Source organism: Coloeus monedula, assembly GCF_965178545.1.
Source record: "Coloeus monedula genome assembly, chromosome: 29".
Lineage (NCBI taxonomy): Eukaryota > Metazoa > Chordata > Aves > Passeriformes > Corvidae > Coloeus > Coloeus monedula.
In genome coordinates, this window is record NC_138809.1 from 3,034,079 (window position 1) to 3,104,329 (window position 70,251).

General features: G+C 51.0%; 6 protein-coding genes across 6 annotated transcripts; 3 read left to right on the forward strand and 3 right to left on the reverse strand.

The window, feature by feature from the left end:
- Nucleotides 1–17,548: 17,548 nt before the first annotated feature.
- On the forward strand, nt 17,549–17,923 carry LOC309583104 (uncharacterized protein; the record flags this gene model as incomplete). The annotated part of the gene is made up of 1 exon (XM_082298630.1): nt 17,549–17,923. The coding sequence occupies one exon, from the start codon at nt 17,549–17,551 to the stop codon at nt 17,921–17,923; it is 375 nt and encodes a 124-aa protein (XP_082154756.1).
- A 22,809-nt stretch (nt 17,924–40,732) lies between these two features.
- On the reverse strand, nt 40,733–41,107 carry LOC309582994 (claw keratin-like; the record flags this gene model as incomplete). Its single annotated transcript, XM_082298451.1, has 1 exon — nt 40,733–41,107. One exon carries the CDS (start codon nt 41,105–41,107, stop codon nt 40,733–40,735), a length of 375 nt encoding a protein of 124 aa, XP_082154577.1.
- Nucleotides 41,108–45,836: 4,729 nt separating this feature from the next.
- Nucleotides 45,837–46,316, reverse strand: LOC309582993 (uncharacterized protein; the record flags this gene model as incomplete). Its single annotated transcript, XM_082298450.1, has 1 exon — nt 45,837–46,316. The coding sequence occupies one exon, from the start codon at nt 46,314–46,316 to the stop codon at nt 45,837–45,839; it is 480 nt and encodes a 159-aa protein (XP_082154576.1).
- Nucleotides 46,317–48,209: 1,893 nt separating this feature from the next.
- Nucleotides 48,210–48,683, forward strand: LOC309583253 (uncharacterized protein; the record flags this gene model as incomplete). The annotated part of the gene is made up of 1 exon (XM_082298843.1): nt 48,210–48,683. The coding sequence occupies one exon, from the start codon at nt 48,210–48,212 to the stop codon at nt 48,681–48,683; it is 474 nt and encodes a 157-aa protein (XP_082154969.1).
- Nucleotides 48,684–53,410: 4,727 nt separating this feature from the next.
- Nucleotides 53,411–53,785, forward strand: LOC309583141 (claw keratin-like; the record flags this gene model as incomplete). Its single annotated transcript, XM_082298687.1, has 1 exon — nt 53,411–53,785. The coding sequence occupies one exon, from the start codon at nt 53,411–53,413 to the stop codon at nt 53,783–53,785; it is 375 nt and encodes a 124-aa protein (XP_082154813.1).
- Nucleotides 53,786–56,217: 2,432 nt separating this feature from the next.
- On the reverse strand, nt 56,218–56,625 carry LOC309583140 (uncharacterized protein; the record flags this gene model as incomplete). Its single annotated transcript, XM_082298686.1, has 1 exon — nt 56,218–56,625. One exon carries the CDS (start codon nt 56,623–56,625, stop codon nt 56,218–56,220), a length of 408 nt encoding a protein of 135 aa, XP_082154812.1.
- Nucleotides 56,626–70,251: the final 13,626 nt, after the last annotated feature.

The following is a 70,251-nucleotide window of genomic DNA, read 5'->3' on the forward strand; positions in this document are numbered from 1 at the left end:
ACATTCCCGGGGGAAAGGAGAAGAGAACAATGCAAATAATCTTAAATTTAACAGAGGAGGAAATGTGAGGCATCTTCATATCTTGGCCTTCCTTGGTGTCAGAGTCCTTCTGGCAGCCACTACTTGTGCTTGGTCTGGGGTGGCCAGCAGATGGGCTGGGTCTGCTGCTGCATGGACATTCCTCCAGAGCTGGAGGAACCACCTCCACCTCCACCTCCACCTCCGCCTCCACCCCCGATGATGACGATGGGACCTTGGCCCTGGTGGCCTGAGCCACCTCCACCTCCTCCTCCACCTCCTCCCCCAATGCACACAGGGCCTTGGCCCTGGTGCCCTGAGCCACCTCCTCCTCCACCACCACCACCACCGCTAATAATGATGGGACCTTGGCCCTGGTGCCCTGAGCCTCCTCCTCCTCCTCCTCCACTGCCACCTCCAATACAGATGGGACCTTGGCCCTGGTGCCCTGAACCTCCTCCTCCACCACCACCACCACCGCTAATAATGATGGGACCTTGGCCCTGGTGCCCTGAGCCACCTCCTCCTCCTCCTCCCATGCCACCACCACCAATGCAGATGGGACCTTGGCCTTGGTGGCCTGAACCACCACCACCACCTCCACCACCACCACCACCACCACTAATAATGATGGGACCTTGGCTTTGTTGACCACCACCACCTCCTCCTCCTCCACTGCCACCTCCAATGCAGATGGGACCTTGACCCTGGTGCCCTGAACCTCCTCCTCCACCACCACCACCTCCTCCACCAATAATGATGGGACCTTGACCACCTCCACCTCCTCCTCCACTGCCACCTCCAATGCAGATGGGACCTTGACCCTGGTGCCCTGAACCTCCTCCTCCACCACCACCACCTCCTCCACCAATAATGATGGGACCTTGACCACCTCCACCTCCTCCTCCTCCTCCCTTGCCACCCCCACCAACACAGATGGGACCTTGGCTTTGTTGACCACCACCTCCTCCTCCACCACCACTACCTCCTCCAATGCAGATGGGACCTTGGCCCTGGTGGCCTGAGCCACCTCCACCACCACCTCCACCACCACCACCACCGCTGCCTCCACCAATAATGATGATTCCTTTGCCCTCATGGCCTGAACCTCCACCACCACCACCACCACCTCCACCACCTCCACCGCTTCCTCCATCAATGCAGATGGGACCTTGGCTTTGCTGACCACCACCACCTCCTCCTCCCCCTCCGATGCAGATGGGTACATGGCTCTGGTGGTCAGAACTTCCTCCTCCGCCACCTCCACCCCCTCCAATAATGATGGGGCCTTGGCTTTGTTGCCCTGAGCCCCCTCCTCCTCCTCCTCCTCCTCCTCCTCCTCCAATAATGCAGATGGATCCTTGGCTCTGCTGGCCACCGCCTCCTCCTCCTCCTCCTCCTCCACAGGAGGATGATGGCATGTGAGTCTGATAAATGATCCCGCCACCTCCACCACTGCCGCCGCCGCCGCTGCAGCCGCCTCCTCCTCCATGGCAGGACGACCCCTGGCTCTGGTATCCCATAGATCCTCCTCCACCGCTGCTGTGGCAGCATCCTCCTCCACCCCCTCCATGGCAGCCGCCGCCGCCGCCGCCGCCGTGGCACCCTTGGGACTGCTCAGACATCCCTTGGCCGTCTCCTTTCTGCTGGTGGGAACCCATGGTCTGTGTGATGGGAGTCCTGCAAGAGAGAGAGAAACCAGGCCTGAGCTCTTCTGGAGGGAGAAGTTGTGTTACTGGGCCACCCCATCCCCTTCCAACATGGAATTGTCTTCTCTTCCAATTTTGCTCCTTCCTCCACCTCTGACTGATGCAAAAATTTTCAGCCTAAGGAATTAATGAATTAAACTGAAAACCTGTGAAGTTTTCAGCTTATTCCATCTACAGAACCTCCTTATCCAGATGTAACTGTTCTTTCTTTTACCATTCCTTATTAATTCCCTCGTGCAGCGGGTGGGTCGCTGCAAGAGGCACACGAGGCCATGGTACCCCAGAATTACCCTCATCCAAGTGTGGTTTGGGTATTTTGAAAGGGCTGCAATGCTCAGGGACAGGGATTAATATTCCCTGGCTGCAGGAAAGAACCCGGTTTGTCATTTGCATAACAATAACTTCACTGTGCTTTGAAATTCTTCAATCCCGCTTTCAAAGGAGCTCAGTGTTTAATTTCTCCTTCAGAACGAGAAGGAAGAGGAACAGCCTGTGGAAAAGTTGTCAGCGATGCAAAAGAAGGGGGAAAAAAAAAAGCCCCAAACTTCAGCAGTTCCAGGGCAGCACTTGCAGGGTTTGATGTGTCTGTCTCCGAGAGATGCTCTGAAGTTTGAGCACTTAATCCCCCCCCAGCCACGTCCTTGTCTGCCGGCAGCAGGAATTGATGTTCCTGTGAAAGGGAGGGGACAGCTCTGAAAGGAAACGATCAGCAGGATCAGGTGTCCAAATGCCTAAGGAGAAAACAAGAAGCAAAGTGCTCAAAAGAAACCCCTTTCCCATTTAGATGAAAGGCTGGAAAATGAGGATAGAGCCCAACTTTGTATTTCTGTTCCTTTGTTTCCGACTCTCTGTTGAGTACCTGCAAACTCTCTTTTTCCTGCCCTTTCCCGCAAGGTTTATTTTCCAGAAATATTCAGGAGTTGTGTGTGCGTGTGTGTGGTGGCACCACATAGTGCTGGGCCCAGAGAAATCCAAGGGGCTCCAAACCCCCCATTTTCCATGTCCCAGTGCTCTCCTTTTCCTGTGTGGTTACGTAATCCCTGAATCAGTAGAAAAACAAAAAATAACTGCAAATAAAGAGGAATTTTCGGACTGTGAGACCCAAAAGCCGCATTTAATCCCACATTTCCATCTTAACATTCCAAGCCTAATCAGCCAAATGAATTTTCATCAATCGCCTGAAATCTCTTACCGTGTCCCACGGCACGAACCAGTGGAAAGGTGTCAACGTGGAGTGAGGGAACGTGGTATGGGAGAACTTTTATATAGGATCTGGTCCTCCTCTTGGAAAGAAACAATGATTGATTTATTTACAGCCAAACCCAGCCCCAGCTGCCCACTTACTTCGCATAATCTCGGGCTCGTCATTGCAGAGATCGGTATCGCCCTTCCTTCCACCACCTCTTTTGTTGTTGGCAGCGTTAAAATTATTGGATGGCTCCACCTCCTCCAGGTAAAGTGAGGAAATAGGGAAAACCAGACACATTTTCAGCCGAAACAAGTGATTGAATTTTATGTCCCTCTCTAGATAAAGTCCAGCATTCCAGAGAGGAAACACGAGGGGTTTTTGTCTTTATGGACACAGGGAATTTATTTCTCATCCTAGAAAATATTTCTGAGCTGCCAGATGCGGCCCTGGCGTGTCATTAAGGTGTGATGCAACCCAGATTGTGGATTATATGTTCCTAATGACACCCACATTATTGCCAGAGGCTGGAGGGACACGTTGGGCTCCAATGAGTCTGAGGACCTGGAGCTCCTCAAAACACAACAAATGCCTCCAGAGGCAGAGGTTGGAGTGATGCAAATCTGGGAGGCTCCAGGTGATTTACGGCCTTTGGAGAGTTTGACCTACAGAGAAGTGGAGGGAAGAAATCCAAAGAAGGAGTGAAATGGTCTTTGGGTAGATTTGGAGAAAGGCTGAGGCAGTTGGGATTGTTCAGCCTGGGGAAGAGAGGTTTTGGGGTGACCTTATTGTGGCCTTCCAGGACGTGAAGGGGCTACAAGGAACAGGGGGAGGACATTTTTATAAGGGTTTGGAGTGAGAAGAGAAGGGGGAATGGGTTAAAACTGAAAGAGGGGAAATTTTCCTTGGATATAGGGAAGAAATTGTTCCTTGTGAGGATGGTGAGGCCTCATCCCTTAACTGCAGGGGAATCCACTCTGGATAGGGTTTGCTCCCACTTCTCCTGTCTTTCTTCTGCCAACCTGGAATTGTTCCAAGCAATTGAAGTTCCTCCAGCAAAACTCTCCAGCTCCAGGCAAGCTCCAAAGTGCCAGAATTGGGAGGATCTTTCGCTCAGATGGAGCTGATGGAGGCAGTGGGAACTTCATTTATTATTTCAGAGCTGTTCTTGGTGACAGAGCCAGAGGCTGCGCCACCCAAGTGCCACCTTCCTGCCCAGTTCCTGCCCTGGAGCATGAGGCTGCTCAGCCTTATCTCATCTTTATCTCATCCTCCCCAAACCCCACCACAGAACCTGGGTGGAGGTGACACCACCAGCAGTGGCACAGGAGAAGGGACCCCCTCCCCAGCACTCAGGGCTGTGCTGGAGGCTCTCGTCTGAACGGGATTTCGTGGGATACCTGCGGGGTTTTGTTATAAGAAGCCACAAAATTTTATTAACATTTTTTATTACGAAAACTTTTGGAAGTTTCTTATCTGCGTCACTCTTGAGTGCTCACTCCTGGCTGTTGGAGGATGAGCAGCCAAGAGGGTAGAGCCCAATACCCACAAAAAGGTTAAATAAAATAAATTTCAAAAACAGAGCAAAAAAGTGAAATAAAATAAAAATCACCTCCCCTTCCCGCCTGGCCTTTCCCGAAGTTTGGCGCTGTATTTCCCACAAAACCGAGATGAAGTTTAAATTCAGGAACACCCAGCTGAGACCACCCAGCTCCCAACGGGAATGTCCAAGCCCCTCCATGGGGTGTCTGGGCTGGGAGGAAAGTAGGGCAGGGAAGGGAGCCGTGAAGGGATTCCGGGGCTGTGGTTGCAGCACATGCTTTGCATATCTAGAACAGCTTGTTTATCTCTGCTCTTGGGACCAAGGGTGCTCAGGACGCAGCTGTGAGAGCTTCAGCACGTTCTGGCACAGAAAAGATGAATCCTGGGATTTCAGGTCCGTGTGGGGAAGGACAGAGCTTGGTTTGGTGGCTCTCAGTGAGCGCGAGACTGGTGAGGGGCACCTGGATCCCGTGGCCAGATGTGGGCACAGATCTCACTGCAAGGACACGTTGAGGGGCTGGAGGAGGGAGCGGAGCTGGGAAGGGGCTGCAGAGTCAGTCCTGGGATCATATTCCTGAAATTCCCCACAAAGTGAAAGGCTCACATTAACTGGGCTGGACTTTACTGCCAGTCTCGGTGCCCATTTCTCCACACCAGGCACAGCTCCTGCTCAATCCCCGGTGTCACACGGGAGCAGGAACTGGAAATGAAGGATTATTTTTAATCTGGAAGTGTTTGTGCCTCCACCCCTTGGGTTCTGCTCCTACTTTGGGGATCAGAGTTTCAATCCTTTGCTCTTGTTGCTGCCAGCTCTCCCTCCTCAGGTCTGTCCATGAGAACCTGTCCTTTTGTCTTTATTTTGATATTAAACCCTCTGGGATCATGGCCCGGGCTCCTTCTGGGAGTTATTTCTAATTATTATTGGCAGTGTTTCTCTTGAGTTCTGGGTGCATTTCTCCTGAATCCTGGGAGCATTTCTGCTGCTTTCAACACCTGCTGTGATTGGTGTCTCCCTGCCAAGAATTTCGACACAGCCAGTGAGGTTTGTGTACCCCAACAAGGGCAACTTTCCTCCATAATTAATTGTCGGTGGTTTTGGCAGTGGAACAGTCGATTGTCCAGCTGTGCCTTCCCTAATTTCACTTTTATTTGGTCCCTGCACTTGGCCACAGACATTTAAGCCACGGCCACACCCTGGTTTCCATTTTCTTCTTTCCCCCATCCTGGTTCCTCATTCTTTCGAGGCTCGTTGGGAAATCGTCGGTGCTTCACTGGGAATTTGGGAGCTGGGAGCACTGCAGCTCTGGGATAGCCCAAAGCAAAGCTCAGCTTAACACAGCCTGGCCTGGCTTTAAATCCCAGAGGAACAGAGATCAAAATGTTCCCAACTGCTCCGTTTAATTGCTGGCAAAGCTTGGTGGTGTTGGGGTGAAGGATCAGGAGGCTGATAAAGGGGATTGGAGCCTGTTCCCTATGGAGACAGGCTGGGAGAGCTGGGAATGTTCAGCCTGGAGGAGAGAAGGTTGTGTGGAGACCTCAGAGCCCCTTCCAGGATCTGCGAGGAAGCTGGAGAGGGACTTTTCCTTGGGAAATGCAGGGACAGGACCCAGGGAATGGGGTCAGAGTGGCAGAGGGGACATTTCAGTTGGATATTGGGAAGGAATTGTTCCCTGTGAGGTTGGGGAGGCCCTGGCCCAGGTTATTCCATGAATTCCCAGTCCCTACAAGTGTCCATGGCCAGGCTGGAGGGGGCTTGGAGCCACCTGGTCTGTGGAAGGTGTCCCAATGTGGGCAAACAGAAACGATCACTTTTAGACAACCGAAATTTCTGAAAAAGGGGAAGAACACTTTGAAAAGAAATTAAATCTGAGCCTTTCTGGCAAACCAGGAGCTGGAGCTGAGTCTGAGTGAGGCAGACACCAGCAGCAGATGAAACAAAAAGAAGGAGAAGTCAAAATTGAGCAAGAGCCCCTCTCCACCAGAGGTGCAGATCCCTTATCACACCCACAGCCTCATCACGGGAGGGTTTGGTAATGGCAGCAAAGATTGGGGCCACTTCCTTCCTCCACACACCAATCTTTGGCCCATTTTCCTTGCGTCATTCCAGTTCCAGTCCAATTATCCCTGGTGCTGGACTTCCCACCATGGTGGTGACCAGAGAGAGCCCCGAGACCATCGTCCACCACCTCCTCGGGTGGGAAAAGACCATTTCCTTCTGCTTCCAGATGGGGAATGAGCCACAAGAGGGTCCCCAAGCCCACACCCACCCCAGAGCCCTGTGGGGTGACCGAAGCGTCACCTCAGAGCCAAACTTCCTGTGCTGATAAGGGAAGCCGTGGTTTGCCAGGCAATTATGGACACTCAGCTGGAGATGACCAATCCATCCAGCTCAGGGCTGTGGCTCAGGCACCTCCATGGGTTTGGGGATGGCGCATGTGATGGGATGTTCCCGGGAAGCAGCTGCCACTGCCCAACCCACTGGCACGGGGTGGAAGGAATCTTTTCAGTTTTAATGGAGGTGTTCCTGGGCTGGGGCAGCGTGAGGAGAGCCAGGCCTGCCTGGCATTTTTTCCCAGGTTATTTGCACGGGAGGATCCCCTCCCAGGAGGGAATTCTGCTGTCTCCCAGTACCCTGGGCTGGGGGAAGGGGTCCCTGCCCATGGCAGGGGGTGGGACAAGGCGATTTTTGAGGATCTTTCTAACCCAAACCATTCGGAGGTCCCGCAATTTTAACATTTCAAGGCATCCCCAGAGGGAACAGCATCCACCATAAAGGGATGGAAATAAATCCCTGTGGTTTTTCTTGGGTCATTCCCTGCAGCTCTAAATATTGGAGAGAGCCTTCATTTGATCCCACTTTGCTCCAAACTTTTTATCTTCACACGCAGGAGTTTCCAGAGCACCTCCTGGGCATTTTTCCATTCTCTCTCCTCCCCACCACGGAACGGAAGCATTTCTGGGATACCATGAGGGCTCGTTGGCCAAACCTGTCATTGTCACCCAGACACCAGCAAGGCCCCGACTGCGTCACTGCCAACCCCATTCCAGCGTCCACCAGGGATCCGTGGGGACGTGGCAGGACAAACTCCTCGGGAAGAGGGAGCTGCTCATGCCCTGGCCAGTTTAACTGCATTGCTTCCTATTTTTGAGGATCCACCCAGCTCTTTACTGGGTCATCTGCCCAGTTTTTCCCTGTGACACTGAGGCAGCTTCCTCCCCTTGTTATTCAGAAAATTACAGTCATCAAATGGAAAGTCTTAATTGCTCCATTCATTATCCTCGGGAGTCATATCCGACTGTTAATTTATTTGCCTGGGAACTCCCCAAAGGCTTCGTGAGGTTTTTGGCCTAAATCAGAATTAGCTGCTCTGAGGACAGTTGGAGGAAGGAATGTCACCAACACAGGGGACCTTCTCCAGCGCCCCCAGCTCCGGGCACCCCTGGGGCCACCAAAACCAACCCCAATTTTCAGCTGCCAACTCTGGAGCGGGGAGAAGCCTTGTGGCTCCGGGGCACTGTGATTTTTTAGGATGTTGGAGCATTTCCTCCTCACTGACAGCTGATGTTTGGTTATTCCCATGAGGATTTCCATAGAGGACAGGAAAACCAGGACCTGTTTTGTAGCACACATTTGAAATGTGATGTTTTGTGAGGGGTAGAGGCACTGAAAGTCTCCTTATCCTGTTTCCAAGGGCCTGGAGTGACAGGACGAGGGGGAATGGCTTCGAATGGACAGAGAGAAGGTTTAGATGGGATATTGGGAAGGAATCCTCGGCTGTGAGGGTGGGGAGGCCCTGGCACAGGTGGTCCAGAGAAGTTTTGGCTGCCCCTGGATCCCTGGAAGTGTCCAAGGCCAGCTTGGATGGAGCTTGGAGCAACCTGGGATGGTGGAAGGTGTCCTGCCCATGGCGGGGGTGGGATGAGATAAACTTTAAGCCCCTTTCCACCCAAACCATTCCATGGTTCCATGATCCTTAAGGACTCACACTTCAGGGGCAGGGTCCCCCCAGATTCTCCTCCTGGAACTGCGCCTCCAGCACAGCTGGATGAGGTCAGCCCTCGCCACTCCTCAGCCTCATCCCATCAGCACCACCCAGAGAGAGCTCAGGGAAGTTGGGATGGAGAGGGAGAAACGTCTCCTGAGAAAAGAGCAAATCTTAATTCTTCCTGCAGCATGAAGATTTGATCTGGACAACCAACAGGGTTTTCTCCTTTCCAAGCCTCCGGCTGCTGGGAACGTTCCCACAGGATGTGAGCAGGGTAAACACAGGCAGGTGCAGGAATAAACTGATGGAGAGCCTTGGATAAACTCCCAGAAGCTGAGCTGTGACCCACTGTGGTCCCTTCCAGCCTCCCCCAGTCTGGGATTAATATTTATCAGGTTTGTCCCTCCTTTCCTTGGAGCGCTGCCTCATTTCTCCATCACTTCGCTTGGTCACGGGCAAGAACCACCCTGGAGGAGCCCCGGGGATCCCGGACCTGCTTTTCCACCTCTCCCCACAGGCCCTGCTCCATCCCTTTATCACAGCAGCGTCAGCAGTGCTGCAATTTGGGATTTCAACAGCCGGGAACGCCGGTCCTGCTCCACCTTCCCCACCCACAGCCAGTCCGAACTCCCCAAATCCCCGTGGGCAGCACCTCAGAGTCTCCCTTCCATGGGAAGGACAAAACCTGGCAGAAATGTGGGTGAAATTTGTGTCTTCTGGGGGTACAAGTGACAGGTTGAGGGCCCTGGAGAACCTTCCACAGCCTGTCTGTCTCTCTGTCTGTCCCTGCGTCTGTCCGGCTCCTCCCTGGGCAGCTCCCACGGCGGGATCCAGGCTGGCAATGAGCAGAGCTCGTTATCCAGCAGTTCATTACCAGCACCTCCTTCCCAGCGCCTCATCCCATACGCCTCCAGCCGCTCCAGGAATGAGTCAGGAGGGAACATTCCAGCGGCTCGGCACCCGCACAGCCACAGGATGGGGCTCTGAGACCGTGGAATGGTTCGGGTGGGACGGGACTTTGAAGATGATCTCATCCCACCGCTGCCATGGGCAGGGACACCTTCCACAGTCCCAGGCTGCTCCAAGCCCTGCCCTTGGACACTCCCAGGAATGGGGCGGCCGCAGCTTCTCTGAGAGACCTCCCGTGATATCGTCAGGGGCAAATTTAGCGTCAAGTGACAGAATTGCTGATTGTTTTCAGCTCTGAACATCCCCGGGTGAGGCCGGGGCAGCCCAGGCTGAGCTCCCCGGGGCACGCTGGCTTTGCTGCCGGTCCTGTGGCACTTCCAGCACAGCTCTGACCCCAAATCCCCTCCGTCTCCCTGGGCTGGGATAACTTCACCACCCAGCATTTTGGGTTTAACCCTCTCGGTGCATCTGTCTGCCTCTCCAGACGGTTCTCGATGGAGGTTTGTGGATGGCAGAAATTCTCTTAATGCCCTCTCTAATTCCTCATCCCCCGTGTTTTTAATTAGGAATAATAAAGAGCGCGGCCGCCCGGTTCATTGGAGGAGAAGGCTGCTGAGGGGCTCAGACGCATCGAAATGCAAATCCCGGGGAGTTTTGTTGCGGTGCTTTTGTCCAGACGCGGTGGAGCTCGGCAGGGCTGGGTGGATGGGGAGGGTGATGTGGAGAAAAGGATGAACTGAGGGCATGAGGAGTTCTGCAGCTGAACACGCACACCTGGGACCTCCTAAACCTCCCCTCCTAATGGGGGAGAGGAAGGTGAGGGTGAAAAACCATGGGGAGAGGCAGGAAAGGTCCTTTGTTCGTGTTGGTGCTGCCAGGACCCTCCGCTGGTGTGGGTTCGGCACAGGTGGGGTCACACCTCCATCCTGTCCCTCTGCCGGTGTGGGTTTGGCACAGGTGGGGTCACACCTTCATCCTGGGGCTCTGCTGGTGTTGGCTCGGCACAGGTGGGGTCACACCTCCATCCTGGGGCTCTGCTGGTGTGGGTTCGGCACAGGTGGGGTCACACCTCCATCCTGGGGCTCTGCTGGTGTGGGTTTGGCACAGGTGGGGTCACACCTCCATCCTGGGGCTCTGTTGGTGTTGGCTCGGCACAGGTGGGGTCACACCTCCATCCTGTCCCTCTGCCGGTGTGGGATTGGCACAGGTGGGGTCACACCTCCATCCTGGGCCTCTGCTGGTGTGGGTTCGGCACAGGTGGGGTCACACCTCCATCCTGGGGCTCTGCTGGTGTGGGTTTGGCACAGGTGGGGTCACACCTCCATCCTGGGGCTCTGTTGGTGTTGGCTCGGCACAGGTGGGGTCACACCTCCATCCTGTCCCTCTGCCGGTGTGGGTTCGGCACAGGTGGGGTCACACCTCCATCCTGTCCCTCTGCTGGTGTGGGTTTGGCACAGGTGGGGTCACACCTCCATCCTGGGGCTTCCTGGTGCTCCCTGAATCCTTTGGCCACACGATGGAGCACAAGGAATTCCCGGGCTGTGGTTTCCGAATGCACACGGAACGATTTAGGGGAGATTTGGTTGGGATTCTGTGGTGGACAGGGTTGTTCTCATCCATTTTTTTTTTTTCAGTTTGATGTCCTGCTCTGCGCTGGCAATTCCAGCACCCGGCACTTACTGATTCCCTGTTTTTGTCATCCCGGAGCTGCCCCGGGTTTTTCCTGAGTTGATTTAAGACCCACTCTGGGGATCGGGGTGATTTTTATCAGCCCTGGTGGGCGTGGAGTTTGTCTTTGCATGATTGATGTAGAACGGGGATTTTCAGCTCTGAGTCGAGTGAAAAGGGATGGAGGAAAAAAGCCAAATTAGAAAGGAAGTAGTTTGATGCAGTAGAGGTTTTATTATGGGTGTTGGGGATGTGCCAGAGAGAATAAAATAATGCAAACTACGGAGCAAACTCTCTGACTTCCAGCTGCTACGCCACAGGTGGATATTTAATATATTCATTATATTTAAGGAGTTTTTATTATTCTATTTAAGGACTAAATGCTTTGAGAGTGAATTGCTTGACATAAGAGACCCCCTTTGACTTGAAAGCCAAGTTCTGTTTTTCATCATTTTCCATTTTTTTGGGGTCTTATTTCTGTTAGTTTCGTATACAATTAAAATCCCTGAATCCCTGAGGTTGGAAAAGCCCTCCCAGACCATCAGCTCCGACCTGTGCCTTATCCCCACCTGGCACTGAGTCCTTGGACACCTCCAGGGATGCGACTCCACCACCTGCCTGCTCAAGAAACCCCCAAATTTCTTTACAAATTTCCCTCTGGAACAAAGTTGGAAGAAGAAAATAAATGTTTATTTTTTAGCGGCATTGGCGTGGGGAGCCCTTTGGTGGCACTGAGGCCACCTGGATGTGGTGTCATCCATGTGAGTGGCTGGACTCACATCTCCTTCACACAGCCATGGAAATCTCCTCGTGCCACGGGGAGATAAGAGAAGGAGATAAGAAGCTACGAGACCCCGAAATCTAATACAGAGAATACACGGAGAGGATTCTATAAGGGCTGGCTCCTAAAGGTGCCAGAAGGTTCCCAAAGGTGCCGGAAGGTTCCTAAAGGTGCCAGAAGGTTCCCAAAGGTGCCAAAAGGTTCCCAAAGGTGCCCAGGAGTGATTTCAGCAGGAGAAGCCTCATGTTTGTGGGAGCTGCCCCTCAGTGCTGGATGTTCTCGGGCTCTTCACACCCTGGTTGTCCCCCGGGCACCCCGGTGAGGTTTTACTGCCCACAGTTGTACTGGTAACTGTTGGACCACTGGTAGGAGTAGGGGCAGGAGCTGTCCTGGCACACGGGGGCCGGGGCACACACCTGGGGACACCTCCTGACCACGGCCTGCCCGCAGCGGGGCACACACAGCTCCCTGCCCTGCACCAGGGGCTGCGGGAAGGGCACGGAGCAGGGGTCCAGACACCTGGAGCTGCTGCAGGACGAGGAGGACGAGTGGTGGCCTTCCACCACGTGGGTCTCCACGCAGCCCGGCCGGCAGGGCCCGAGGCACCGTGGGCTCGCCAGGGTTTTCCTCACGGTGCAGACTTTGGCCCCCGTGGGGGCACAGGGAGAGCAGGACCCGCAGGTCACCACGCCGGGGCTGTGGCACTGGTGGGTGAAGGTGGGCGCGGAGCACTTCATCCCGCCGGGAATGTAGCACTGCTGCTTGTACTGGTACCCGTAGTAGGACATGGCTCTGGAGGATCCTGGAAAACACGGGAGGGAGGTGAAGGAATTCCCTGCTGGGCTCTGGCACAGGAATTTGAGCTCTGACTCTCAGCCCTCAGCTCTCCGTCCAACTGCCACGGTAGGGACACCTCCCACTGTCCCAGGCTGCTCCAAGCACCATCCAACCTGGCCTTGGATGCTTCCAGGGATGGGGAATCCATGGAATAACCTGGGCCAGAGCCTCCCCGCCCTCACAGGGAACAATTCCTGCCCAATGTCCAACCAAAATTTCCCCTCTGTCACTCTGACCCCATTCCCTGGGTCCTGTTCCTGCAGTTCCTGAGGAAAAGTCTCTCTCCAGCTTCCCCGGAGCTCCTGCAGATCCTGGGAGAGGCTCTGAGGTCTCCACAGACTGAATGTTCCCAACATTCCCAGCCTGGCAAAGACTGATCCAAACCTGGATAATTATCACCTGAACTAGCAAAATAAGTGGCCTGCAGTAAAGGAGAAGTGTAGAACTCAATTTTAACAAAGCAAATAAAACATATGGACCAAAGAAGATGGAGAAACATCACATCCCAACTTGGGCGAGGCTCTGTAAATCTCAGGCTCAACTTCAAACTCCTTTATCTGTCTCTGCCTTTAAGAAAAACAGCAACAAACCCAAGAAAGAACCTTTAGAAGAACAACCCTCTTAATTCCCAGTGTCAGGCTATTCCTGCAGGATCCAGATTCCAGTTCCAAGTCCCAACAAAATGGTATTTTCTTAGGAATAGAAACAGGGAAACAACTTACCGAGCTCACGGTGGAGAGTAAGGACTGGATGGAAAGCTTGGAAATGGGGGTTTTTATATGGAGTTTTTATAGTCCTTCAGACTTCATGGAAAACCTGAGCCACTGAGTATCAAATCCTAATAAACCACAGGAGGGAATTTGTTCACGTGCAACTTTTTCACTGGCTGTAATTATTTTACTCACTTGGGCTTGTTAATGCGTTGCTGTCCCCAAATCCCATGAAAAACACCTCACACCCTGCGGGTTCTTTCCATTTTAAAGCTTTATGGGGAGAAGGAAAAGCCGCCTTTTATCCCACTGACCTCGTTAGGTACCTAAAGAAATCCATCTCTGTCCTCCTAAAGCTCCTTTTGTCGGAGTGGTGATCGGGAAGCAGCAGTGGGGGAGCAGGAATTGATGGTTCTCACTCAATTTTTCCTGCAGAAAGGCAGCTGGGACACTGAGGAATGAAGCTTTGGAAAGCAGGACTGGGAGAGATGCACCCAAGGCCGGCACTGAGCTGCTCCTCCTGTGGCTGATCCTGTGCCCCTCAAACTTCCTTAGAGTCATTCCCTGACTTTGCTCCAAGCCCCATCCAGCCTGGCCTTGGACACTTGCATGGATGCAGAATCCATGGAATAACGTGTGCCCGGGCCTCCCCACCCTCACAGCGAGGAATTCCTTCCCAATATCCCATCTGAGCCTCCTCTCTGTCAGTCTCAACCCGTTCCTCATCATCCTGTCACCACCTGCCCTTGCAAAACGTTTCACCCCAGCAATAACAGAGCAGGGAATTCTTTCCTCATGACCCCATTGTCCCACCCTGCGATGATTCCAACAGCTCTGGGATCAGCCCAACAGCTCTGCTTTGCACCCAGAGCTCGGCTCTGTCCCTGTGCCTTGTGCTGGGCCCTCCGAAGGGATCCTGCTGCCGCAGCGTGATGTCATTAGGGTAATTAGCAGCCTTTGATGTGCTGAGACACGGCCCTGAAATTGACTCTGTGCTGGCGTTGTTCATAATGGGGCTGAGCCAGGACAGCTTGGCTCGTGTCAGACATTAATGAGCATTTGTGAGGGGTTTACGAGGTCCTGTTATGAAGGTGTTGTTTAACGTCCTGTCAGTGCTGCTCCTGCTTTATGAGCGGGTAAACACCAGGGTGAGCCAGCTCAGCATCCCAGGAGTGTCTTCATTAATCAGTAATGTCCTTATTTATCACTAAAATGTCTTCATTTATCACTAAAATGTCTTCATTTATCAGTAGAACAAAGCTGAGTTTTGGGGCAAGAACAGGCCCTGATAAAGGTCTTTTTCTTTCTTTCCAGCTCTGAGCATCCCTTTAAAAATAGCCCCTGTGGATGTGGTGGTTTAGCTCTGATTTTATGCATCTATTAAATATATTACATATTTATGTATTGGAAAGGGGAGTAGAGTTATCAGGGAATCGGGGAATGGTTTGGGTGGGAAGGACCTTAAAGAACATCGCATTCCACGGACATGTGGGAGGCGGAATTCCCTCTCCAAACTCCTGACAGGAGCTCCCACTGACCAAGAGGGAACAGCCTTGAGCTGTGCCAGGGCAGGCTCAGGGTGGATATTTGGGAAAATCCCTCCTGGAAAGGGCGGCCAGGCCTTGGGAGGGGCTGCCCAGGGAGGGTTGGAGTGGCCATCCCTGGAGGGATGCCTGGAGGAGGGACTGGATGTTGGTCTGGGTGACCAGGTGGGGATCGGGCACAGCTTGGACTCGATGACCTTGGAGGTCTTTTCCAACCTCAGGGATCCTGGGATTCTGGTTTTGGTGTTTCATTGGTGTCAGTGATGGGTTGGATCCCTGGTCCCTGCTTTTTTGAGCACTTCACCCCCACTGGTGTCCTCAGGGATCTCCCTCCTCCTGGGCTCAACTCTTGCTTGATCCTTTCAGTTTTATCTTTCCGAAGACGGTGATTTTTGTGCTTTTCATCTTTACCTTCAGAGGAGCTGGAATTTGCTCCTTCAGCCTGTTTGAGCTGGTAAATTGAGCTGACACTGCTCTGTTGTGTTCCTCACTCAGGTGCTGAGTTTTGTCCATGTTTCACCTGTTGATTCATCACTTTTATTTCCTGGTTGTGTCTGAGCTGTTAAAACTCCTGTTAACAACGATACAATGACAACGTCAGGGCACTAATGAGCTTTTATGATGTGTTTGGAAGCACTTCCAGAAAGCCTTGACATGGCTCTTGTCAGGGTTACTGTTCATGTTCACAGAAATCCACCCTGCAGTGACAGGAACCGCGAGCACTGCTGATTCCTCCCACGCTGGAGAAAAGATCTTAATTTTTAATTATTAATAAATCCCTGAAATAAGATTGAACATTTAATCTTATCTTCAGCTGGCTAAACCCAGTACCCGGGTATTAATTCCAATGTTTTTGACTTTGGGGATAATTTGCTGGCCAATCTAAGCTGAAGTGAAGGCGGATGTTGCAATTCCCATGGTTATCTTCCATTATCAGTTGTGGCTGTCGCACTCCTGGAAGTGTCCAAGGCCAGGATGGATGGGACTTGGAGCAACCTGGGATAGAGGAAAGTGGAATGGGATGGTCTTGGAAATCCCTTCCAACCCAAGGGAGAAGGCTTTGAGGTGAGGTTTAATAAAAGAGAGCAGAAGTAGGAAAAGACTTTTGTTTTTAAACCAAATGGAACCACATTGGAGCAGCTGCTGTGGGTGGGAGTGTCCATCCAGCTCACACCGGTGCCATCCTTGGCATCCCTGACTCCACTCCTGGCTGTCCCAGAGCCTCCTCCTCAGGTTTAGTAGGACGATAACCCCAATCAGCAGCTGGGATTCATCAGCAACTGGGATTCCAGAGGCGTCTCCCACTCATTGTTCCCAACGTGCCGCGTGAGTTGTTGTTCCAAGGGCTTTGGGTGCCCTTTGATTGGAGAAGTGACTCCCTGGAAAAAATGCCTGCCAAGGTCTTGCCTCGGTCACACCCCATTTATGGCCTTTTTGCCATTCCCTAAATCCAGCCATGATTGATGGTTTTGAAAGTACGGGGTATTTAACGTGATGTAAAATGTGGTCTTGCCTTTCTTTCTGTTTTATTGTTAAAACGTGTAAAGGAATCGTGTGCTCGGTTGAAATCAGGTTGAAAGATGTGTCCCGACTTATTTGGGTCAATAACTATAAAATTCAGGATTTTTGCAGTGTGCCAGAGCTTTGATCAGATTTTGTATTAGTCTGAAGAACCCAGAACACAGATTATCCCTCTTCCATCAAATATTTCATCCAAGAACCTGGAACTCCCCTTTATCCCTCACTTTTTCAGCTCTTCCTGGGCTGACTCAAGGATATTTTTATCCAGAGAAGTGCCTGGTTCCCCCCTGCCCAGGAATGAGTCCATCTATGGAGAAGATCAAGCCTAAACCCCATAAACCTTTTGCCTTTGAGTTGCAGAGATGAAGAATCCCCTCTCTATAAAGTTGAAATTGCAGAGTGGGGAAGGCAGTAAAGGACAGGTCATGCGGGACAGAAGGACAAACCAGTAATTAGCAAGAGTGAGTTATCTAAAACAACTGACATCCATTAACAAAGTTGGATCTTGAAAGAATCGTGGTTACTAATTGATTAGGAAGTTCTGCACGTGGGTGATTCACGTGCTGGGCACTCTGGGGACGGGTATAAAAGCGCTCAACCTCACACCTTGCCACGATCATTTCTCTTCTCTCACTTCTCTTGTGCTGTAGGTAAGTGAATTCCTGAATTCCTGAATTCCTGAACTCCTGAACTCCTGAATTCCTTCTCTAACCGAGCCTTTGAGTGTGGTTTTGGGATCAGTCTGACATTCTCCTGGTGGAAACCACTGGATGTGGCACTTGGTGCTCTGGTCTGGTTGCAAAGGTGGGGATTGGTCACAGGTTGGGCTCGATGATCTTGAAGGGCTTTTTCAACCTCAGTGACTCTGGGATTGTGTAAATGAATCCATTTGTGGCTGTTCAGCCACTGGGAGATGCAGATCTGGGTGAGATCTAATTACTATTCCATGAAAACTCTTTCCCCTTGTGTTCAATACACGAGTTAGGGACGTATTTTAGGTGCTGAGCTATGAGAATTCTCCCTGTCCCTTGAGCCTCTTCATAGCCTTTTCTGCTCATGTTTGATTATGAAACTGATACGAATTTGTGTTTTATTTTCCTGCCCTTCCCTTGCCCCGCAGATCCCCATCCCTGAGCCATGGTTCACTCCCTGAGCCCCTGCACCGACGGCAGCGCCTCCCCCTGTGGCGTGGCTGTGCCTCAGCCCGTGGCCGACACCTGCAACGAGCCCTGTGTCCGGCAGTGCCCCGACTCCACGGTGGTGATTTACCCTCCCCCTGTGGTCGTCACCTTCCCCGGGCCCATCCTCAGCACCTTCCCGCAGCAGAGCGCCGTGGGATCCGCGGGAGTCCCCGAAGTTGGAGCCGGTGTCGGAGCCGGTGTCGGAGCCGGTGTCGGAGCTGGTGTCGGAGGTGGTTTTGGTGCTGCCCGAACCCCTGGAGCTTCCCAAGTTTACGGCGGGGCCAGGTGGGGCCGGGGGTACCCAGTTGGGAGCTGCAGACCCTGCTGCTAAAGCCAAGGAGTGGCGGCTGGAAGATGGTGAGCGGCAGGATGCGGATCCACGGCTGAGCTCTGGGGCACAGCGTTTAGGGAAAGGAGCATTTGGGGCAGCATCAAAAGCATCGGTGGATGTTTGAATGCCTCAAAAATCCATTTCTATCCTTCTCCTACCCTTCCGGATTTTCTTTCTCTAAAGCTTTCCTCTCTTTCCAAGCACTCTGTTCTCAAATCTATGGACTGTTCCTGATTCCTTGGGGGCTTGTAGGGATCTTTGTGGCTTCCCACTGACAGTAGGTTTAGATTAGAGTTTAGGCAGAAATTAGGAGGAAATTCTTTCCTGTGAGGCCCCGGCACAGGTTGCCCAGAGAAGCTGTGGCTGCCCACCCCTGGAAGTGTCCAAGGCCAGGCTGGACAGGACTTAGAGCAACCTGGGATAGCGGAAGGTTCCCTGCTCATGGCAGGGGTGGAACTGGATCATCTTTAAAGTCCCTTCCCACCCAAACCATTCTGTGCTTCTGTGACTGTGGCAATGTCAAGGATCTGGTACGAGATCCACTTTAGATCCATTTTCTAGCACTTTCCATGGTTACTGATGGATAAAAAGGGTTCTGGAGTGCCCCAGCCCCTGCTCTGCTGCTGTGCCGTGTGATCAGGGCTGGGTATCACCACAGGAGAAGCAACCCCACACATTACCTGAGTCACCCTGGACCAAACCACGGCTTGTGGGCAGTTTGTAACCAGTGCTGTGTCTCACCTCTTCTTCCTCATTAAACCAGACATTGCAGCAGGTTTGTTGGCGTGTGGGTGTCTCTGTGCGTTCCCTGTCCTTGTCCCGCTGCACCAACCTGATCCCATCGTCAGGATAATGAAATTCCTGAGGACTCTGGCCAAGGTCTGTGGGTGCATCTCCTTTGCACAGCCACAGCTGTCCATTCCTTTCCCACATTTCCAGTCTCTGTGGAGATTTTTGCTCAATACTGGCTTTTCTGGCACCTGCTCCTGGTGTCCTCGGGCTCAGCCTCCCCATGTTGGCAGTGACACAGGATTGGAGAAGCCCTCCAGGATCATTGAGCCCGAGCTATGCCCGATCCCCCTGTGGTCACCCACACCAACGTCCAGGAATTGACTGGACACCTCCAGGGATGGCCATTCCAACCTTCCCTGGCCCCTCCCAAGGCCTGGCCACCCTTTCCAGGAGGGATTTTCCCAAATATCCACCCTGAGCCTCCCCTGGCACAGCTCGAGGCTGTTCCCTCTTGTCCTGGCCCCGTTCACTGGGATAAGATCCCAAATCCCCCCTGGAAGAGCCCCAAATTCCCTCTGAATCCCCCTTTTCTCCGGGATGAGCCCCCCCAGCTCCCTCAGGACTCTCCATTCCCTTCTCCTGCTGCTCCAGCCCCTGAACATCTCTCAGCATGACCTGGACATGATGTTGATGCTCCCTCATGGAAGTGGGGATTTCTTCAGGAATATATTGGTAATAAACCTTTCCCAAGGTCTCCTGGCCGTGTTTGAAACGTTATGTAGCGCGTGAGCAACAGCACCAGTGGCACTGAGGATTGCAAGGTGACCTGGGGATGTGGGATTATTCCGGGTAGTCACTCTTTGGGGAATTATTATCCTTACGTGGAAGGAAATCAGAGTTTCCCAGGCACCATAATAATGTGTAATAATGTTGGTGAGCCCTGGAGCAGGTGATGAAACCAGATTCTCCCCAACCACATAAACCCTACGAAAGAGAAATCCCCCAAACTTCAAAAGCCAGGGATCTTTGTTGTTGGGAGGATGGAGTGTTTGGGAAGGAGCTGCAGTTTATTGGGGCTTCCCAAGATGCTCTTTTATGGCCTAAGTTGAGATCTGCATTTACCACAAATCCGAAATATCAGTGAAATTATGAAATTCTGCCGGTGGGATTTGATAGAACTATTTTGGACACATTTTTATTAATTTGGATATAAAAGCTATTCATGTGAAATGTCCTTTTGAGGACTAAAGATATCGAGTATCTCACTAAGAAGATTTAATGCCTTTTTAAGATAGAAGCATTTGCTAATAACTCTTAGGTTCATTATTGAGCCTAATTATTGGGGTGAGCGATAATTGTGAGTTAACAATATCCAGCTAAATAAGGCGAATTTTGAAATTCTTTTCTCCTGTCATTTCCAACAAGGCCATTTTTTTTTCCTGTTTCATGTCCCACTTCCCCTTCTCCTAAAAGGCCGCACTCTTTAACAAATAATTGGAAAAATTAGTCCAGTTTGGGCAATAACCAGGGGCCCAAGTTCTCATTTGGGACAGCTTTAGTCTTTAGGGAGGATCCTCAGCCTTGCAGGGAATCATCATGCTGGCAGCTCCTGTGGCATCACCCCTGTGGTTGGTTCCCAAGGGAACATTTAAATGGATAATTCCCCAGTAAATACATCCTGCTGGAGGCTGGCAGTCTGGAGTTGGAATGGAATCCCAGGAGTTGGTTTTCTGTTAGTTAAATTACCCGGCTGTTTGCTGTTATGATAATATCGCACTCAGGCCGCAAATTCCTCTCACCATCCAACTTTTCCTGAGCCTCGGGGCATGAATGAATTCCAGGTTTAGGATCTGAAAGGGGTCTACAAGGAAGCTGGGGAGGAGCTGATGGTCAGGAACTGGAGTGGCAGGACACAGGAGCTGCCAGCACGAAGATTCCCTGCAAGGCTAGACTCCAGATGTTAGGGACTGTCACCACATCTCCACCTCAAAGACTCCTGCCCTGACTCACTTCTCCCACTAGAAGGAAAAACCTTAAGTAACCCTTGACCTTGGGTTTATCCAAATATTTCACCAGAAACAGGCATTGCTTGATTGATTTTTCCCCCACAGACACTCCTGGAGCAAAGCTGGGCTTTGTGCTTGGGCAATAAATCACAAGAATGAGAGATTGAGGGGGACTCTCGTGGTCATCCAAGGCAGGAGATCGGTGGCATTCGAGGTGAAAGACACCTAAAAGACCAAAGGCAGCCAAGCTGTGACCATCTTCTGCAGGGTTCAGCTCCTCTGCAAACGCAGCAGCCGGTTCTTCAGGGAGTTCCTGTCAGCCCCTGCCCTGTCACCTCAGGAGACTGAGGAGCCCTGATTTAGATTTAGAACACTACAGATGATTTAGCTTTAGAATATAAGAGATGATTTAGATTTAGAACACTAAAGATGATTCAGATTTAGAACACTAAAGATGATTTATCTGTAGAATATGAGATGATTTAGATTTAGATTTAGAACACTAAAGATGATTCAGATTTAGAACACTAAAGATGATCATGTGGCACAGAACGAGGTGGTTCAACAAGCAGAGCCCAGACAGAACTGCCCGGATCCCCTGTGAGCCCAGTTCCACGTCAAAGACATCAGCCAGAATCACAAATGTCACTGCAGAAGTGGCTGTGAGGGGTCACCTCTGGGCTGATTTCCCAGGCATAGCCATGGCCACCCCTCCTCTTGCCGTGGTGGCCTCCTGCAGAAGCATTTCCTAATGTTTCCCAGCTCTCAAAGAAAAGTAGAGGAAAGGCTCAAGAAAATAATTAAGGGAGGAGGTTGGAGAAGCCATTCAATGGGCAGAAAACCAGGACCAGTCAGCAGAAATGCTGCTCCTCCAGCCCAACATCCATTTCTCTCCATCATGTCATTGATTTCCCTGAAACTCTTTGACCAGCTCCAGGTAGCAGAGATGAGCTCCACAGCTCCATTTCCTTCTCTGGGAAGGGGCAGCCCCAGGCAAGAGTTAGGTCTGGTCTGATTTCCCAGTGGCCCGGTTTGAGAAGGACAGCCCCAGATTGGGATGCCCCAGGAAGAGGCGTCAGGGAGGAACAGCCACCCAAGCAGAGCAGCCCTTAGAAAATGGCAAAGCTTTTAAGAAAGGTTTCGCAACCCTTCTGCTGTCAGCAGCAAAATGGGCTGGGTTCCCCCGGGAAAACATTAGGAAATGCTGGAGTCTCCCAACACTATAAACTCAGCTTGTCTCCCTTGGATGCCTCTGGCACCCAAAGGCTTTTCCTATCTGCACGGAGAGTGTGGAAGGGCTTGGACAGCCATGCACAGCAGGGCAGATGGAATAAAACCCAGGAAGCCGAAGATTTGTGTAAAGTTTGCAGCCCTCCCCAGGGTCCTTTGGCCCAAATTTAACCTCCATCCCTGCCCAAGTTTGCCAGGATGGCATCATTTGTGAGGTCCTTCCCTTATGACTTCCCCCTCTGATCATTCCCGAGGCAGCACCGCTTCCCCCGGGGGACAGGAGCTGCAGATGGTGATTTCCTGCCAGTCCCAGCCCTGTCACCTGCCTTCACCTCCCGTCATCTCTTATATTCTAAAGCTAAATAGTGTTCTAAATCTAAATCAGGGCTCCTCAGTCTCCTGAGGCGACAGGGCAGGGGCTGACAGGAACTCCCTGAAGAACCGGCTGCTGCGTTTGCAGAGGAGCTGAACCCTGCAGAAGATGGTCACAGCTTGGCTGCCTTTGGTCTTTTAGGTGTCTTTCACCTCGAATGCCACCGATCTCCTGCCTTGGATGACCACGAGAGTCCCCCTCAATCTCTCATTCTTGTGATTTATTGCCCAAGCACAAAGCCCAGCTTTGCTCCAGGAGTGTCTGTGGGGGAAAAATCAATCAAACAATGCCTGTTTCTGGTGAAATATTTGGATAAACCCAAGGTCAAGGGTTACTTAAGGTTTTTCCTTCTAGTGGGAGAAGTGAGTCAGGGCAGGAGTCTTTGAGGTGGAGATGTGGTGACAGTCCCTAACATCTGGAGTCTAGACTGCCCTCTTATTGCAGGGCTCCTTAGGATGGCTGGGGGTCCTTTTAAAGTGCTGGATGAGCCAAGACAAAAGCGGAGCCGACATTTGATGTTACCAAACAGAGTAATTTTAATGAAAATGAGAAGCAGGGAGGAACAGAAAGAAGAAATTGGCAGAGATACAGAAGGGGCTTTGGCAAGTTCCCTATGGTGAGCGATGTTTTCCCCGGTGGAAATGGTGGAGTGTACCAGAACAAACGTGTTTCTTCACCATGTTCGGTGTCAGGTGAGGCGCAGCAGGGACACAGAACAGGAGCTGCTCTGCTAAAAGTCACCTTTGGTCAGAGTGGAGCAAAGTGGACTTGGTTGCAGAAATTCCCACTACTGTGGCAACACAAAGTGGCTGCGAATGAACTTAAAAAGCTCTTTCCTCACACCCAAAAGTCTCTCTCTACTCCACCAAAGTGCTCTAAAGGTGCCTCAGCCCTTTCAGAGTGACAGCTGGAGAGACAGGAGATCCCACAGAGGGTTACATTTGGAGTATCCTACACCACCTGGCACCCACACATCCCCCAGAGTCAGAGGCGTGAGCGCTCATCATTTCTCAGCACCGTAACCTAAACCATGAATCCAAGTCCTGCATTTCATGCCTTGGGCGCTAATTCTGCTGGGAACAGCTCAGATGGTTCTGTTCACAAACTGAACGGAGAAGGGGAGACTTAATCCGCAGTTTCCAAAGTGACCCAGGAGCCCAGAGAGCCCCTCAAGCTCCCCAGAGAGCCTCCCAACAATGTCCTCATTGAGGTTTGCACAGACGCTCCCACAGAGGCTTCCAGAGGACTTCATGAAGCTCCCGATGTTCCTGAAGCTGGCGGGGGGGGCGTCTTGGCACTGGTCCCAGTAGAAGCTGGAGGGGCGCCCAGACCAGAAGCCACAGAAGCCGTCGTTGCTGACTTGGGCGCAGCACCCAAGACTTGCCAGCGGTCCTTGAAGGAAGCCATCCTTTGTTGATTTGGAGAGCCTGGAACACACACCCAGAAACAAATTTTATGGGCTGCTGAGGGCAGAGCAAAGGCTCCGACTCGGTGCCTCCTGCGCATCGGTTTCAGCCTCTTAATTAACTCATTTATTTTGCTAATCTCCTGAATCTCAAAAAAGAGTTGTTGTTTTTTTCGCCCATCAACTTTTGGAAACTGCTGACTAAATGTGGTGCATGAGGGTTTTGCCAGCTGAGAGTTGAGCTTTCCTGCCCCAGAAATCAGAGAAATGTAATAAATGAGAGAAAAATATAAAAAATATAACCCAGCACTGAAAATGACTTTTGATTACAAAATTGCGGTAGCAAATTTCCAGTTTTCAGCACTTTAAAGCCTAATATTAAACAAGCACAGGAAAGAGGAGCAAAAAGCTTTGAGCGGAGGAATTCCTTGAGGTGGCGGGGAATTTTGCATTTGGGATTGACTCTAAAATGACAAGAAATTCCTTACAGAATGTCTGTACCTGTACACAGACACAGGTTACATATAAATATACTCATATATATATATAAAAAATATATTAATAATATAAATAATATATATTTTATATATATTATATTTATATACATAAATACAATACATATATATATTTATATATAAATATAATATATATATTCATATAAATATTTACAGACACAGCAGTACCTATCAAATAAATAAAGAAACAGCATGTATCTTATAGATATTCATATTCATATTAATATTCATTGTATGTATTTATACAGAAATATTTGGACAAACATACACACATGAGAGTAGAGTCAGTATTGCCTTACCTGCTCTGCCAAGAGGAGAAGTTGGGAGGAAAAGCTGAGAGGAGCGAATGACTTTTCGGAGCGGAGGTCTGTTTTTACACCTTCCCAAACTCGGGAATTATCCAAACTACGTCATCCAACTCTTCATTCTTCCAGCTGGCGTCACTGGAGCCAACCATTTTCATATTTTCCACATTTGGCATGGCGGCACCAATGTCAACCCCTTATAATGTCTTTAATCTTAAAAGAAGGACACGTTTCTGTGGAAATTGCTCGGAATTCCTTGCGGCCGGATGGGGAGATGTTTATTTGGGGAGGTGTTTATTTGGGGAGATATTTATCCGGGGAGATGTTTATTTGGGGAGATGTTTATTTGGGGAGATGTTTATTTGGGAGATGTTCAGACCATCAGGAGTTTCGCGGTTGCCTTGTGGGTGCTCCGTTGGCTTGGTTTTGGCGCCTGTGGTGCTGCTCATGGAGGACTGAGGGAAGAGGTTTTGCTTTGCTGTGCCGAAGGTTGAGGAGCCTCTACTCAGCATTGCCATGACCTGCCCAAGCTTCCCCGTGATCCTGGTGGGGCTTTCCCACTGGATTTGTATCCCAGGTTCTCCAACAACAATCCAAAGACGTTTTCCAACCGCCTTGTTGCCGAGTATTCCTTCCTCTTTTAAGTGATTTTTTGGGATACTTTTTGACTTTCATCAAAGTTTCAGCATCACCTTAATAGGGGTCAGGAACCAGAGACCTTGAGGAGTACCATATTATTGAATCTGGAGGCCTCTTTTGCTGTCAAACTATTAATATTTAAATCCTGCAACACTTTGCAAACTGAAGTCATTAATGAGTGTTTACGAAGTGCTTTGGTATGCAAAATTCAGATGAAGCCTCTGCATCCTGTTTGCTCGTTATTACACTTATTTTATATTCAAATTAATGCCAGAAATTAGGTGAAGGTCACCCAAGGAGTTCTGCCCTAACCTCCAGCGTTCCTCACTATCGTCATGTCTACACATGGTGATACTTTGTGGAAAACGTACCAACAGGGTTCTTTTGGTGTTCATGTAATGCTCTTTTAGTGCTAATACTGATCATTTCTTTATTGCCAGATCAAGTTCAGCCTTGAATTCTCCACTTTGCTCTGCTGAACTTGGGTCAAACCCTCCAGTGAACAGCACTGCAAAAAATGCAGTTGTAGTTTTGTTAAAAACATTCTTCCTGCTCCTGCAGCAGCATGGCTTTGATTCAGGAGTACTTTGGAGGAATGGAATTAAGATTTATTTATAGTTCTGGTCCTTTTTCCTGAAGTTGATGAGGTTTAACATAAAATCCCTATGTTTACATTTCCTTTAAATAAAACCCTGTGGTGCATCTTTCTACTGAACACAAATATTTTCAAGCATGTGGGAATTTTTTCCTTTTTTACTGAAAACTCCTCTCTCTCCAATGACTTGGAGAAATTAGAAATGGCTTTTATATTACGCCAAAATAAACTTTGGATTTGACAACGGAGGCAATAAAATGGTATCAGGAATGTTGTTGGCCCAGAAAATGTGAAGATGAAAGAAGCCTGTAATATGTGGGACATACGGGAGGCTGGGAACACACTAATAAACCCAAACAATGAGGAAGATTATATTAATTGAAGATATGACGTGTACAGGCAAATTTGTTTCCCAGCTAATAAGGCTCCAAACCTTTTGAATCCACAGGGCGTCTGAGATAAGCCAGGAGGGAAAGCTGGAGTATAAAAAGGGCTCAGAGCTCAAGGCTCCTCATCAGCTCTCCTGCCTCTTCCTCCCGGTGAACTCGGTAAGCTTTTCCTCCTTTCCTCCTCTGGACTGGGAATTTTCCTTCCAGAATTTCTTGTAGGAGTGTGGCTCCTCTGAACTGTCAGGTTTCTCTGTTCCTTTTATCTGGGCTCGCTGGGTTCGAGTTTTAAAGCTGCAAGTGGAACTTTCCTGGTCCTGTTGGTACCTGGATTCCCTCATAAGGGATTTTTAGGACAGCAGAGGTAGGAAAGGGTTTCCCCACCATGACTCTTGGTGGATTTTTCCTTAAATCTTCTATTTTAAGTGGGATTTCAGGTCTGTTTGGCAGCACAGATGTTCTCATGTGTGTTCACGCTCCATGGTTTCTTCTGTGGGCTCTCAGCATTTCCAGGTGCAAATTAAAATGGGTGGAAAGCACTGAAATGGGGCTTGCAGCGATGGACCCAAAAACCGAAGGGTGTTATCACAGTAGAATTTTGGAAATACTTTCCTGATGGAGTTGGGAATGCAGAGCTCCATGAAAAGCTGATATCCTAAAAGAAAATTAGGGTTCCTAACCAGGTTCTCTCAGAAAAAACCCTAAGGCAGCATCAAGGTTTTGGTCTGTGGCCGCTGATTCCGTAGTCAGGAGTAGTCAGTCCAATCCCAGGAGTACAGAAATACTTTAATATGATTATATTAAATCTATATGAACATAGAATAGAAAATAATTTAAAGACAGTGGGTAAACGAGCAGATTATACAAACAGGGTGTAATGAGGAGCTGAGGTCATAATTTTGCCTCTGCTCTTGGTGTCACAGGACCAGCGAAGAAGTTCTGGGCTCTGACATTGTCGCTACTCCTTTGGGAGTATTTACCCCTCTTCCTTTCCTCCCCGTTGCAGGTTTTACCTCCATCTCCCAAAGATGACTTTCCTCCAAGGCCAGTGTGAGGATGACTGCTACTCCTCCTGCAACTACGGGAGCCTCTATGGCTACCGGGGCTACGACTGCGGGAGCCCCTGCAGCTATCGGGGCTACGGGGGCCTCTACAGCTCCCGTGGCCTCTATGGCTTTGGGGATCGCTATGGCTACGGCGGCTTGTATGGCTACCGCAGCCTCTACGGGTCCGGGGACTGCTACGGCTCCAGCGGGCTCTACGGTGGCTATAGGGGCTTCTATGGCTCTGGGGACTGCTACGGATACCCCGGGTTTTACTCCGGCCGCTACGGGTACCCCTTTGGCTCCCGCTACGGCCAAAGGTTCGGCTACGGGGGGTGCTACAGCTGCTAAAGCCGGGGGGAGCGACCCCGAAACGCAGCCGGGGTTTGGCAGGCGTGGATTGCTGGAGAGTCTGGCAGCAGAGCCCCTTGGTGTGCAGAGCCCACTTGGGGACAAGAGCCACCCCCGGGGTGCTCCGAGCACTCTGCGCTGCTGCTGAAGGGCTGGCGATGGTTTGTCTTCATGCCACTCATGCTGCCTCAGCCCCAACTCTCCTCTTGACCCAGATCTTCTCCTCAGTTCTCCAAGCAAACCAATCTCCATGGTTTTGGCAATGCTGTACAAAACGTTCCCTCTGACTGGATGGTGCGGGCAGGGTGTCGTGTGACTTTGGGAATGTGGTCTTTCCATTCTGTATCCGTTTCGAATTATATCTGCCTTGCACTCCTATTAAAGACTTTTTCTGCATCAATTCAGCATTTCTGGGTTTATTTGTCACCTGTGTTTCTCGAGCAGCTTGAAATCTTTGGTGTGCAACATTCTCAGGAAGCCTCAGCATCCTGTTTGCTCTTTAGTATGCATGTTTTAAATTCAAACTAACGCCAGAAATTAGGTGGAGGTCACACAAATATCTTGAAATCCTTCACAGGAAAAGGATTGGGTGACAAAATTATGAACTCTGCAAGATTAAGGACTGGAGATGTCAAGGGTAACACTGGAGAGGTTGGACCTCAATCCTGTGACCGTTCTTTCCAGGAGAAATTTTCCCAAACATCCAACCTGAACCTCTCCAGCACAGCTCGAGGCCATTCCCTCTCATCCTCTCCCTGTTCCCTGGGATAAGATCCCAAATCCTCCCTGGCTGCCCCCAGGAAGAGCCAGAAATTCCCCCCTGGAGCTTCTTTCCTGCAGACTGAGCCCCCCCAGCTTCCTCAGGATTCTCCAGACCCTTCTCCTGCTGCTCCATTCCCATCCTGGACATGCTCCATCCCCTCAATGTCCCCCTTGCCATGAGGGGCCCAGAGCCGCACATGGATTTGAGCAAAGTCCCTTCAGAATTCCACAGCTCCCAGAATATCCACGTAAACCAAGGACAGAGGCAAGAAAACAACTGGATCTCCAGAGTTTTTTAAATGCAGGAAGTATTTAATAGAATAAGAAAAAGAGCTGGCAGAGATACAGAAAGATTATAGTTTTGGGATCCTGGATGCAGCGCCGGGAGATGAGTCACTGCACTCCAGAACACGTTGAAGCCGTGTTGTTCATCCTTCAGGTCCTCGTAAATCCAGATCAAAGGCGAGACAGTTGTAAATCTTCCTTACCCAGGGCTGCAGCACCCTGCTGGAAGCGCTTATTGAAAATGCAGATGACTCCAAATCTGATTTCACAGAGGTCCTTCAGCCCCATTGCAGCAACCCTGAGAAGTTCCACATAAATTGCAGATCATCCCTCCTGCTGCCGAAGGGGCTGTGGGAGGCTTTCAATGCGGAACATCAGGAGCGTGGAGAAAGACAGGAAGGAGCAGACAGAGAGAACAGCAAAAGCAGAAATTCCAAGAGGTTTTAGAGCACAGCAAAGCCCCCATTTGTAGCGACTTCATCCTGGGGGTTCAGCACTTGTGCAAACAGCAGCCGTGGGCTCAGCCATTGGTCTTCAGTTGGTGCAGATCCGGTTGTGGGCATTTTTCCATGGGATTAGCAGCAGCAGGGGTAGCAGCAGGAGTAGGAGCAGCACGAGGGGTAGTAGTAGCGCGTGGTGGAGGTCCTGTAGTTGCAGCAGGTGCCGTAGGAGCGGCGGCAGCAGCTCAGGGAGTAGCAGGGGCTGCAGCAGCTGTAGGTGCGGTAGCAGGGGGAGCAGCACAGGGTGTAGCAGGGGGAGTAGCAGCAGCAGGACATCTTGGGATGGAGGGGTGGAGGGGTGGAAGCAAACCTGGAGTAGAGTGGGAGAAAAAGGGTGAGCTCAGTTTGTAGGAGCAGAGTTGTGATGTGAGTGAGGTGGGCTTGGGTGGAAATGTTGAGGGAATCCCTCGGGTTTGGGGGTGATTTTCATGTGACAGATTCCCAGAATCCCAGAATCCCAGAATCCCAGGATTGCTGAGGTTGGAAAAGACCTCCAAGATTGAGTCCAACCTGCACCCAGTCCCCACCTTGTCACCCAGCCCAGAGCACTGAGTGCCACGTCCAGGAACTCCTTGGACACCTCCAGGGATGGGGACTCCAAACCTCCCTTCCAAATCCTGAGAACCCTTTCCAAGAAAAAAAGTCTTCCCAAAGAAGGAATCTGGGGGTGTTTTCTGCCCAGCCTCTGAGCACGGGCAGCTGAGGTAAATCCCAGCTCAGGGTAGGGGCATGAAAGAGTCCCGGTGTCTGAGTCGAATCCCTCACAGCGTTTTCTGGAGTTCTTAGAAGTGCTCACGCACAACTCAAGGAGTTCATTAAGTCTCCAGCCTCTCTGTCTGCTTTTAATCTTGGCACATAAACAATTCAGTTTCCTGGGTAATGCCGGCTTTGTTAGAGCCAGTTCTAGCAAGGACACTCTGCTGGGCAGTGAAGGTTTAAATCCTGCAGCTCAGAGCTGCCCCAGGGACTCCAGAGGGACAAAAACAATTCCTGGGACTTTTCCATATTCCCCGTTGCAACACCCTGCCACAAAAAGTCATTTCCTCCTTGCACAATGATTCTGCCCAGGCCTGAAAATTCCAGGTGTCACCACGGGAAAAAAAGAAACCCAGAACTTCAAACTGGGCTTCCCATGTCTCCTAGGAATGGGAATGTTCCCGCGTCTGTGCCCCCCGGATTAAAAGCAGCCAGGAGAAAACACCTGTGAGCAAAGGATTTCCCCCCAGGTTCAAGGATTCTCCGCGAGAACAGGATCTGGACTTACCGAGATCAGTGGGAAGAGCAAACCCAGAGGAGCTGTGTGAGGAGCGCTGGGGCTGGGAGCATTTTTATATTCCCATGGTGGAAGTCGGAGCAGTTCTCCATGAGCTTCCCTTCGTCACGGGGCAAATTTGGGAAGTACATCAGCAGCCCAATTGCTATAATTGTTTTCCTCCGCATTTAGGGCAATTTTGGAATTCCTGGGGCTGGGCACTGTGATTACAGCTTGGGAGATTCTTTCATCTTGAGACTTTCCAGGACAAAAGGATTTCTGGGAAAGCACCCCAGGACAGCTGGGAATGGGACTGGAGGCTACACAGAACAGCTCCGGCCACAATTCCTGATGAGCTGGGAGTCCATGGATTGGTTCTTTACCTTGTGGGCCCACAAGGGAGGTGGACACTGCACATTTTGGGGTGACGTAAAACACTGGGGGAGCGGAAGAGAATTACCCCAAGTGCTCCAGGATTTCCGTCACAATTAATGACAGGCATTCCATTGATTCTTTTAGGTTCTTCTCCTGCCTATAATTTGTCCTCAAAGAGGTGCAGGCCAAGGCACGGGATCAATTAAAGCAGCATCTGAGAAATGTGGTTAATTTTTATGGTGTGGGGGTTTTTTTTCTTTTTTTTTCCAGAGGAAATTATTGGAAAAACTCACTTGCGTCAGTGTCTTGTGATAGCATCCACGTGTCCGATATTTATAGGATTTATATATGGGATACCTGGGCATGAGCTGGTGGTGTGAGCTCAGCCCAGAATCCATCCCTGTGCCGGGCTGCATCCAAAGGAACGTGGGCAGGAGGGTGAGGAAGGGGATTCTCCCCCTCTGCTCTCTCTGGTGAGATCCCACCAGGAATATTGGGTCCAGTTCTGGTGTCCCCAATGTTACAGGGACGTGGAATTGTTGGAGCAACTCCAGAGGAGCCACGAGGTTGATAAAGGGACTGGAGCCCCTTCCCTGTGGATCCAGGCTGGGAGAGCTGGGAATGTTCAGCCTGTGGAGACCTCAGAGCCTCTCCCAGGATCTGCAGGGGCTCCGGGAAAGCTGGAGAGGGGCTTTTCCTCAGGAACTGCAGGGACAGGACACAGGGAATGGGGTCAAGAGTGACAGAGGGGGAATTTCGGTTGGATATTGGGAAGGACTTGTTCCCTGTGAGGGCGGGGAGGCTCTGGCCCAGGTTATTCCATGGATTCCCCATCCCTGGAAGCATCCAAGGCCAGGTTGGAGCAGCCTGGGACAGTGGGAGGTGTCCCTGCCCATGGCAGGGGTTGGAATCAGGAGATCTTTAAGGTCCTTCCATGATTCCACATCTATAATAACAAGCCAAGGATTTTTTGTCTTAAAAAACTTTCGGGGTCCTCCTCAGCTTTAGTGACGAAATCCAGGCCTCAGAATGGACAGGGGAATTCACAGGAGGTAAAATGATAAAATGATTTTGCTGAGCAGCCTCTGCCTTTGACAGGCTGGAGAACACAAAGGGTTGGACATTCCCCCTCGGGAGGGATTTTCCTGAGGCAGGGAAGCAGGAATCACTCCCTGATCTGCTGTCGAGGCATTTTCCAGTGAGGTGCACCCGGATCTCCGTCACTCTGCTCCAGGGGATGTCAGGAATTAATTTAAATAAAGAAAAAACCTTCCTTAGCCCCGGGGCTCCCTTCGCCGTTCTGGTTGGGTTACACGAGGCGCCTTTCAGCAACAAACCGAGAGGATTTAAATAACCCAGACGTTGCCAAAGAGCTTTTAATGACTGTTTGGGGAGGACATTGATACCATAAATTCTGTTGAGGCTCAGCACTTCCCCAATGTCTGTTATTATCCTCATTTAATATGCAAATGAGGCTTGGCTCACTGCAGGGAAGGTCATACAGGGAGGTATTTGCTGAATTTAAAAAAAGCCTCTTGATTTGTGCTGAGAAGCCATAGGTGAGGCTGAAAATCAGCATTAATGAGATTTGTTGTACAGTTTTATAATTTTAACTCCTACTAATTCCCTTCTCCATTCTGGATTCCATCACTAAAGCTGAGGAGGAGACAAAAAGTTTTTTAAGACAAAAAAAAAGGTGGTTTTTTTTATATTGTTGGGTTGAGTTGAGAACAGATTAATGATCCCTGATGGAGAGGAAACCAATTATTTTAATTGAAGTTGTGACGTGGCCAAATAAATTTAATTTTGTTGCTGTTTACATTGGTCAGATCATTTCTGAGTGACCAAAGCACCTCCCAAAGTGCTGAGGGACACTGAAAGGCCAGGAATTGTCCTGGGAAGTTCAGTAAGTGCAGGACTTTTTCCAAAGTTCCTTCCCTGCTCCAAATTAATGCAAAATTTGGATGTCCCAAATCCTGAAAATCCAAAATGGAGTTGAAGAAATAGGAACTCACTTCTGTGCCTACAAACACAGGGAAGAACTCAAGACAGGGTTCGGTCATTAGGTGGAAATCTAATTTATAGAACCTCTTATTAATTAGAGAAACATGGAGTCAAATTCCCAGGGAATAATAAATTGAGGCGCTTAATGAAGTGCTCTGATTTATGGGAACAGGTTAAAACCTGTTCATCCTCAGGAAACTTCAGTGCTTTTCACCATCTTCATTTGCTAAAGAATTTTTTCTATTTTATTCCTTCATTTAATGCATTTTTCCAGCTGTTCTGGGCTGGCATTTAGGCCAGACCAAACACAAATATTTCAAAGTTTTGTGTTAAAAAGTACTTCTAAAAAGTTTACCAAAATGTGTTTTTTCTCTCCAGATTTTGTCTTTAACTATTTTGGCTTTAACTTTTTATGTCCTTAACTTTAACTCTATTTTGTCTTTAACTTTTTTGTCCTTAACTTTAACCCTATTTTGTCTTTAACTTTTCTTTTATCAGTGCAGAGGCATTTCATCTTCTATCCTGTCAGTAATAAGATTATGCAGAAATCAAACAATTCTAACTGCTCACAAATAGGGAATATTTGTGTTTGTGCATGCACATAAAAATCACTTAATTACTAAATTTCTTGAGCTATGATCCACTTTTCCCTATTTTTTTCTGAAACCCTGCTGTGACTGAAATCAGTGCCTCTTTTAAACGTTTTTTTCCTGTGTGTCGAGTAAATAGTTAGCGAAGCCCAACAGAATATTAAAAAGAACATTAAAATATAACCGAAGGCAGCAGCGTGATGCAAGAGATCTTTTAATGAGAGTACGAAGAAGTTACAGCTTGGAGTAGCACAGGAGTAGCCAGAGGTTCACACGATCGTACACCGAGGAGTTGCTGCACCTCACAGCAGAGGTTTGGCGAGTAAAGCTGGTGTTGGAGAGGAGCAGCGCTGTCAGCGCAGCCCCACGAGGCTCCCGCACCTCCTGCTGTGAAGTTACACCTCAGAACACACAATTTCATCCCCAAAGACTGAGAAGGAACAGCGAGAAAAGTGAATTATTCAGAGTAACTCAGCAGGCGTTGAGGAGATCCCAAACCCTCAGGATCCGTCCGCAGCCGCCGTCAGTGGAGTTGAGCGAGAGCGAAACTCATCGCGGGGCCTTGTACGCGGATTTTGGGGGTTTTTCCTGCCCGGCGCTGGGTTTAGCACTGGTAGCAGGGGTAGCAGCTGCCGTAGGAGTATCTCTGGGTGTAGCGGGTGGAGTAGGGGGAGCAGTAGCGCGGGCTGTAGGAGGGGCAGCAGTCGCGGTAGCCACAGAGCCGCCCGTAGTAGCCCTGGTAGCCACAGGGGCTGCCACAGTCGTAGCTGCGGGAGCTGAACACGGTCCCGTAGCTGCAGGGGGAGTAGCAGGAATCCTCACACTGCCTCTGGTAGCAGAAAGTCATCTTGGAGCTGGAGGGAGGCGAGTCTGGAAGGTGGCGGAAAAGAGGAATCAAAGAATCGCGGAACGGTTTGGGTTGGAAGGGAATTAAAGCTCGTCCTTTGTTCCAGCCCTGCCACGAGCAGGGACAGCTCCCACTACCACAGGTGGCTCCAGCCTGGCCTTGGACACTTCCAGGGATGGGGAATCCAAGGAATATCCTGTTCCAGGGCCTCCCCACCCTCCTGGGGAATGATTCCTTCAGTAACTCTAACGTGGACCTGCCCTCTGTCAGCTTGAAAGATAAGATCAGGTTTGTCCCAGAGATCCAGCAGGAATTTGCTGCTTCTAGGAAACCCTGTAAAAGCATGGAAAACAGGGAGAGGAGAGAAGGGCCAACGCAGGAACCAACTGAACCTCTCCATTCAAGGCCACCCTCTGTGGGAAGAACCTTTCCCTGCTATCCAACCTAAACCTCCCTGACACCGCTAATCAATAGTAAATCCTGAAATAATTCATCACATCATCAAATGAAGCACTTCTCACAGTGCATGTCTAAATAAGCCAAATTTCGACACCTACACGGCACCTGAACACCCCGTTTTTACCAAAAGCCCTGAACTGCATGGCCATGAAATCACTTCTAAAATACAATTTTAAAGTTTAAGTTCCACCCCTACCCCGCTACAGCAAAACCCAGCAGCAAAGCCCCTTAAGCCTGACTCACCACGCTGAGCGAGAGCTGAGGCTGAAGGTGCGAATGGAGAGCCTCGGATTTCTCTCCCTTTTATACATTTATCTGCCCCAGCCTCTGGTGCTTTAAACTCCTTTTCATCACATCCCAAACTCACCCCGTGCACGTCATTCCTGCAGCTGATGGAATTGTTTTCCTGGCTTTGGGATCGTTACTCAGTTCTTGGCTGCCAAAAGGATGACTTTGCGTTGCTCTTTTCTTTCATGTTCAGACTTCCTGGGTCAATTACATTTGCGGAATTAGGGTGGCGAAATCCTGAGTTATAGCTGGAAAAGGAAGGAAGGATATTGAGAGCAGAATTAATGGATGCTCGCAATCCCAATTTGGGATGAATGGACAAAGGTCAATATATGAAACCTGTAATGACTCTGGGATCATCTGAGGAAGAAAGAATTTAAATTATTTTTCAAAACGAAAATCCCTAGAAACAATTTATAGTTTGGGTTTATTTCAAAATCGCATTTTTAGGCCAGAATATTTGTATTATTTTTATTTATATTTTTTAAAAATTATTCTTAATTAATTCGACCAAACTTCAACAAACTCCTAAGTCGTAGACAGAAGTGGGGATCCTTTTCCAAGACTGGAAATACATTTGAATGAAACCAGACATCAACGACTTTATGAGAACCTTAAAGCAGCTGGAAATCCCCAACAAGTCTAAATTATTTCAAGCAGAAATAACGATATTTGAAATCTCCAGGTTCATTTTATGATATTTGAAATCTCCAGGCTTGTTTTATGAAATCCACTCATAATTTCCTGCAGAGCCAGCCCGAGCGAGGCAAATCTTGCTGGGTCCAAAAAGATCTGCTCAGTGTTTGTTTTTACTTAGATCAGAAAACGATTCACTCAGGGGTTCCTGACAAAGACAAAGATAAAAACCCCAGGGATTTATCTCTGTAATAACTGCAGTTTTCCCAAGAAATCCTCCAAATTCTGAAAATGACTTAATGTAACTTCTTCTCAATATTGTTGAGGTGTTTAATTCACCCTAATGAAGATGAATAATGCTGAGCCCTGTGGAGGTGCAGCCCCAGCCTGGGGTTCCCTGGTGACCTTCACCTCCAAAAACCCTGTTTTGCTGTTTACTCCCATCCCAAGGGAGGATAATGACAGGCAGCACATCATGAGTTCTGGGCCTTTCTCTGAATTTCGAATATCAAAGCCTTCATTAAGACTTATTAAATATTTTCAGGCACAAAGAGATTTATTATTTCAATATTAACACCACGTTGTTACGCCCGGCTGTTATGTAACACTCGCTCTAAAAACGTGGATTGGGGTGTCCTGTTCCCTGGCTTTATTGAAGTTGTAATTTATAGCTTCGGAATTGGGTCTCTGGGAGCTTTTCCCCCTCTAAAAATACATCCCAGGCATACCATTTCAATGCTTACAGGCCAATTTTCTGGCTGAATCAATATCCCCTTGCACGGCGGCTCCAAATCAAAGAGCTGCTCGTTCCCCCTTTGGAAGTCACCGGAAATGTTGGGAGGGATCGGCAGGAACGTGCTGATGCTCCGCGTGTTAGTAAGAGTTATGAAATCCATGAAAAGCAGGGGTTGTGCTTCCCTTCCATGAGTGTTCCAGAGGCGGGGGGGGAAAAAAAGCACAACAAAGCACATTCGCAGCGAGGCTGCTCTTCCAAACCTGCCGCGTTCGGAATTCCGCAGGTCTTTGCTGATTCCGAGGAGTCGTCGCTGTCCCAAAGAGCAAATTCAGCACGATGATACCAAGGCTTAATTAGCTAGAGTGGTTTTGGGATGAAAGGGACCTGGCGGGCGGAGCTGCCCTGTCACGGTGCTGGACCCATAATCAGAAACCCCGGGGAGCAGCGGGATATCAATGAGGGAAGGAAAATTCCCACCTCACAGGCTGGAAATTGGAGCTGGCGCAGGGAGCAGGCACGTGTTCCATGTGCGGGGCGGGACTGGGAGCTCCATAAAAACCCCCGCATCCCTGAGGAGAAATCATTCCCTTCTCCTGCCTTCTCCTCCTTGTAGACGAGGGTAAGTCGGGAAAGATCTGGGAAATTCGAGTGGATGATGAAGGGATGAATTTGATGCTGCTCTCCCTCCTTTATTTCCCTGCTAATCTACAAGTGCTGCAGCTAAAGGGAATTAAGGTTGTGACTTAGGAGTTATTCCTATGCCAAACAGTCTTTTCTCCATGGATTTTTAATATTTAAGTGTTTGAAAGAGTCTCAGTCCTGCACGGACGCCCTTTTCCCTTCAAGTCTTTGTCTCAGTGCAGCTCTGAAGGATTTTCCAGCCCATTCCCTGCCAGCCCTGCTTTGACGCAGGGTCACGGTTCACAATCCCGTTTTTCAGTGGGGCTGTGTGGGAAAGCCCAGGAAGGCTGCTCAGAGTGGAGGATTAGGGGGAAGAACTGGCACTACATTCGGGATGGAACAAAGGATGAGGGCAGTGGCAGTGGTTTCCTGTCTCTCCCTTCCCTGCAGCGTTTACTCGGGATTTACTCGCTGTCGGGAGCACACCTCACAGGCTTTTTCTCCCTTCCGCCACCTTCCAGACTCGCCTCCCTCCAGCTCCAAGATGACTTTCTACTACCAGAGGCAGTGTGAGGATTCCTGCTACTCCCCCTGCAGCTACGGGACCGTGTTCAGCTCCCGCAGCTACGACTGCAGCAGCCCCTGTGGCTACCAGGGCTACTACGGGAGGTTCTGCGGCTACCGCGACTGCTGCCCCTCCTACAGCCCGCGCTACTGCTCCCCCTACTCCACCTGCTACACCCAGAGATACTCCTACGGAAGCTGCTACCCCTGCTAAATCCACGGGGGTTTCATAGAGAACCGGGACTGGGAATTAATGATGGAATTCACGGCTGCTGCTCCGGGGAGGCTTTGCCGGAGCTCCGAGTCCAGGACTGCGACGGGAAGATGCAGCACTTGGGAGAGCTCGGGGTTCCTGTAAAGCTTCTTCAGTGTTCTTCCAAAATGTTTTGTTTTCCTTTTTTCTCTGCTGTATTTCTTACCCCTCACTGGGTTTGCTGATGTAAAGGAAACAGGGTTTAGTATTTGTTAACAAATAACTCTTTTATAGCTCTTTCCCAGCTAAATTTAATGAAACCTGGGTTGTGCCTGTCCTAGGGATGCATTTCTGACTTAAATGCCTTTGAAACTGTGTCAGAGAAACCCTAAATCATCCAATCGGCTTCGTTTCATTGGACTGGAAGCAAGTGGAAAAGTCTGGAAGCGGAAAATCAACAGCAAAATTGTTCCAATGAAACCGGGAGATTTTCTGCACATATAAATTAATGTGGTGCCCATTCTTTCTGCTCTCTGTGCTACTTTAGGTTGTGAATGTGAGCTTTACTCTTATTAAAAACGTTACAGCATCATAAAATGGCCCTGGTTTGCTTTTTCTGGCTTGCATGGACACAGATTTTTGTCCCCAGCTTGATGTTTTATGGAGCCACAGCACCCTGTGGCTTTTGCGAAACTCCTTGTCAGCTCAGCTGAACCCAAGCACACACTTTGCAAACCAATAATAGCTCAGCAGAATCTCAGAAAATGAATTCCAATTCCAGAATTTCCTAGGAAATATTTGGAAATATCCCTTTAAATTTGCTTTCACATCCCAGCTCGAGTGCAGATATTGGACATGACACAATCTGTAAATCACTAAGGCACAGACTGGCTACACATTAATTAAATTTTGGGGGATAAGACAAGAAGCTGGGAGGAAACCCCTCTTTCTCCCGTGCTTTTGTGCTGGCAGCGTGTGGAATTCTTCCATCTTTCTGGAAGGAGAGACCTGATCTATTCCTGAGCTGAAAATTTCACTTTACCTTCACTTCATGAAGTGCTGGTCAGGACAGGTGAGTGCAAGCGTTGCTCCCAGGCTCCATTGGAATGACAATGGAAGTGTGGAGTTCCCAGGCTGGTCCTTGGGATGAGGAGTGACTCAAATTATTCATGACCGAGGTACCTGAATGGCGGCAGCAACAACCTTGTAATAGCCCGGTGCTGGCCTCAGAGTCTGGGCTCAAACAAGCTCTGAAAGCTCAATTAAACCCTCGAACCCTCATTGTGAGTGTAATTGCTGCCCTTCTAACACACAGAGGCGATGCCAGCATCCCAGAATCCCAGAATTGTGGGTTGGAAAGGACTCTGGAGATCTCCCAGGGCACAGTCCCGCCAAGGGAGCAGACCTGGCTTGGGCTCAGCGTAAAATATGAACGTAAAATTCATTGAAAACCTTTCCCAGTAAAACTGGAGATTGTATTTCCAGCAAATTTCAGGATGGAGCTTTCCCAAGGCTTTCGATGAATTTTGATTGATTTATCCATTCAGAAGCACAGCTCAAGTTGCTGTTCAAGCTGTATCCTGACATTAAGGCCACTAAATTTAGCTGCAACTGGTCATAATCTCAATCTTTTCTCTAACTAAAGCTAATCAATAAAATCTGGGGAGTTACAGACAAATTCCAAAGTAAAAACTGGAAAGTTTCATGTGTCTCAGGATGCACAAGTAAAACCAATTGAGACTAAAATAAATTATACTGTCTCAGCTCTACAGACTGATTTAGCTACTTTTAACAGTTAAAGAAAGAGTTAAAATTAATGGAATTTTAACATATGTTTTGTTCACTCCAAGAAATCTAAAGATAAGACTAGAAATAAATCCAAATTTGGAGGATGAGGAGACAAAGCAGTTCATTGTTGGGTCTCCCATGGCTGTTTGTGCAGAGCCACATTTGAATGAAAAGTTTGAAAGGTATAAAATAAATTCTGACGAAAGCAAACATCGAACTGCCTCAGCTTGTACCTCTGAAGTGACTGTTTTTTAAATAATGGAGCATCTGAGAAGAGAATTAGGCTTTAAATAGACTAATAACAGCCTATAAATACATAAAATAGTTACGGGCGTCTGAGAGGTGCTTTGAACTTCTGAAATTATCGACTGTGGAAAAAAGTGAAGACATTGCAATTTTTGGTTGCAGGACCACAAAGGAATAAATAAATTAATTGAAACTTTTCCGTTTCAACCTGTCCCTTGGAACAGGGATCATGACTCCTCTCCATCCTTTGTGTGCAACCAGACAAAGGTGTCTGAGCTGCTGAACCTCTCACAAGCCCTGGTCATTCATCTGCCTCCTGATGATAAATGTTGCGGTTTGAGCTTCATCTGGGGAAGAATTTCTTCCAGAAAAGGGTGGTCAGGACTGGAAGGGGCTGCCCAGGGAGGTTTGGAGTTGTCATCCCTGGAACTGACCAAGGAACAACTGGACATGGCACCCAGAGCTCTGGGCAGGGTGACAGAGTGGGGACCAGTCAAAGATTGGATGATGGTCTTGGAGGTCTTCCCAACCTTAATGATCCTGGGGTTCTGTGAACATATCCCAGCTCAACATGGAAAACCAGAGGACCAAATTCATAAAAACCAACCAGAAGCCAAATCGTTCATGCAATGCAGGTTCTTTATTGTGGATGAAGAAGGCCGTAGGCAGTGTCAGCAAGAGACAAACCAGCACAGCTACAGTGCACTGGAAACACAAAAATCCTAAGGCAGCAGCAAGGCACAACCCAGGGCTCCACCCCAGAGGTTCCCCCTTCCCAGGGCGGGTGGGGAATCTCGGAGCTGGGCAGAGCAGGGCAGACCCTCACCCGAGGGTCAGCACAGCTGGGTGGGATGGCAGAGAGGGGGGAGCTGGTGGAGGCAGTGCTGGAAACCCCAAAGGCGCCGGCTGAGGGGCTGCAGGGTCACCCTGGCAGGTGATGGGGACCCTGCAGCTCCCGGGGCTGCTGGGCCACCCCTCAGCAGGGGCTGCAGCTTCATCCCGGCTCAGGTGGCAGAAGACAGGAGGGGCTGGTGGTGGAGCCCACGGGCAGAGGCAGCACTGAACTCCAGGGAGATTTGGGGTTTAGCAGGGCCCACAGCCGCCCCCGAGGGACCGGGAACCACGGCCCCAGCCACCACAGGCTCCATAACCCCCATAGCCTCCAAAACCTCCAAGGCCTCCAAAGCCCCCGTAGCCCCCAGAGCCCCCGAAGCCTCCACGGCCTCCAAAGGAGCCACCGGAGCCGCCTGCAACGAAGGGAGCTCCTGCCGAGCCCACGGAGCTCTGCTGCGGGAAGGAGCTGAGGATGGGCCCAGGGAAGGTGACCACTGAGGCCGGGGGCTGGATCACCACCGTGGAGTCGGGGCACTGCCGCACGCAGGGCTCGTTGCAGGTGTCAGCCAGAGGGGCCGGGGTGGCCACCCCGCAGGAAGGGACACACAGGCTGGAGCAGGACATCCTTTGGTTCAGCAGGGAAAGCTGCAAGACAAGGCAGAGCCACGGCTCAGGCCAAGGACTCATCCCAAATCCCTGCTGCCTCTCTCTCCCGCCTGGAGCCTGTGTCCCAGGACACGCTCTCGATCATCTCCGGCATTCCGAGCAGAACCCCTTCCACAGCTGAAACGGCTGCTGAAATCTCGCTCCCTCACCATCCCTGGGTCTTGCCTGCCCATGGGAATTAAGAAAAACTCCCACATCCAAATCACCAGGCTCCCAGAGGACTTGAGCCCACTGGTATAACCCCAACCATCCTCACTGTGCACTGCGAGAGCTGGTGGAGCACAGAGACAAAGATTCCCTGGGAAATCCACAGCCAAAGATTCCTTGAGAGAGGCACAGACGGTGAAGGAAGGATGGAGGGAAGACTTGGACTTACCACAACGATCAATGAGCAGAGTCAAGTGGAGGAAGCTGGATGGAGACCTGTGGAGCCCTTGGATCTTTTATACACCCCAGAGTGCCTGGGGCATTGTCCAGGAGGTGGTGACAGGAGCCCCAGCTCACCACGGAATCAAGCGGCCAAACCTTATGACACAAATTGCAATGGCAATTACCTCCATCCTAATTGGGGCTAGGAACAAGTAAACGTGCCCTGGAGAGCCAGCAGGCCCTGGGAGGGACAGACAGTGACCAATCACTGCGTGAAAGATCAATTGTTGCTGCAGCTGAACTCAGAGCCCCAATAAAACCCGACGTGTCCCTAATCCCTCACTTTGCTTATGCACGAGAGTTTTGGGCATCATTCAGGAGTGCTTTGAAATCCTGGGCACAGCCAGCACATCTCTCATTAATCCCTTTTACAGGCTGCTAAATAGGGACGCCGGGAGGGAGAAGCCATCCCACCCACTGAAGGCGCATCCCACAAACGCCAAACGTGGCCCCATCCCGGGAAGGGCAGGGGTGGTCACAGGACCACAGAGTCCCAGAGTGGGTCAGGATAGAAGAGGGTCATCAGCCCCAATCTTCTGCCCAAGCAGGGTCATCCCACATGGCACAGGGCTGGGCACAGAGGGTTCTTGGAGGGAGAATCCCTAAGGAATTTTTCTGCCACTGGAGGACTTGTGAAGCCCCTGATTCACTTGACGGTCATGTAAAAAGCAGCAGAAATGGGTCCCATGTCAGATGAAGCTTCAACAATCCATCTTGGAATGGATGTGGGTGGGACACGAGTGGGCTCAGGAGCTGGATACCTGAGTAAGGGGACACCAACACAGAGGAACAGGATCAAGAAACAGGATAAAGAAACACTCAGCTCCTCCAGCCCCGTGTCTGTGAGCTGGGTCCTGCCCGAGCCCTCCTGGAGGGTCTGCATTGCCCAGCTGGCCCCGAGGGCTGGGCCAGGGGGTGTTGGCCGAGCCCTCCAGAGCCAGGCTGACCCTGCCTGTGGTCCCAGGACAGGCCCAGACGGGCACTGCTGGCTCACGGGAACAGCCAGGCTGAGGCTCAGGGTGGCGGGGCTGGGCACAGCCTTATCCCAAAGGCTGCCCAGGCTTCTTTGTAAGCAAAGTGAGGGATTAGGGAAAAACAAGGGTTTATTGGGGCTGTGAGTTCAGCACCAGCAGAACCGTGCCTGTCATGTAATGATGGGCCATGGCTGTCCCTCCCATTGCCCCTCTCTTGTCCATTTGTTTCCACACCAATGTCCACAATGAGTGGATGACAGAATTGTCCCGCGTCCCTTCACTTTATGAAGCTGGTCAGCGTGAATTCCGAATTATTGGGGGGTTTGCCCCCCCTCCCTGGACAATGCCCCAGGCTCTCTGGGATGTATAAAAGGGCTGAGCTCCTTGCAGAGTCCATCCAGCTTCCTCCACTTGACTCTCCTCTTCAACCGGGTAAGCCCAGCTCTCCAAAGCCTCTCGGGGATCTCTCTCTGCCTCTCTCAACACAACTCCTTCCTCACACCTTTGCCTCTTCCTGGGGGTGTTTTCCAGAAGTCTTTGCCTGTCTGAAGGATGTCCTGCTGTGTCCCTTCCTGCGGGGTGGCCACCCCGGCCCCTCTGGCTGACACCTGCAACGAGCCCTGCGTGCGGCAGTGCCCCGACTCCACGGTGGTGATCCAGCCCCCGGCCTCAGTGGTCACCTTCCCTGGGCCCATCCTCAGCTCCTTCCCGCAGCACAGCTCTGTGGGCTCGGCCGGAGCTCCCTTCGTTGCAGGTGGCTCCGGTGGCTCCTCTGGACGCCGTGGGGGCTCTGGGGGCTTCGGGGGCTTTGGAGGCTATGGGGGTGGTTTGGGTTCCGGAGGTTATGGTGGCTGGGGCAGCTGTGGGGGCTCCAGAGGCTATGGCGGCTGTGGGCCCTGCTAAGCCCCAGCCCAAGTGCGACCTCAGACCCAGAAGAGCTCCAGGAACGCCCCCAGCACATCCCAACATGCCAGCACCTGAAGGAAGGACATCCCTTGGACCCTGCCGGCCGCCAGAGCTGCGACGCCTCGTGCCCGCTCAGGGCCCCGCTCTGCCGCCTTCCTGCCGCGCTTGAATCCCTGCAGCAATCGCTGCCTGCTCCCAGCACGGCCCCAGCTGGGCTCCTGCGGCTCCGCCGATGCTCCGCTGGGCTCTGCCCACGGCCAGGAGACACGGGGAGCCCTTGGGCAGGGCCCCGCTCTTCTGCCAACTCCCTCCTGCCCTCCCACGGCAATAAAAGCTGCCTTGCATTGCAATGTTCACCCTGCTCTCGTTTGGTCTTTGCTCCACACCCAACGCCCCGAGTCCAGGGGGGTTTCCGGGAGGGTTCCACTCAGCCCCACTCGCACAAGGCACAGGAGAACACCGGGAGCTGCCAGGACTCCTTCTGCCTGTCCTTGGCCACCCCGCCCTGGGCAGCAGAGCTCCCCCGAGCCAGGCCCTGCTCAGCTCCCTGGACAAGGCCTCTCCCCCTCTCCCTGCCCGGCTCCTCCCCACTTTGGGCTCCAGCTCTGATGCCCCACAAGAGCCCCGGCCCACACCGCCAGGTCCCTTCCCACTCCGGACACTCCCAAAGGGCTGCCTGGAGCCCCATGGCCGTGGGCACTGGGGTGCAAATGGAGGCCCCCCAAGGGACACGGCCCAGCTCCGGGGCTCCTGGGAGGCCCTGGCTCCAGAGGGGAGAGGGAGAACAACCCCCAGCACCGCTCCCACTCCTTTGCCTCCATCCCCTCAAGCATTCCTGCACCCTGGCACCACCTCCTGCTCCCACTTCTCCTCTGGATCCCACTGCTCCTTGGAGCACTTCTGGCCCCGTCTCGTCCCCAGTGCTGGTGCAGAAGCCCTTCCTGGGATCCCCAGTGTCACCCACCCCTTGCCTGGGACATGGTTCTGCCCAGGAACAGCAGGAGAACTTCCCACAGCCCCGTGCTCTGGGCCACTCCGTGGTGGCCCTTTGTTGCCCTTTCTCACACTGAATTGCATCTCTAAATTATATTTATCATATTGTTAATATTGGATATATTGGAACTATTGAGATAAATGAATAGAGCACGAAAGAATATTGTCTGAAATGGATCTACATGAACTCACAAACGAATTTTACGTCCCACAGCCCCGTGCTCTGGGCCAGACCATGGCAGGCCTTTGTCGCCTTTCCTCACACTGAGTTCCATCGCTAATATTAAAATGTTATTTTATATATTCTGAATATTGGATATACTGGAATGCTTGGGATAATATGAATAGAGTATGACACAATATCAGCTAAGTCTGGCCTGTATTAACTTTCAAATAAATATAAATCCAAACCCAGGGAATTGCTGGTGTTAATTTGATATCCAGAATAAATTTTCAGACATATCAATAGACAAGAATAAATGAAGTTTTTTGCAATCGTCCCATTGCTCCTCATTTTGAAAATCACTCTGGGAAATGCTCCATCACTCCTTCGGTAGATCCAGGAATGTTCCCAAACCAGGCCACAAATGACCCCACACTCTATACCTCACCCAAGCTGCTGGCCACAGCCACCAGGGCAGGGCCACCAAACCCCTGCCACCTCTGTGCCCTCAGCGGGGGCACAGGCACAGCCCAGGAGGACACAGCAGTGGCCAAGTGTCACCACAGGGGATCCGGGCAGGAGTTTGGAAGAGTTGGAAGCACCGGGAAGAGTTTCTGTGAGAAACTTGCAGCACATTCCCATCGTCACTGTGGGCTTGGGGGATGTCCTGCGTGTCCTGCTGCTGGAAGAACATGGGAAGCTGGGAGGGATGGGTTCCCCATGCCCAGTGAGGTCCAACGTCCCCAGAAGGAACACACGGAGCCAACTGTCCCAAGGCTCCAAGAGCACTGGCCAGGGGGATTCCAGCAGCCCTCACGGACACCCAGGAGATTGGGGGGAGTGGGAAAAAGGAAGGATGAAGGAAAACCAGGAGTCAACATTGCAATGCAGTACAGCTTTTATTGCAGGGGGAGCGCAGGAGGGGCTTGGCAGAAGAGCAGGGCCATGGCCAAGGGCTTCCCGTGTCCTGGCACTGGGCAGAGCCGGGTGAGCAGGAGCAGGAGCCCAGGGCGAGTCTCTGGGATCAGGGCACAAGGAGCCCTGTGGGGATGCTCAGGCAGGGCAGGGACAAGGCACAGGTGGTTTCCAAGCTGGCACGAGGCTTCCAAGGTGCAGAGCCCAGTGATGCCGAAGGGCTTTTCTTCCACAGGGCATCGGGTCGGGATGTGCTGGGGTTTCTCCTGGAGCTCTCCTTGGTCTGAGGTTGCACTCAGGGTGGGGCTTAGCAGGGCCCACAGTTGCCGTTGAGGTACCGGTGGCCGCTGCTCCAGCCTCCGTATCCACAGCCCCCGAAGCCCCCGTAGCCCCCATAGCCCCCGTAGCCCCCATAGCCTCCACAGCCCCAACCCCCATAGCCTCCACGGCCTCCATAACCCCAACCCCCATAGCCTCCACGGCCTCCATAGCCCCAACCCCCATAGCCTCCAAAGCCCCCGTAGCCTCCGAAGCCCCCGTAGCCTCCACGGCTTCCAAAGGAGCCACCAGAGCCGGCTCCAACGTAGGGAGCTCCGGCCGAGCCCACGGCACTCTGCTGCGGGAAGGAGCTGAGGATGGGCCCAGGGAAGGTGACCACTGAGGCCGGGGGCTGGATCACCACCGTGGAGTCGGGGCACTGCCGCACGCAGGGCTCGTTGCAGGTGTCAGCCAGAGGGGCCGGGGTGGCCACCCCGCAGGAAGGGACACACAGGCTGGAGCAGGACATCCTTTGGTTCAGCAGGGAAAGCTGCAAGACAAGGCAGAGCCACGGCTCAGGCCAAGGACTCATCCCAAATCCCTGCTGCCTCTCTCCCGCCTGGAGCCTGTGTCCCAGGACATGCTCTCGATCATCTCCGGCATTTTGAACACAACTCTGTTCCATTGAAATGCCTGCTTAGATCCTTCGCTCCCATCACCCTCCCTGGGTCTTGCCTGCCCATGGAAATTAAGAAAACTTCGACATCCAAAGCGGACGGAAAATCCTCAAGCTCCCAAACACTTTGAGCCTATTGTTATTATCCCAACCCTCCTAACTCTGCATGGGGAGAGCATGAGGAGGACACAGACTAAGGTTCCTCAAGAAAGCCCCGAAAGATTCCTTGAGAAAGCCAAGGATGAAGAAGGAAAGAAGAGGGAAGACTTGGACTTACCAAGTTGATAAGGCGAGTCAAGCAGTGGAAGATGGATAGAGCTCTGTGAAACCCTTGGACCTTTTATACATCTCCAAGAGGGCCTGGGGCATCAGGAAAGGGAGCGGTAGCAAAAAAACAGGTAATTAGGAATTCCAGCTGACAAGCTTCATCAGAGAGATAATGATGCAATACAATTATACACCTCGACATCAGGGAGATTGGTGTGGAACATGCCCTGGACCAGAAGGAGGTGATGGGAGGGACAGCCATGGCCCATCATTACATGACAGCCAAGGTGCTGCTGGAGCTCAGATCACAGCCCCAATAAACCCAGATCTGTCCCTAATCCCTCACTTTGCTTACAGAGAAGCCTGGGCAGCCTTTGGGATAAGGCTGTGCCCAGCCCCGCCACCCTGAGCCTCAGCCCGGCCATGCCCGTGAGCCAGCAGTGCCCAGCTGGGCCTGTCCTGGGACCACAGGCAGGGTCAGCCTGGCTCTGGGGGGTTCGGCCAACACCCCCTGGCCCAGCCCTCGGGGCCAGCTGGGCAATGCAGGCCCTCCAGGAGGGCTCGGGCAGGACCCAGCTCACAGACACGGGGCTGGAGGAGCCACAGGGACCTGGCCCTGCTGCTGCCCTTCTGCCCCTCCCGTTGTGCCCCCTCTGTCTGAGCTGTCCCAGGCTCTGTCCTACTGCTCTCCCCTTTCCCCGGGGGTTTGGGGTCTGCCACGAGTGAGATCTGCCCCCTCTGCTCTTTGTATGGCCATCAAGGGTAACAGGGACATGGAAATCCCAGTGTCCTCCAGAACCTTGGATTGGGGTAATTCGTAGAGATGTTGACCTTGACCTTGAGATGAGCATCTTTGGCTGGCACTGGGAGCTGGTGGGATTTGGAGACACCCCAAGAGTGGCTTCTCCTTTTGCCCAAGCTGCCGCTGCCTCTGTTTACCAGCCCGTAAAAGGGACATAATGACAGGGGTGATGGCATTTCAAAGAGCTTCTGCAAGATGCCGGGAATTGTTCTCTGTAAGCAAAGTGAGGGATTAGGGACAATCTAGGGTTTATTGGGGCTGTGAGTTCAGCTCCAGTAGAACCGTGCCTGTAGTGTAATGATGGGCCATGGCAGTTCCTCCCATCATTTCCGTCATGTCCAGGACACGTTTTCACACCTGTGTCCCCAGTGAGGGGATGCCATGGAATTATCTTGCGACATTATCTCACTGATGAAGCTTGTCAGCGTGAATTCCTAATTGTGGTTTTTGCCACCGCCCCCTTTTCTGAAGCCTCAGGCTCTCTGGGATGTATAAAAGGGCTGAGCTCCTTGCAGAGTCCATCCAGCTTCCTCCACTTGACTCTCCTCTTCAACCGGGTAAGCCCAGCTCTCCAAAGCCTCTTGGGGATCTCCTTCTGTCTCCTTCCATGCAATTCCTTCCTCACACCTTTGCCTCTTCTTGGGGATGTTTTCCAGAAGTCTTTGCCTGTCTGAAGGATGTCCTGCTCCAGCCTGTGTGTCCCTTCCTGTGGGGTGGCCACCCCGGCCCCTCTGGCTGACACCTGCAACGAGCCCTGCGTGCGGCAGTGCCCCGACTCCACGGTGGTGATCCAGCCCCCGGCCTCAGTGGTCACCTTCCCTGGGCCCATCCTCAGCTCCTTCCCGCAGCAGAGTGCCGTGGGCTCGGCCGGAGCTCCCTACGTTGGAGCCGGCTCTGGTGGCTCCTTTGGAAGCCGTGGAGGCTACGGGGGCTTCGGAGGCTACGGGGGCTATGGTGGCTATGGCAGCTACGGGGGTTATGGAGGCTATGGGGGTTGGGGTTATGGAGGCCGTGGAGGCTATGGGGGTTGGGGCTGTGGAGGCTATGGGGGCTACGGGGGCTATGGGGGCTACGGGGGCTTCGGGGGCTGTGGATACGGAGGCTGGAGCAGCGGCCACCGGTACCTCAACGGCAACTGTGGGCCCTGCTAAGCCCCACCCCGAGTGCAACCTCAGACCAAGGAGAGCTCCAGGAGAAACCCCAGCACATCCCGACCCGATGCCCTGTGGAAGAAAAGCCCTTCGGCATCACTGGGCTCTGCACCTTGGAAGCCTCGTGCCAGCTTGGAAACCACCTGTGCCTTGTCCCTGCCCTGCCTGAGCATCCCCACAGGGCTCCTTGTGCCCTGATCCCAGAGACTCGCCCTGGGCTCCTGCTCCTGCTCACCCGGCTCTGCCCAGTGCCAGGACACGGGAAGCCCTTGGCCATGGCCCTGCTCTTCTGCCAAGCCCCTCCTGCGCTCCCCCTGCAATAAAAGCTGTACTGCATTGCAATGTTGACTCCTGGTTTTCCTTCATCCTTCCTTTTTCCCACTCCCCCCAATCTCCTGGGTGTCCGTGAGGGCTGCTGGAATCCCCCTGGCCAGTGCTCTTGGAGCCTTGGGACAGTTGGCTCCGTGTGTTCCTTCTGGGGACGTTGGACATCACTGGGCATGGGGAACCCATCCCTCCCAGCTTCCCATGTTCTTCCAGCAGCAGGACATGCAGGACATCCCCCAAGCCCACAGTGACGATGGGAATGTGCTGCAAGTTTCTCACAGAAACTCTTCCCGGTGCTTCCAACTCTTCCAAACTCCTGCCCGGATCCCCTGTGGTGACACTTGGCCACTGCTGTGTCCTCCTGGGCTGTGCCTGTGCCCCCGCTGAGGGCACAGAGGTGGCAGGGGTTTGGTGACCCTGCCCTGGTGGCTGTGGCCAGCAGCTTGGGTGAGGTGTAGAGGGTGGGGTCATTTGTGGCCTGGTTTGGGAACATTCCTGGATCTACCGAAGGAGTGATGGAGCATTTCCCAGAGTGATTTTCAACATGAGGAGCAATGGGACGATTGCAAAAAACTTCATTTATTCTTGTCTATTGATATGTCTGAAAATTTATTCTGGATATCAAATTAACACCAGCAATTCCCTGGGTTTGGATTTATATTTATTTGAAAGTTAATACAGGCCAGACTTAGCTGATATTGTGTCATACGCTATTCATATTATCCCAAGCATTCCAGTATATCCAATATTCAGAATATATAAAATAACATTTTAATATTAGCGATGGAACTCAGTGTGAGGAAAGGCGACAAAGGCCTGCCATGGTCTGGCCCAGAGCACAGGGCTGTGGGAAGTAAAATTCATTTGTGAGTTCATGTAGATCCATTTCAGACAATATTCTTTCATGCTCTATTCATTTATCTCAATAGTTCCAATATATCCAATATTAACAATATGATAAATATAATTTAGAGATGCAATTCAGTGTGAGAAAGGGCAACAAAGGGCCACCACGGAGTGGCCCAGAGCACGGGGCTGTGGGAAGTTCTCCTGCTGTTCCTGGGCAGAGCCACGTCCCAGGCAAGGGGTGGGTGACACTGGGGATCCCAGGAAGGGCTTCTGCACCAGCAGTGGGGACGAGACGGGGCCAGAAGTGCTCCAAGGAGCAGTGGGATCCAGAGGAGAAGTGGGAGCAGGAGGTGGTGCCAGGGTGCAGGAATGCTTGAGGGGATGGAGGCAAAGGAGTGGGAGCGGTGCTGGGGGTTGTTCTCCCTCTCCCCTCTGGAGCCAGGGCCTCCCAGGAGCCCCGGAGCTGGGCCGTGTCCCTTGGGGGGCCTCCATTTGCACCCCAATGCCCACGGCCATGGGGCTCCAGGCAGCCCTTTGGGAGTGTCCGGAGTGGGAAGGGACCTGGCGGTGTGGGCCGGGGCTCTTGTGGGGCGTCAGAGCTGGAGCCCAAAGTGGGGAGGAGCCGGGCAGGGAGAGGGGGAGAGGCCTTGTCCAGGGAGCTGAGCAGGGCCTGGCTCGGGGGAGCTCTGCTGCCCAGGGCGGGGTGGCCAAGGACAGGCAGAAGGAGTCCTGGCAGCTCCCGGTGTTCTCCTGTGCCTTGTGCGAGTGGGGCTGAGTGGAACCCTCCCGGAAACCCCCCTGGACTCGGGGCGTTGGGTGTGGAGCAAAGACCAAACGAGAGCAGGGTGAACATTGCAATGCAAGGCAGCTTTTATTGCCGTGGGAGGGCAGGAGGGAGTTGGCAGAAGAGCGGGGCCCTGCCCAAGGGCTCCCCGTGTCTCCTGGCCGTGGGCAGAGCCCAGCGGAGCATCGGCGGAGCCGCAGGAGCCCAGCTGGGGCCGTGCTGGGAGCAGGCAGCGATTGCTGCAGGGATTCAAGCGCGGCAGGAAGGCGGCAGAGCGGGGCCCTGAGCGGGCACGAGGCGTCGCAGCTCTGGCGGCCGGCAGGGTCCAAGGGATGTCCTTCCTTCAGGTGCTGGCATGTTGGGATGTGCTGGGGGCGTTCCTGGAGCTCTTCTGGGTCTGAGGTCGCACTTGGGCTGGGGCTTAGCAGGGCCCACAGCCGCCATAGCCTCTGGAGCCCCCACAGCTGCCCCAGCCACCATAACCTCCGGAACCCAAACCACCCCCATAGCCTCCAAAGCCCCCGAAGCCCCCAGAGCCCCCACGGCGTCCAGAGGAGCCACCGGAGCCACCTGCAACGAAGGGAGCTCCGGCCGAGCCCACAGAGCTGTGCTGCGGGAAGGAGCTGAGGATGGGCCCAGGGAAGGTGACCACTGAGGCCGGGGGCTGGATCACCACCGTGGAGTCGGGGCACTGCCGCACGCAGGGCTCGTTGCAGGTGTCAGCCAGAGGGGCCGGGGTGGCCACCCCGCAGGAAGGGACACAGCAGGACATCCTTCAGACAGGCAAAGACTTCTGGAAAACACCCCCAGGAAGAGGCAAAGGTGTGAGGAAGGAGTTGTGTTGAGAGAGGCAGAGAGAGATCCCCGAGAGGCTTTGGAGAGCTGGGCTTACCTGGTTGAAGAGGAGAGTCAAGTGGAGGAAGCTGGATGGACTCTGCAAGGAGCTCAGCCCTTTTATACATCCCAGAGAGCCTGGGGCATTGTCCAGGGAGGGGAGGCAAACCCCCCAATAATTCGGAATTCACGCTGACCAGCTTCATAAAGTGAAGGGACGCGGGACAATTCTGTCATCCACTCATTGTGGACATTGGTGTGGAAACAAATGGACAAGAGAGGGGCAATGGGAGGGACAGCCATGGCCCATCATTACATGACAGGCACGGTTCTGCTGGTGCTGAACTCACAGCCCCAATAAACCCTTGTTTTTCCCTAATCCCTCACTTTGCTTACAAAGAAGCCTGGGCCGCCTTTGGGATAAGGCTGTGCCCAGCCCCGCCACCCTGAGCCTCAGCCCGGCCATGCCCGTGAGCCAGCAGTGCCCGTCTGGGCCTGTCCTGGGACCACAGGCAGGGTCAGCCTGGCTCTGGAGGGCTCGGCCAACACCCCCTGGCCCAGCCCTCGGGGCCAGCTGGGCAATGCAGACCCTCCAGGAGGGCTCGGGCAGGACCCAGCTCACAGACACGGGGCTGGAGGAGCTGAGTGTTTCTTTATCCTGTTTCTTGATCCTGTTTCTCTGTGTTGGTGTCCCCTTACTCAGGTATCCAGCTCCTGAGCCCACTCGTGTCCCACCCACATCCATTCCAAGATGGATTGTTGAAGCTTCATCTGACATGGGACCCATTTCTGCTGCTTTTTGCATGACCGTCAAGTGAATCAGGGGCTTCACAAGTCCTCCAGTGGCAGAAAAATCCCTTAGGGATTCTCCCTCCAAGAACCCTCTGTGCCCAGCCCTGTGCCATGTGGGATGACCCTGCTTGGGCAGAAGATTGGGGCTGATGACCCTCTTCTATCCTGACCCACTCTGGGACTCTGTGGTCCTGTGACCACCCCTGCCCTTCCCGGGATGGGGCCACGTTTGGCGTTTGTGGGATGCGCCTTCAGTGGGTGGGATGGCTTCTCCCTCCCGGCGTCCCTATTTAGCAGCCTGTAAAAGGGATTAATGAGAGATGTGCTGGCTGTGCCCAGGATTTCAAAGCACTCCTGAATGATGCCCAAAACTCTCGTGCATAAGCAAAGTGAGGGATTAGGGACACGTCGGGTTTTATTGGGGCTCTGAGTTCAGCTGCAGCAACAATTGATCTTTCACGCAGTGATTGGTCACTGTCTGTCCCTCCCAGGGCCTGCTGGCTCTCCAGGGCACGTTTACTTGTTCCTAGCCCCAATTAGGATGGAGGTAATTGCCATTGCAATTTGTGTCATAAGGTTTGGCCGCTTGATTCCGTGGTGAGCTGGGGCTCCTGTCACCACCTCCTGGACAATGCCCCAGGCACTCTGGGGTGTATAAAAGATCCAAGGGCTCCACAGGTCTCCATCCAGCTTCCTCCACTTGACTCTGCTCATTGATCGTTGTGGTAAGTCCAAGTCTTCCCTCCATCCTTCCTTCACCGTCTGTGCCTCTCTCAAGGAATCTTTGGCTGTGGATTTCCCAGGGAATCTTTGTCTCTGTGCTCCACCAGCTCTCGCAGTGCACAGTGAGGATGGTTGGGGTTATACCAGTGGGCTCAAGTCCTCTGGGAGCCTGGTGATTTGGATGTGGGAGTTTTTCTTAATTCCCATGGGCAGGCAAGACCCAGGGATGGTGAGGGAGCGAGATTTCAGCAGCCGTTTCAGCTGTGGAAGGGGTTCTGCTCGGAATGCCAGAGATGATCGAGAGCGTGTCCTGGGACACAGGCTCCAGGCGGGAGAGAGGCAGCAGGGATTTGGGATGAGTCCTTGGCCTGAGCCGTGGCTCTGCCTTGTCTTGCAGCTTTCCCTGCTGAACCAAAGGATGTCCTGCTCCAGCCTGTGTGTCCCTTCCTGCGGGGTGGCCACCCCGGCCCCTCTGGCTGACACCTGCAACGAGCCCTGTGTGCGGCAGTGCCCCGACTCCACGGTGGTGATCCAGCCCCCGGCCTCAGTGGTCACCTTCCCTGGGCCCATCCTCAGCTCCTTCCCGCAGCAGAGCTCCGTGGGCTCGGCAGGAGCTCCCTTCGTTGCAGGCGGCTCCGGTGGCTCCTTTGGAGGCCGTGGAGGCTTCGGGGGCTCTGGGGGCTACGGGGGCTTTGGAGGCCTTGGAGGTTTTGGAGGCTATGGGGGTTATGGAGCCTGTGGTGGCTGGGGCCGTGGTTCCCGGTCCCTCGGGGGCGGCTGTGGGCCCTGCTAAACCCCAAATCTCCCTGGAGTTCAGTGCTGCCTCTGCCCGTGGGCTCCACCACCAGCCCCTCCTGTCTTCTGCCACCTGAGCCGGGATGAAGCTGCAGCCCCTGCTGAGGGGTGGCCCAGCAGCCCCGGGAGCTGCAGGGTCCCCATCACCTGCCAGGGTGACCCTGCAGCCCCTCAGCCGGCGCCTTTGGGGTTTCCAGCACTGCCTCCACCAGCTCCCCCCTCTCTGCCATCCCACCCAGCTGTGCTGACCCTCGGGTGAGGGTCTGCCCTGCTCTGCCCAGCTCCGAGATTCCCCACCTGCCCTGGGAAGGGGGAACCTCTGGGGTGGAGCCCTGGGTTGTGCCTTGCTGCTGCCTTAGGATTTTTGTGTTTCCAGTGCACTGTAGCTGTGCTGGTTTGTCTCTTGCTGACACTGCCTACGGCCTTCTTCATCCACAATAAAGAACCTGCATTGCATGAATGATTTCTTTTGTTATGGATTTCTTGATCCAGGCAGTCAATGAGTCTCTGACTGAGCTATGGTGTGAAATGTCCTATCGTGGAACCACAGGATGGTTTGGGTGGGAAGGGACCTTAAAACTCATCTCATTCCACCCCCTGCCATGGGCAGGGACACCTCCCAGTGTCCCAGGTTGCTCCAAGCCCCTTCCTACCTGGCCTTGGACACTTCCAGGGATGGGGCAGCCCCAGATGCTCTGGGAAATCCATCCCAGGGTCTCCCCACCCTCACCGGGAGGAATTCCTTCCCAATATCCCATCTAAACCTCCTCCCTGTCAGTTTGAACCCGTTCCCCCTTGTCCTGGCACTCCATCCTTTGGGGAAAGTCTCTCCCCATGTTCCTTGTAGCCCCTTCAGGTCCTGTAAGGCCACAGTTGGGTCACCCCTGGTCTCTTCCCCAGGCTGAACAATCCCAGCTCTTCCAGCCTTTCCTCCCAGCAGAGCTGCTCCATCCCTCAGATCCCATCCTGGAGCCTCCTCTGGACTCTCTCCAGCAGCTCCACGTCCTCCCTGTGCTGGGATCCAGGGCTGGGGCAGCTCTGCAGGTGGGGTCTCACCTGAGCGGGGCAGAATCCCCCCCTCCCCTGCTGCCCACGCTGGGGCTCAGCCCAGGACACCCCCAAATCCTTCTCCCAGGGCTGCTTCAGCTGCTTTTCCCCAGCCTGGATCCATCCTGGGGGTCTCCCCAATCCCAGTGCAGCTCCATGGCCTTGTTAAACCTCCTGAGAAGGGAATTCTTTTGCTAAAACCCCTCGTGGCAGCTCTGAAATTCTCCCAGAAAAGTGTTTCGAGCTGCGCAAGGCAGGAGCTCGGGCTGTGGCCTCAGGTAGGTGGGATCCGTGTGTGGGCTGCACATTGCTCCACCCACAAATCCACGTCTTGCTTTGGGCTTGGGAAAAAGGGATGGAAATTTGCCCTGTCCTGAGATGGAGGTGGTAAATCAAGGGCTGAGAGTCACCTGAGCCCTTTCAGGACCTGCTGTAAAAACAGCCACTGCCAGGGGTTCAGGAGGAGCCCGGGGGGTGTCAAATGCTCAGCACACATTTAATGTATAAGAAGTGTTCCTGGGATTTCGTGACATTTGAACTCCGAGAAGAAACATGGAATATCTATAAATGAGGATAAACAACAGTGTAGGTTCAACTGAAAATAGAAGAACAGGGAAATTATTATCATAGAATGCGGGGATTTATTATCATAGAATTTAAAAATATCCTGAGCTGGAAGGGACCCACAAGAATCATCAAAGTCCAGTTCCTGGCCCTGCAGAGACATCCCCAGATCCCAGAATGTCCCTGGGAGCATTGTCCAAACACTCCTGGAGCTCAGACAGCCTCGGGGCTGTGCCCATTCCCTGGGGAGCTTGTTCAGTGCCCCACCACCCACTGGGGGAAGAACCTTTCCCTGATACCCACCCAAACCTCCCCTTTTTTTATGTGATAAAGGAAAACAGAAAATGTATTTTGGTACAGAAAATTTATTTGGAAAGAGAAGCTTTCCTACAATTGTGGAACAAAACTGTACGGGATACAAAGAGCATCGTTCCAGGGATTCAGTGAGGCTCTGGCAAATCACCAGCATCCGAGTGATGCCGCCTGTCAAAACCGGGAATTTCCCTTTCGGCAGCGTCGCCCTGTGCAATTCCGAGCATTTTAAGTCACCTCTCTAAGCTCAGTGCCAGTAAAAAATCCGGGATAAGCCAAAGCACCACGGAAAGCGGATGACTACGCTGGAAAGCTGCGGGAGAACAGCTCTAAACTAAAGGAAAAACGAGGAATGGCCACACGAGCCTGCCTTTCCCGGGGGCTGAGCTCCTGCAGCTCCTCAGGAGGAGCCGGAGCAGCCCCGGACCCGCTGCTGCAGCTCCACCCCAAATAACAACTGGAATTTATCTAGAATTTCCTTTGCTGCTTCTTCGCACGGCCCCGAGCTCAGTACGTCCAGCGCTTCCCGGAGCGGTAGGAATTGCAGGGATGAGTCCATTGGGAAGAGTAGGTGTAGGAATATTTGGGGGCGCAGCGCGGCTCGGGACGGGCCAGCACCGGGGCTGGCACTTTGTCCCCTGCTGCCTCCAACCTGCCGGCGACCTCCGCGGGCAGCGGGGCCACGGCCGGGGGCTCAGTCACGGCCACCTCCGCTGGCTCCGAGGCTCCCACGACGGTTTGCTGGGGGTAGGTGGTGAGGATGGGCCCCGGGAAGGTGACCACGACGGGCGGCGGGTAAATGATGACCCGCGAGTCGCCACAGGCCACCACGCACGGCTCGTTGCTGCTGCTGGCCAGGGGCTGGGGACACTTGGCCTCGCAGGGGGTGGCACAGGCCAGCTGGGTGGAAGCCATCGCCCGGCGGTGGTGGGCAGCGCCTGCAATTCGTTCGCAGAGTTCAAAAACCCGAACAAAACCACCAAAAACGAAAGCAACAATCCCTCCCAGCTCCCGGCTCTTGACATTTGGCTCTAAGGGATCGTTAGAGATAATTTAGATAAAGACAAGAGTTGCGCATTTGTTTATTGACGTTTGGTTCTAAGAGATCGTCAGAGATAATTCGGGTGAAAACAAGAGTTGATCAGCTTGTTTATTGGCATTTCGTTCTAATATCTCGTTAGAGGTAATTGAGATAAAGACAAGAGTTGAGCTCTTGGCTGTTGACATTTCAGTTTCAAGGTCTTGTTAGAGATGATTGAGATAAAGACAAGAATTGATCTCGTGATTATTATCATTTGTCTCTAATGCATCCTCAGATGCTTAGAGCTAATTTATCTCTCACCCTTTTCTTCCCCGCACAGATTTGTTCTGAATTCCTGCTTTAAACTTTCCCTCTTTTCTCCTCCTCCTCCTCCTCCGGGAGCAGAACTCTTCCTCTTTCCTTCCGTGCCACCTCCGAACCCCAGCCTTGCCTCAAACCCTCCCGGCCCTTTGGAGGAATTCCCGGGGACGCGTCCGAACTTGTTCCCACAGCACCTCTGTTCCTCCCACACGGGGGAAAAAAACCCCAAAAGTCTGGATTTTCCACGTATTTGAGTGTGGAATAATCTGCTTAGCACCCTGCTTAATTTTTGTATTATTTCCCTTGCAGATTCCTGTTGTTTTCAAGCAGGAAAACATTCTGCTAAAACACAGGGAAAAAACCGAAAGGCTGCGAATAAGTGGGAGTGTAAAGTGCTCGTTTAATAAGTGAAACATATAATTAAAATACTTATATAATATTATATATATAATTTTTTTTACAGTGATATAGTCAACTCAAAAAAGAAAATTACAGTTTCACCTTGGGGGAATGTATTCAATCGTCTTTATTTCTTCAGGTTAAATCCTCCCATAAAAGCCTGGTGTAGCATCAGATTAATTTTTTAAGCTTGTAAGTCAAACCTATCATTGTGATCATTAAAAAAAAAAAAAAAAAAAAAAAAAAGCAAAACCCCATGCAGGGCATTTTCCTCCGAATTCCCTCAAGTTAGAACGTAGCTTTGACCTAGAGAAATGCTGAATTTAATCTCCGTGAAAGCACTTTAGAACTTTAAATCAGTTTTAAGCGTTAGAAATGAAAGTTATTAGCACAGTTACGTTAATAGGCTGTAATCATCCCTTGGTGTAGCTCGATGTGACTCCAATTAAATTAAAGATGCGCTGATTCAAACAACAGCAGAGCTGCACGTCTGGAGCTGCACCGAGCTCACTTCCAACCAGGTTTTCCATGAATTCCCCCCTCCCAACAGCCGCTGAATCCCTGGATCTCGCCCTCCACACCAAAGCAATCCTAAACCCCTCTCCCTGATCGTGCCACACAATCAAACCCGAACTTAAATCCATTCTCAAAACTTTCCCCGAATATTTTTCAGAATTAAAAGACTGAAATTCCTCATTCTCCCATAATTTTAAAAGCCTTGGAAAAGCCCCCGCTTTTATTTTTGCATCCTTTACCCAGCACGGAAAGCACCTGCAGGAAAGATCTCCTAAATCCCTCAGAGCCAGAATATTTAGGCAGGGTTTAGCCCCGATTTTAAGGAGAAATCCACGCAAAAGCAGAGGGAAACTCAAGGTTTTTAGAGCCGGGGAATCAAAACTTACTCAGAGAGGCAGAGAGAACAAGTCAGGAGAGGCAGTGAGAGACTCCCGGCGTGGAGAGAGTTTTTATATCCTCGCCCGGATCGCCGGGAGCGGCTGAGACACCCTTTGTGTAAAGCGCTTTAATTACTCCGGGAGCAAAGCCCGGTGCAGGGATTGCTCCTGGAGTTGCAGGAATTGTTTTGCTCATTGTTTATGATTATCTAAAGCCGCGTTAGGCAATAACCCCAAAATGCAGATGGGAACCCGCCAGGTCTTTTCATCTCGGAATTTCCTGCTTTTCCCCTCCTGATTTCATTACGAGGTTAAAACACACCGAGAATTAATGAGGCTTTTTAGCTTATCTTGGCTAAAAACTGGAGTGCACAGGGAATCTTGGAGATGCCGGGCGTGCCAAGATGATTTTCCTAATGGAAGCACAACCAAACACTGGGAATTTGTGCCCATGCCTCGTCTAAACGCTGGAAAATCGGGGATTCTTTCCAAAATATTGATGGGATTTACAGCTGTGCTCCTCAGTCAGGAATCTGGTGCAAATCTAAAGAGCAAAGCTCAGAGTTATCTTTGGAATAAAAACGAAGCCGTTTATGAATTATGCCGATTGTGAAGTTTAAAATGAGGAGTTGATGAAACACTTTCCATAATTTATTCTTTGTGAGGTCACAGCAGCCCGGATCCTCTAGGATGTCATTATTGTGATTACCATGAGATGATTTCCCTGGATGACAAACTCCCAGAGTTTTTGAGATCCTCTTTGAAATCTCATTTTCTGATGTCTCCGGAATATTCCTGATAAGCTCCAAAGCCCTGGGGGATCTCTGGAGGTGCCTCATAAAATCGGAATAATTCCTGTGATGTCATAGACGCCCCGGGATGGTTTTGCCTCATTTCGATGTGGGCATTTCCATGCACAAAGGTTCCCTCCGGAGGGATGAGAGAGAGAGGACTGAGCCCCAGGAAAAGAGCACGGGGATTTTGGGAAGGTCCTCCCAGTGGCCTCTTCACGAACAGGGAAGAGCTGGGGCTGTGTGGGATTCTGTTCAGCCTTTTGGGGCCATGTCCATGGTAAAGGAATCCTCAGTTTTCCAGGATTTAATCCTGACCAGGTTGGATGGATGTTGTCTATGAGGAGGAGCTCAAAATCCTGCCAAAACCCGTCCATTTTCTTCTCCTGAATTTTTCCATGTCTCTGTTATAACCCTTTGGAATTTCTTGCTCCAAAACCTCCCCCCTTCCAAGGATGCCTCTCAAAGTTCCTGTTCCAAACCAGGAGAATTAAATTATTGCTGACATGGAGCAAATGTGAAATTCATCCCAAGTGTGGAAATCACCCCTCCAAAAGGATTCTGGTGAAGTCTCCTCAGCTGATCCCTGTAGGATTTGGGAGTTCCCAATCCAGGAACTGAATCCTGGCCGGCAAAATCAGTCCCTAGAATACAACAGGACCAACCCTTCTCAAAATTCCCCATAATGCAGAAATCTTGTGCAGAATTTTCTACTTTCCACCCAATTTTTGTGTTGTGCTCCAGTGACTGCGGCTGATTGATCAGGAATTGTGGGGCCAGGATGAGGGGGATGGATTCAAACTGAAAGAGAGGAGATTTAGGTGGGATATTGGGAAGGAATTCCTGGCTGTGAGGGTGGGGAGGCCCTGGCACAGCTTTTCCAGGGAACTTCTGGGGAAATCCGTTCTCAAAACTTTTCCAAATATTTTTTCAGAATTAAAAGACTGAAATTCCTCATTCTCCCATAATTTTAAAAGCCTTGGAAAAGCCCCCGCTTTTATTTTTGCATCCTTTACCCAGCACGGAAAGCACCTGCAGGAAAGATCTCCTAAATCCCTCAGAGCCAGAATATTTAGGCAGGGTTTAGCCCCGATTTTAAGGAGAAATCCACCAAAATGAAGAAAGCGTCCGAGGCCAGGCCGGACGGGGCTTGGAACAAGCTGGGATCGTGGCAGGGGTGGAACTGGGCGAGTTTTAAGCTCCCTTCCAGCCCAAACCATTCCGTGAGTAACAAAGGGAATAAAGAAGGAGCGCAGACTTGAAACCCCACAACACAGAGCCTTAATATCGTCGGGGCCCATTAATCCTAAATTGTTTTAGAAAATTACATCCCTGTGCAGGGCAGGGGCGGCTTTAATGACAGCCAGGGTGGTTTTTGTGACCGAACCGGTTCGGTGAGGCTGCAGAGCCCCGGGGCTTGGCTGGTCCAGCTGAGTCAGGAGCTCTGCCTAATGAAGGAATAATCAAAGGACGAGGATTTGGCGTGGGTGCTCCGCTGCTGGAGCTTTGCAGCTCTCGCTGTCCTCACTTCAAAGAGGCTCTGCCCGCTGACATCACCGGGACAAACATCGCATCAGCAACAATTCCACCCACGAGGCAGGAGGAGCCGAGGTGCAGCTCCGGAGTGGTGGCAGCAGGTAATTAATGGCAATTAAATCGTCACTCAGCGTCCGGATCCACGCGTTTCTGCACTAGCAGGAATTCTGATTTCGCACAGCGCCAGTGAAAGTTGAATAATCCCCAAAATCTGAGACGGTGACCCCCGGCCTAATCAGGACAAGGGCAGAGATGACCTCGGTTGACCTGTTCGGAGGCGATTGCCCAAGAGGAGGCGTCACCCGGGCTGGGGATAAATCCCAAATCTGCACAGGCAAAGGATTCCTGGGTCCGTGGAACCTGCCCAGGCCCCAGAGCACGCCCAGGGTGGTGCATCCTGCGGGGCATCTCCAGAGAAACCTCCCCAGTCCCAAATTCCTGCAGCAGGAGGAGGGTGGAACAGAAGTGCGGCTCCTGAATGAACCATCCGTGGGGTGGGTGCGAGGCAGGGAGGGTCTTCTCCGAAAATATGTGCCAGGTCGGGAGAGCAGAGCCTTTTCTGGAGGGTTTTTTTGGTTGATAAAAAAGGGAATTTTTCTTTTAGGACGGTCCAGCCTTGTCAGGACCCCGATGTGTTTGGGGCATTGAGGTTCACTGGGGTTGTTTAGTCTTTCCAGGGCTTCACAGAGCAGCCAAGCCCCCTAAATTCAGCAGCAGAACCCAGGATTTGTACTTTTTGTTCACTTCGAGCTGGGATTAAACCCGATTTTAAATCCTGAACAATGACTGAGACCTGATGGCAGGATAAACTCAGGGAAATAAATGTTGGAGGAGCACAAAAGGAAAGGGAATGAAGGGAGGAGGCAGAAGAAAAACCTCTCCCTCAACATGTGCTGACCAGAGCTGTACTGAGATGTTTTATTTATATCTATTTATATATATTTATACACATATAGTTTTATTTTTATATATTAATATATTTCTATATTTAAATATTTATACATTAATATATTAATATATTAATAATACATTAATATATTAATATATTAATATGTTTATATGTTTATATATTTATATTAAAGTATATTTATGTATTTGTATATTTATATATTTTATATAAATACGTGTATATATTTATATTAAAATATAGAAATATACACAAATATTATATAAATACAATGTAAATATAACATAAGTATTATATAAAAATAAAAAAATATATTCAAATTATGCACATTATGTATAAACGTTGTGCATAAATATGATACATAGATATGATACATTTATATATAAATATAAAATTACGAGAAAATTGAAATACCAGCTTGGTCCGGGCAGGAAAGCAAATTCAGTTATTTAAATGATATAAAATCTGCTTGGAGCACACCTGAATTCCTTGTTTTTTTAAATTCATCCTGGTTTTTGGTGTTTGGGTGGAGCCCAGAGCCAGGCAGAGCCCCAGATCCGAGTCCCTCTGGTGACTTTCCGTCTCCCTCTGCTTGCCCCAGGTGGCATTGCACAACCTGCCTCAGTTTCCCCACAAATCCCGAGGTTTTTCTTCTCTCAGCCACTCCAACCTCTTCGTTTCAGAGCACAAAAAGGGTGCCCGTTTTCCTTCTGTCCCATGATAACCCTTGAGTTAGGAAAAGGCACCAGGGGGGGCTCCAGGGAAGCTGGAGAGGGACTTTTCCTCAGGAACTGCGGGGACAGGACACAGGGAATGGGGTCAGAGTGACAGAGGGGAGATTTGGGTGGGATATCGGGGAGAAATTGTTCCCTGGCCCGGGTTATTCCATGGATTCCCCCATCCCTGGGAGTGTCCCAGGCCAGGTTGGAGCCACTTGGGATAGTGGAAGGTGTCCCTGCCCTTGGAAATAGATGAATTTTGAGCTCCATTCCAACCCAAACCATTCCAACATTCCATTCCATGACGCCGCGAATTTCTATCTGCTCCAACGTATTTATAAATAGGGACGCTGAAGGTGCCGCTCCTTTTCCCGGAGTTAGGCATAGGATGAATCCCAGGCTGGTTTGGGGTGGAAAGACCTTAAATCCCGTCCCATTCCACCCCTTCCCATGGGGCAGGGACACCTCCCACTGTCCCAGGCTGCTCCAAACCCCACAGACCAATGTGGGTTCTGTGTCCCTCCGCTTTGTCCTGTCCGAGGTGTCACATTAGAAACAAAGCCTGCCCCGTGTTGGCTGTGACAAAACAACCCCAGGGGTGATCCCTGATCATTCCTGGGATAACCCAACCTGGGAAAAGGTGCTGGAGGAGCTGTTGGCACCAGCAGGGCAGAAATGGATGTGGGAAAATAAAAGGCCCAAACATCCCTGATCTGTAACGTGGGGCCTGCAAATGTCGTGCTGCCTTCCCAAAGTTCTTTGGAATTTATTGCCACTTGTCTTTGTAATTTATTCCCACCTGGATTTGGAATTTATTCCCACTTGTCTTTGTAATTTATTCCCACTTGGATTTGGAATTTATTCCCACTTGATTTTGGAATTTATTCCCACTTGATTTTGTAATTTATTCCCACTTGTCTTTGGAATTTATTTCCACTTGGATTTGGAGTTTATTCCCACTCGGGTTTGGAGTTTATTCCCACTCGGCTTTGGAATTTATTCCCACTCGGCTCTGGAATTTATTCCCACACAGTTTTGGAATTTATTCCCACTTGGATTTGGAGTTTATTCCCACCCAGCTTTGGAATTTATTCCCACTTGTTTTTGTAATTTATTCCCACTTGGATTTGGAGTTTATTCCCACTCGGTTTTGGAATTTATTCCCACTCGGTTTTGGAATTTATTCCCACTCGGCTTTGGAATTTTCCCACCCGGCTCCCAACAGGGTGGATTTACCCAGTGAGTTCCTCCCTCCGGGGGAAATCCCACACGAGCTCCTCCGGTTTTCAGGAGGATTCACGGCAGGGAAAGCCGGGGTTATTTAATCAGGAGCAAACCGCAGGAATGTAAACAAAGGGTGCAGGAGGAGGACCCGGGTATTTTTAGCAAGATGAGGGTGGGGCAGCTGCATCTGCTGGGAGTCACCCTGGTCCTCCTGGGGTGCTCCAGGGTGACAAATTCTGGCCAGCACCGGCCTCTGTTGCCACCAGCTTGCCCTGGGGGGCTGAATTTAATGGAAATTCAAATGCTCAGGGGCTGGAGTATTAACAAAGCACCATTAATGAAGTGTTTGTGCCTAATTAAGTGATGTTATCACCTGATATTTGAACAGTTGGAGCATGATAAGACATGGTTTGATTCGTCCCATCTTCTGTTTCGATGTTTAGGGTAGGAAAAGCAAAAATAGCTCAAAGATGAGGATTTGGGATTTATTTCTTCTAAATATCTGTAAATGTTTCTGCCAGAACGTTCCTTGAGAGGGCAAAACAGAAACTTTTTATGAAGAAAATAAAAGAAGATGCAAATTTAGGAAATGAGGGAAGAATAAGAATATGATGAATTGGCGTGGTCTGTGCTGGTCCTGCACTTGGGGGAAGCTCCTCTGGAAGTGGAGGGGGAAAGGCAGGGATGTCAGGGGGGATTGGGAATGGAGATTCTGCTTGCTGGGAAGGTGATGAACATTCCCTTTGCACATTCCAGGGTTTTATCAGCTGCATCGGATCTCTGCAGGATAGGAAAGGTCTGATTCCAGGACTCCTGAGCTGGGTCACATGAGGGAACTCTACACCAGGCACTTTGCCTATGGAAATCCAGCCAAAACAGTCATGAATATTCTGAAACTCCTTCCTTGAGGACACTTGGAGATTTCCCAGGGAATAATTTTGCCCCTTCTGACCCTCGGAGAGGCACTTCCCATGCTGGAGGTAGCTGGGATTACAAATCTGATTAAATCAAACCTCAGGCACTGCAGGAGTTGTGAGAGGGAGGAAAACCAGAGTAAAACCTGACTTTAATCCACAGTCTGGGCCTGAGGGATTCCCATTCCTGCAGCCCTGTGGAGCTTCCCGGCGCTGCCACCACGTCCTGCACGCGCCACCTTCCTTCAGAGCCCTGGGCCCTGGGGCTGCTGAGGGAATCTGATGCCATGAAGATTTTTGCCCTTTCTTTTATACCCCTGTTGTACCTTTTTACAACTTCTGTATTCCCAGTGCTTTTTGCCTACATTCTTGGACTTGTTTGTTAAGCTGAGAGATTAAACATTTTAGAAGCTTCGTAGCCAGGGATCAGTGTGCCCCAGAGCCCAAGGTCCTCTCCAGAACACCTTCTGTAAACCAAGATAGAACCATCCAGGGGAAGGTTCCTTGGGGGCAGGGGGTCACTTGAGCCTCTCGTTGGGGAATCTTTGATAGATCTGCTAATTAGTAAAACCTATAATGTTATACCCAATGTTGGGGGGGACAGGGAGACACAGAGATAGACTCGGCGGGGTGCATCTCGATGCGTATGGCCTGGACGTGTGCACCTAAGGATCCTTAAGAATAAATACCAAGGTAAAATCCCTTTTCCCCTTCTAACCGTGTATGACTCTTGATTTTAAGACCAGGAAAAGGCATCAAATCCATAGCCAAATTCCACGTGGGACACGGATTCCAGGGCACTGGGGGCCGCTGAGAAGCGCAGGCGTGGGGCAGACCCCAGCGGAGGTGACGGAGGAGAGGCAGCGTCCCCTCCTTGGTCCAGGGAGCAAAAATCTCCCGTCACAGACTCTGGGACAGTCCCTGGGGTGAATCTGTGGTTGCGGAGGAGAAGAGGAGGTTGTGTGGAGACCTCAGAGCACCTCCAGGTTCTGCTGGGGTTCCAGGGAAGCTGGAGAGGGACTTTTCCTCAGGACAGGACACAGGGAATGGGGTCGGAGTGACAGAGGGGGAATTTGGGTGGGATATTGGGGAGAAATCGTTCCCTGTGAGGGTGGGGAGGTCCTGGCAGAGGTGATTCCATGGATTCCCCATCCCTGGAAGCATCCTGGGCCAGGCTGGAGAGCCCTGGGACAGTGGGAGGTTTCCTACTCATGGCAGGGGGGTGGAATGAGAGGATTTTTAAGGTCCCTTCCCACCCAACCCATTCCATGCTCCTGTGGGGGTGGATTGTAATTTATTAACTTAATTTAATAACAAACCATTGCTGCAGTCAGTCCATGGGGCCATCCAAGATACTCAAAATACCCAAACATCCCAGATTCCTGCCCAATGAAACCCTGGGATGATGCAACTGCATCCCTGAGGGGAAGTGAAGTTTGGCTCCCACCACCTTGGAATTTCTGCCAACTCCTTCCCCAAGCACCGGGGCGTGCAGGAGCTGATTCACTGAAAATCCAAACCAGCTCCTGACGAAGAAAATGCAAAATAACCATCTTGAAAAACCGCCGCTCCCAAAATCCCCATCCGTGTGTTTCTGAAGTGCAGCTGTTGCTCAACATCTGGATGTCCAAATCCAACGTGTTTGTGCTGCAATGCTCTTGTGTACAAAGATAATTAATGTTTGTGGAGCATTCTCTGTCATTAGGGGAAGGATCGTTCAGGAGCTGGGGCTGATTTACGGACAAAGCAGATTTGCAGATTTCAGTTGTGGATTCCAAGAATTTAAATGGATTCCTGTGGACAGAAAGGCCCGGGGGGAAGGGGGGGAAGGGTGAGGGAGGCTGGTGGAAACGGGATTCCCTGGAAATTCCAGTGGGGGAACGTGAGCTCATTAATTCTCGGCTTAATCACTTCTCGCTATTACCAAATATATATATATATATATTTATAATCTTTATTTATTTCACATTTTAAGCTGCATGTCCCCACATTGCCGATTGTCCTTGCCCAGCTTGTCCCAGGGAAGGTGACAGATCCTGCCCGCACACGCCTGACCCAGGATTTTTGTCCTATTTTTGGGGAACAGCCTCGTGAGTCGGCTGGAAAATTCATTCCAGGGCTTCAATTAATTTAGAAAAAAAAAAAATCTGCATTTTTGTACTGGGCCCAGCAGCATTTCGCACCGAAATCCAGGCTGGATGAACTCTTGGAAAAGGCAAAATCTCATCAGTTTTGAGTGGTGGTTTGGTTAATGCTGATTTGGGGCTGTTGAGCCTCAGTAAAAGGCCCCAAAGTCACTGCTGGGACTCACAAGGGTTCAAAATAAAATGTAGAGGAAGAAGTTTTCCATCAGAACTGGAGTGACAGGACAAGGGGAGTGGGTTCAGACTGAAGAAGGGGAAATTTGAGTTGGATTTTGGGAAGGAATTGTTCCCTGTGAGGGTGGGGAGGCTCTGGCACAGGTTATTCCATGAATTCCCTGTCCCTGGGAGTGTCCAAGGCCAGGCTGGAGCCACCTGGGATAGTGGGAATGTCCCTGCCCATGGAACCGGGGTGGGATTGGATGATCCTTGGGGTCCCTTCCACCCCAAACCATCCTAAAAAAGCAAAACCCAAAAGTGCATCTGCATGACAGCATTTAATGGGAATGAGAAGCTCAATTTACAAGTGCAAAACTCGCTGGAAAGGATAAAATCAAAGAATTCCAGGACTTCAGGAGGGTCCACAACAAATCCCCACTCCCATGATTTTCATAGATTTGAGAAGAAGGATTTTGCAAAGAGATTTGCTCTTACAATTGCTGTAAATATTTTGATTTTGGTTGGGTTTTTTTCCCCTGGCTCGCATTAAATGAGATAAAGGCAGGAAAAGAAGCTGGGAGAGCGTTACATGGCGGGGCTAAGCAGGAATAAAGCACAGCAAGGAGCTACAAATTCCTAATTTTCAGAAATGCCAAGTAGAGTGGATTTATTTATTTCCTTTTTATGCTGGTTCAGCAAAATTTACAAATGAGGAGGAATTTGGATAAAATTTAATTTTGGAACCCAAGATTTTCAGTCGTATTTTTTTGGATGGATTTTATAATTTTTTATTTTGAGAGAAATTGATAATAAAACGTCCGGGTTGGCATAAAAACGAATTTATTGACACACAGCTTTTAGCAAACCAAAAAAAAAAAAAAAAAAAAGAAAAAAAAAAGAAAAATAGAGATCTATTTTTTAAAATCTTGTTTCTTGGAAAATTCTGGGCTTTGGTTCGTCCCAATTTGGAATGAGGTCAATAGAGAAATTTCGGTATTCTCGTAGTTTGGAAATTCTAGTCCTCGGGCAGGTCTAGTACCAGGAATCCATGGATTTATGGACTCCATGGGAACCTCGGGAGCTCGGCACTTCTACAATCCAGTATCCATAAACTTAGTCGGGCTCTGTCTGACTGCTCAGTTGTGCTTTTCAGTCTATCCACAGATATCCAGGCAGGGTTTAGGTTGGCCTGCAAGGTCCACAACAAAACAGTTGCGATAAGTGAGGAGGAAAAGGATTAAAATTCCCTGGATCCCAAAAGGAGAACCCGGGGTTAAAACCTGACCCCAAACCACACCTACCCCTAAACCCATGGGATCCCCTGGGGCCCAGGAACTTCCTGAGGTCCAGCAGAGCCGTGGATCCCACGATGGTCTGCTGGGGGAAGGTGGTGAGGGTGGGGCCGGGGTAAATCACGGAGTAGGGGGGCAGGTCGGGCTCCACGATGTCCACGATGGTGTCGGGGTATTTGATCACGCAGGTGTCGTTGCAGGTCACGGCGAAGGGCTCGGGGCACGCCAGGCCCGCGGGGAGGCAGCACTCGTGGAAGGGAGACATGGGGCAGAGGCAGAGCTGGAAAACAGCGGGAAAAGAGGGAAAAGTGAGAAAAAGCCATCCTCGGTCCAGCAGGAAATTTCTGTGTTAAATAGTAAGGTTTTGGTAACGTGGTTATGGGGATTTTTGGCCAATTGGGAATTCCAGAGCTCAGGTGGGAGTTGAGTGTTCGTCCAGGAATTCCAGCCAGGAATTGTTGTCCTTCCTGAGAAACCCTTCTGAACTTCCTTGTGGTCAATAAAATGGTATTTTTTAGACCGCCATTATTTTAATCCCAAAAAGCTTTTATCCCATTGCTTCTCTTCCCAGGATTTTCGGTGTGTCCCTCCCCACTCCTACAGCCAATGGAAACCCTACTGAAAACCACAACTCCCAACTCAATCCCAGATTTTAAACTTGGATTTCAATCCTCATTTAAATCCCAAATGTGGAGGCTGGAGCTTGTTGCCTCCTCCCACCCGGTCCCAAGTGGAACAGTGAGATCCAGGCTGGAGATCCACCCATTTTTTATGGGTCTCATTAGGGACCAGCTGGATATTTGAAATCCCAGAGCTCTTTAAACCGAGCCCGATATTGAGGCCAGATTTTTTCTGGGCATTGTTTAATTACAGATTCAAGGCCGTGCTTGCCCTGGATTGTGCCCACACGAATTGGGCAAGGAAAACATAGAGGGAGAAGGGATAATTTTCCTCACTTTATCTCCGTGAAGCTGCTGGGGAAGAAATTAAGGACTGGCAAAGTGGGGGCTTGAAGTGATTTCCTAATTAAGTTCCCACTTCACCCCAGGAATCTGCAGGGGAGACAAAATCCAGGGGGGATTTCTGACGTCTCCACCTGAACATCCCGTTTTAACCTTCCCAGTCCTCAGGGAATTCTGAGGTTTTTTCCAATGCATTCAAGTCCAATCTCCTTAGACTTGAAGGTGAGGAAAAGGCAACCACGGAGGATTTTTCCAGCGGGGTGATTTTGGCTTTGGGAAAAGAAGATTGGTCTGAGGGTTGGGATTTTCGAGTGGTTCAATGCAGACAAAGAATTTGGCAAAGCTCATCCCAGAACTCCTGAAAGGAGGTGAAAAAGGAGCACTTGGACGTTCCTTCTACACTGGGAATTCAACACTAGAAATGTATTTTCACCCAAACCAGCAGTAAAGTGGCTTTTGAGTACGGAAAATCCGTGTCCTGCTCTCTGTAGGATTGGGAAAATGTTTAGGACAGTTTCTCCAACTTAAAAGACACCGGAGGCTCCTGGAAGACAGCTGAGGGTGGGAACATGGTAGAAATTAAATTTTTAATGACCATTTCTTTAATGACGCCGAGTCTTTAGAATATGAAAAGAGCACCATGGAATTATTGAGATCCTTTAGGATTCAGAGGGAGTTTTCTGTGCCCTCCCTGGTTTCCATGAGCTGAACTCTCCCCTCTGAAATGTAAAACTTCAATTAACTCCGAACTAAAGGATAATAGAAAGGCTCTTTCTGGAAAAAACACCCCCTCGTCTTTTCACGAGCTCACCCTGTCATTTGATATTCAGATAGCAATAATAATAATAATAGTAATAATTGATTTAAAATTCAGTAATTGAGTCAAAATTGACTTACCCGGATCACCCAAGGAGAAGAGTAAAAGAAAAGTGATTAGGAGGCTTCTACGTAGCAAATGCTTTTATACCCGTCCCCAAACCGCCTGGAGGATGTGACACCCTCTTTGCATGAAGTCTTAATTAGTTGCAAAACAAACTTTGCTGCCTGCATAACTTCTGCAAGTAATGAAACTGTTTTGCTCCCTGTTTGTGTTTGTTCCCTCTCGGAGCTTCCCAGAGCGTGCTACGCCCTCGGGGCAGGATTCACTTTGCCCTTTCAAGGGCCAGAAAAGGGCTTGATCTGCTCCTAATTAACCACATTTCAGTTATTTCAGGGCCTGATCAAGGGTTCTTTTATTTGCATTGGGTTTTCCCTCTCAGCTT